This window comes from Aptenodytes patagonicus, chromosome 2 (genome assembly GCF_965638725.1).
Source record: "Aptenodytes patagonicus chromosome 2, bAptPat1.pri.cur, whole genome shotgun sequence".
Lineage (NCBI taxonomy): Eukaryota > Metazoa > Chordata > Aves > Sphenisciformes > Spheniscidae > Aptenodytes > Aptenodytes patagonicus.
The window spans coordinates 155,893,821-155,965,909 of NC_134950.1; the positions used below are offsets into that span (position 1 = coordinate 155,893,821).

A 72,089-nucleotide genomic window follows, 5' to 3' on the forward strand; every position below is an offset into this window, starting at 1 on the left:
TAACGGGGGAGGTCCCAGATGACTGGAGGCTTGCCAATGTGACGCCCATCTACAAGAAGGGCCGGAAGGAGGATCCGGGGAACTACAGGTCTGTCAGCCTGACCTCGGTGCCGGGGAAGATTATGGAGCGGTTCATCCTGAGGGCGCTCACAAGGCATGAGTGGGACAACCAGGGGATCAGGCCCAGCCAGCACAGGTTCATGAGAGGCAGGTCCTGCTTGACCAACCTGATCTCCTTCTATGACCAGGTGACCCGCCTAGTGGGTGAGGGAAAGGCTGTGGATGTGGTCTACCTGGACTTCAGTAAGGCCTTTGACACCGTCTCCCACAGCATTCTCCTAGAGAAGCTGGCGGCTCACGGCTTAGACAGGTGGACTCTGCACTGGGTCAAAAACTGGCTGGACGGCCGGGCCCAGAGAATTGTGGTGAATGGAGTTCAATCCAGTTGGCGGCCAGTCACGAGCGGTGTTCCCCAGGGCTCAGTTTTGGGGCCGGTCTTGTTCAGTATCTTTATCAATGATCTAGATGAGGGGATCGAGTGCACCCTCAGTAAGTTTGCAGAGGACACCAAGTTGGGCGGGAGTGTTGATCTGCTCGAGGGTAGGAAGGCTCTGCAGAGGGACCTGGACAGGCTGGATCGATGGGCCGAGGCCAACTGTATGAGGTTCAACAAGGCCAAGTGCCGGGTCCTGCACTTCGGCCACCACAACCCCATGCAGCGCTACAGGCTTGGGGAAGAGTGGCTGGAAAGCTGCCTGGCGGAAAAGGACCTGGGGGTGCTGGTTGACAGCCGGCTGAACATGAGCCGGCAGTGTGCCCAGGTGGCCAAGAAGGCCAATGGCATCCTGGCCTGTATCAGAAATAGTGTGGCCAGCAGGAGCAGGGAAGTGATCGTGCCCCTGTACTCGGCACTGGTGAGGCCGCACCTCGAATACTGTGTTCAGTTTTGGGCCCCTCACTCCAAGAAGGACGTTGAGGTGCTGGAGCGTGTCCAGAGAAGGGCAACGAGGCTGGTGAGGGGTCTGGAGCACAAGTCTTATGAGGAGCGGCTGAGGGAACTGGGGTTGTTTAGCCTGGAGAAGAGGAGGCTGAGGGGAGACCTCATCGCTCTCTACAACTACCTGAAAGGAGGTTGTAGCGAGGTGGGTGTCGGTCTCTTCTCCCAAGTAACTAGCGATAGGACGAGAGGAAATGGCCTCAAGTTGTGCCAGGGGAGGTTTAGATTGGACATGAGGAAAAATTTCTTTACTGAGAGTGGTGAAACATTGGACCAGGCTGCCCAGGGAAGTGGTGGAGTCCCCATCCCTGGAAGTATTTAAAAGATGTGTAGATGAGGCGCTTAGGGACATGGTTTAGTGGTCATGGTGGTGTTGGGTTGACGGTTGGACTCAATGGTCTTAGAGGTCTTTTCCAACCTCAGTGATTCTATGATTCTATGATAGCAAAACTGGGTGGAGTGGTTAGTGCACTGTGTGGTTGTGCTGCAATTCAGAGGGACTTGGACAGACTGGGAATTGGGCAGAGAGGAACCTCATGATGTTCAATGAAGGGAAGTGCCAAGACCTGCACCTGGGGAGGAATAAGCCCATGCACCAACACACAATGGGGGCCAGCTATCTGGAAAGCAGCTCTGCAGAGGAGGACGTTGTGGTTCTGGTGGACAGCAAGATCATGGCAAGCCAGCAATGCACCCTCATGGCAAAGGCAGCTAGTGGTAATTATATATATTACAATTACTAGCTACTGATAATTGTTGTGTTTTCTATCTTATGTCTTTGATAGCTGTTTATTCATTTGAAGATTTTCTTCGCATCCCCTGGAAGTTTCTTTAAGGGTCTTTGATGAAAAGCATTCTTGAAAGCCTTTGGAAATCCACTGGTATGACATGATCTCTGTCTGCATGTTACTAACTCCCTTGGAGAAGTCTAGATATATGAGGTACGACTTCCCTCCACCCATGTTGATTCTTCCACAATATGTTATACTTATCCATGTGTCCACTTATAATTTCTACCAGTTAGTGGTAGAAACATCTGGATAACTCCTCCGTATTTTTTTTAACTCCCAGAAACGCTCTTAAAAATTGAGACTGTATGTTAGCCATTTTCCATTCATATGGCAACGTGATCTGGCACTCATCCTTGAGTTCCTTAAGCCTTCTTAAATGATTAGCATTGGCTCTTGGCAGTCTGCTGCTACTCCTTTTGTTGATTAATCTCTAGAATATTTTGTTGACACTTCAGTTGGAATAATTTCTCTGGTATTTGCCCCATGATGGGGAATTTTAGGTTGGCTATCTCATGAAACTACTCATCAGTAAATATAGAAGCAAAGAATGAGTTTACATATTCTGTTATTTCTCTGTTCCAACTGTCCTTCTTATAGCTCAGTGTCAGGCTTCTTGTTCCAGTGTATTTTTTAGTTTTTATGCCTTCCGTGAGGCACTAAATCCTCTTTAGCATACCTTTAATGTTTAACTTTGCGTTCTTTTTTATTTTCTTCATTTAAATGCAATTCAGCTTTTTCAAGGATATCTTGCTTTTATCAGCTTATTTTACTGGCTGTTTAATCAGTCCTTCTTCTGTTTGTGTGATCTTTCTAAAGTCTTTCTTGAACAGGTTCTGTAGTGCCCAAGAATAATTTGGTGGCCCCCTCCAAACATGTTTAGCTACCCCTCTGAGTTTATTTTTTTCTATACTTTCCCTTTTTGAAATTAGGCATTACTAGTACATGGTTTGACTTTTATCAGTCTTGCAATTATAATAGCCTATCAATTATCATCCTTTCAGAGTTTCTGATACGCCTATTATGCTATGTCAGCACCCTTATTAAAAACCCAGGAATTCCACCCCTTACCCCATCCTACTTCTTAGACTACCACTTGTTTAGAAGAATGGATGCATTTGGTCTGACTTACTGTTTTTGATGCCTTTTTTTATATGGGACTCTGAAGTAGGCCTTGATCCTGAGTCAGAAAAAAGCCATGATTGTGTGACTGATTATTCTTAGGGCTGTGCTTTGGTTAGGAAATATTTCTAGAATAAAATCTATGACACTCATTTTTCATTTTTTTTTACTTGTCTTTGCCCTGTGCTAACATAAAAGGTAAATAAAATAATAGATAAGAAAAAATAGTTCATTCATTCTCAATGTTTTTTTACAACACATAAATAATTCCTTTAGCTAGTGAAATGCAATGGTTTCATTAATCTGTATTGACTGTTCTGTATTGCCATGATAGTGTTGTTGAGGAAATACAAACATTTCTTTTCCATGTTCTGTATCTCAGTTTTCTTTTTATAGAGCTGTAACTTTTTTCTGAGAGACATACACCAAAATCATCCACTTTCTACAGGGGAACTCATGATGAACTTACCAGGAAAGGAGAAATTTTGGTTGCTGAAATAGAAGAAACACTGAAGAGCTTGCAAAAAGTTGAGAATGTGATAACAAGCCATTTAATCACAGATTCGTTGGTAATTGCAAAGTAAATACCTTAGTAAAAGGGTATGAAAGCAAACATGTAGATGGAGGAGTGTGGGTGACTTAAGGAAAACAGGTGGATTTCCCTTTCTGTCACACGTGCTCTGGCTCCTCCTTCCCCTGCCTACCCTTCCTCTGTGCGCTGCTTCCATACCTCTGGCATTCTCCCGATCATGCACGTTCATTCCTCGCTCTGAAGCTTTGCTTCTCGACATTCACCCTGTTACAAACACTGGCCAACGTACCTTGCTGCCAGCAGCGCCAAGTACTAGCTCCGTCCTCTCCTTTGGTACATCATGTCCTCAGGAAGCAGAGAGCAAAGGAGAAGAGCAGGCTGTGATCAACAGATGTATTAGAGGCTGATCCACAACACCCACTGTATATGAAGAACAATCTACGCTTTCATCTGCGGCGTTGGCTCATTCTTTGCAGTGAGGTATCTTTAGCTGGTCATGACCATCTTGGTAAGAAGATGCAGCTCGGAACTTTCAAACAGCAAGAAAAGGTATCACATATGTAAAAGAGTATTCAATAGCTTGCAGTGCAAGACATTGGTAACGGAAGTCTTGCTCTTTAAATCACTTAAAAGTGAGATTAAATTTTAAGTGTGTATTAATGTCTGCTTTGGCAATCCTAATCGTGTATGTAAAATTAGGCATGGAAGCAAGAGTTTGAAATTCCACATAGTAGAGAATCCACAATATAGTACTTCTAAATCTCTTGTGGCTAAAAATACTTGGTTTATGTTTTGTGTAATGCAGTGTTAAAGCAAGGTGAGACAGTTCATATAACCATCATATGAAGAATAAACAAATACAGTATTTCTGATCATTTTCCACTGACGGAGTATTTGAGACTTATTTTTTTATTTCTCTGTATTTTAGAAGCTATTTCTTAAATTGATCTGTATGAAACTCTTCAGTTTACTGTTAATACGTTCTTTTTAAAAAACCTGCCTTCAATATTCATTTAGAGTTAATATTTAACCCAAATATTCTCAATTTATTTAAAATTACACCCTACAGTGTTTTGGTTTGGGTTTTTTTTTTCCTAGCTGCAATTTATCCATTTTAATGAGATGGGGGTTAATGTATTTATTATCACTAATGAACATTCACTTGAATTCCTTTGCAGCACTCTGTTCTGGTACCTGTATTCACAGTTGCTTATAAATATTTTCTTTCTGCTAGATAACTGCTTTGGCAGCAATTCTGATTTTTCAGAAAGAAAAACAGAAGTGCTTGGTAAACACCCTCTAAATAGTAGAACTTTGTAGCTAGAGCATACTCTTTCACCGCTTCTACTTGATCAATATCAAAGCTTTAGTAAATAAGAGTTTTAAGTAAAAAGTTGTTTGGTTTTTTTTCCTGCTATTCACGTTCTGTGCTCCTCTGAGAATGAATTTGTATTTGTTATGGAAAAGAAAAAATGGTCATTGTAGAGCAGTGCAATTGTGCAGAAAAGGGAAGAAAACCATCACAGGACGTATATATATCAGTCTAGACTTCCTCATATATAGGTGCTCAAGGCTGTGCTAAGAGGCTGTTTCAGTTTGTGCTCTAGACCAGTCTTCAATCAACCTAGCGGTAGTTCAAGGCAAGAGGCTCAACATACTGTGGCAAAGCTATTTCATGGATGTTACTTAATAAACTGTGTGACTGCAGAGAACTATTTTCTTTAGCTGACTTGTATTTTTGCTGTTACAGTTTCATTCCAGGGTAAGAAACTTATTAACAGCTGCCATGAAGCAGTTCTAGCTTAGCTCTGTAGCTACTGGACAGGAATCGGAGAAACTGGTAGATTAATGATAGCTAGACTATGGTTATACTAACCGTAATTCTTTAAAACAGATACACTGCTGGGATCTTATACCTGGCTTGTGTGGGATCACAGCCTTTTGAGTCCATGCATCTGTTGGTATTTTAGTAAGAGCTCACTGCTTCACTGACTTGAGACTTCAAGATAAGTAGCTGAAGTCAGTACTTATAAGCCAGGAAGGATTCACAACTACTTCTGTTTTCCAGCACTTAAATTTTATCATATTTGAACGAGAGCATCTCTCTTAGCTAGAGCATCCAATCCTGCTCTAAAGCAAACCATACGTTCTGCGACACTTACAGTATCTGGAATCTGACACTGTAGGATGGCAGCTGTTCTCTCTCATTTAAGCAACTGTTCACTTGGGAGATGCTAAGCAGCTTCCATCTGGCTGGAAGTGGCTACTAGAAACCCAGTTTAAACAAGGATTTTAAAAAAGCTCTCCTTAACCGGCCACTTGAATTCAAAGCCTTCGGGAGCATCTCTGTGAAAAAGTCGTCTTACCAAGCCACAAAAGCATTTTGAAACCAGACCCGTTAAGGAAACTGCAGAACATGTAACATAGATGTGTGGACAGAACAAGGCTGTGCACACATAATTAAAAATTTGCCTAATTTAGGAGGACTGGTAATGCTGTCTAGGGATCAGAGTTAGTAAAGGTCAGCATCCTGCTCTGTGTGCGACATGAATTCTGCTCATTCAGGATTCCAGTGTTCTGTGCAGTCTGGGAAAGACTGAGAGGTAAAAAGAGAGATCTGAAGGGGACTTTGATACAGTCTGAAACAGAAATTTGGCATTAATCTTTCTAGAACATTGAAAAACCAACAGCCATAAAGGTCAGAAATTATCTTTCCTGTTTAAGCTGCCCTGTCTCCAATGAAGACAGTTTTCGTGGACAAGTAATACAGAATGTGTTTAGAAGAAATTTCTGCATCTTTTCTTATGGAGCTATTGAAAATCCTCAGTATTGTTGGGGAGGTGACCAAAGCAGTAGGAAGGGAGGTAAGTACTCAAATCCAAAATAAAATCTCATCTATCATGGCCACAGTCAAGTGGCAATTCTGTGGTCGGTATCAAGAGGAACTGGTAACACAAGCTGTACGTGCAGGTGCAGCTCCCACTGGTTTCTTATCTTGTGGTCAGGTCAGATGGCATTCGCAGGCTGTTCTGGTTCCCTTAGTTGGAAGAACAATACAAGAAAGAGCATTCATGATGTAAGAACTAATCCAGAGCAGTACCGTGGACTTTGTTATGAAGGATAGCAGGCTAAATGATTGCACAGCTTCTTCCCACCTGTGAGTTTGCTCTCATTTGCACCAACCAGCAAAAAATGTACCTGTTGCCAAATCCAGTAGCCCAAGAGAAGCAAGGCTGCAGCAGCTCCATGTCCCCAGGTCCAACCCGTAGTGAGCCTAAGCACGTATTCCCAGTTAGCATGTGCACGCACACAAAACACGTATACAGTACACACACACACAGAGCATCGCAGACAGAAAACAGCACTCAACAGAAATATGAACAGGACCAAGGGCCTCCTCCCCTTCGCCTTTCCAGCCGATCAGAACGAAGGGCTGGATTTCCCATGTTAGTGGGAAATACAGACACATCTCTAGTGCCCATCCCTCCCGCGGCTGGGCTTAGACACTCCGCCTATCCAGCAGCTCCCCCTGGATCTCTGCTCTCCCCTGCTGCTGCCCCCTGTGCCTGCCCGGCTCCAGCGGTTGCTGCAAGCCTCCCCCCCTTGCACACACCCACATACACCCACCCGCCCACCCCACCGCTCTACGGATCCCTCCAGTGACTGGCCTTAGACAATCAAGTCTACCTCGTAACTGGCCCTCGGATCCTCGTCTCCAGCGGCTTCCCCCCCCGAGAGATGGAGACAGACAGACACACACAGCCCAACCTCTCCATCGATGCCCCCTTCCAATTCATGGAAACCAGGCTCCTTCTGCCCTCAGATGGAGGTTAAAAGGGGCTTTAGAACAGATCCCCATAGCTTCTCAGTACTTCTGAAGTACCAACAGTTAAAAAAAGAAAAGAATCATACAAATTCCGTGAAAATACTTTAGGAATGTATTTAATTACAAAGAGGTTTTGATAATCTATCTAGAACATTAAACCCTTAAAAAAATTTGGAAGACTTTCTTCTCGTACAAAATACAGTAATTTTTCTCGTTTGTTGTGTGTTGTGAAACAATATTAATCACTGTCCTGGTTTCGGCTGGGATAGAGTTAATTTTCGTCCTAGTATCTGGTACAGTGCTGTGTTTTGGATTTAGGGTGAGAACAATGTTGATAACACACCGATGTTTCAGGTGTTGCTAAGCAGTGCTTGCACTAGTCAAGGACTTTTCAGCTTCCCATGCTCTACCGACTGAGAAGGCTGGAGGTGCACGAGAAGCTGGGAGGGGGCACAGCCAGGACAGCTGACCCAAACTGGCCAAAGGGACATTCCATACCATGTGACGTCATGCTCAGTACATAACCTGGGGAAAGCTGGCCGGGGGGGGGCGCTGCTCGGGGACTGGCTGGGCATCGGTCGGCAGGTGGTGAGCAATTGCCTCGTGCATCACTTGCTTTGTATATTCTTTTATTATTATTGTCATTATTATTACTATTTTATTCTATTTCAAGTACTAATCTGTTGTTATCTCAACCCATGAGGTTTCTCACTTTCACTCTTCCGATTCTCTCCCCCATCCCACCAGGGGGTGGGGGGAAGAGTGAGCGAGTGGCTGTGTGGTGCTCAGTTGCCGGCTGAGGTTAAACCACGACAACCAGATAGTCCATTTGCTGGAACAGTTATTAAACTACAGAACTTCCCTAGCACACATGCAAATGAAAGCCTGGGGCTTTACATCAATGGCCACTGTATGGGACACGAAGCGCTGTGCTGCACCCTGGCCTTTGTGCATTTCACACCACAGCTAACGTTTGTTACCCAAGATCGCTTCTGCTTAACTTGTCTCAGATTTGATCTGAAGGACATATTTGGAATTATCACAATGTCTATTGCCTCTTGCCCAACTAGACACAGTTCTCAGGTTTTTTGAATAGTATCAAATGCTACAAGATAAAGAGATGAGAGACGAGATTTAAGTATTTTAAGGTACTTTTATTTAATAAATAACTTCAGTAATAGCACTGTAAAAAGTGAACATCTGTTAAAATAAAAAGGCACTTAAAACAAGAATATGACTATGATGCAGATTGAATGGTCAAAGGCAAATATACATGGCACATGTCAAGAATGATGTGTGACTCATGTCACATGACAAACTACGCAATCTTAGCTACAGGGTGAAGGCAAATTTACAGCTAAGACTGCCCGAAAAAAAGGAAAAAAAAAGCTTGTGTTGATACAAAAATATTACAGAAAGAATCGCAACCAAATACGTTAAAAAGATTAGAAGGGTGACAAAGCACCAGGCTTTAAACCAAGGAAACATTACAGAATAAAGACACGGTATGACATAAGGCCCTTATGTGTTTTGAGGAAGTCTTGGTAAGGTACTTCATGATACTGCCACCCAGGGCTTGAATTCACAAAGAAAAACTAAGCAAGTTACCAGTCAGCAACTTTTTCAGTAATGGCACGTGTTTTAAAGCTATTTTTTCCTTCTTAACATTCTTCTCAAACCCTTTCATTTTAACCACAACCTGGCAATAAGCAACTTAAAAATTACAAGTAAGTATGCACGCACTTTTCAGTCTTTTACACTGCTCGCTTCCAACTTACTCAACTTACCATATACTTAATCACATGTCTAGCAAGTAGAAGACCAATTAACCACCAGCTCCATGCTACATGAGTTTAATTATATCTGCAAACTCAAGCCCTGATTTCCCTGTAAAGCTAAAAAGTTTAATACTAAATGGCTAGGCAGAGCCCTCATGCTGATCGCTTCAACCATGTCCCTCCCGGTCACGCCACAGCAGTATCGCACCCTGCAGAAGACCTGGATTCACAGCACGGGAGTGGAGAAGGTCAAAAAAGGCACCATGTGACCTTAGCTGATGAGGCTACACAGTCTCAAGTTTTTTTTGTCAGACCCCTGGCACTGATTACTTTTATTTGCAAAAAAAAAAAAAAAAAAAAATTACATATGGTACATTTTCAAAACCTGCACAGGAAAACAAACCTATATGTAATGAATTAGTAAAATCACTGCAGTTTGCCCTAAAACTATCTTACTGTGACTACAAAAATTGCTATGCTGCATACAGTGTTGTGGAGTTATACAAGCAGTGTTCATTTTCCCTCATATTTAGGATTGACCACAGTTGTCACTGCACTCTTGTAAATAGGATTTTCACCCTAGAAAGAGAAAAATATTTGTATTAACATTTAAAGAGATGAAAAGAGCACTGTGTTTGCAAGAAGTGTAAAAATTAGCCTAAGAAATTAGCTTAAGAAATTACCCATTAATGTTTTGTTTGTACACACAAACAGCTTAAGTCAAACTAGTTTTCTCTCTAGCAACTTGAACAAAAGCATGCTCAGCTAATAAAGCAAAGGGTTAGGGCACGGTCCTGTTCAGTTTACACCACAGATTTCTTCAAAGCTGCTGAACCTCGTACGGTCACCTCGAGGCCGAGCCATCAACTCGGGGGTCTGCAGCCCATGATGTTTTGTAAAGAAGAACAGAATTGTAAACAACATTGTTTGAAACCGTGACTGACCACAGACCACATCCTGCTATAATAAACATTTAAATAGCTTATCTTGTATTATAATTTAATTCTAGAAACAACGTGGAAAGGCTTGTACTATTTTGATAACACACATTCAGCATACACATATTGAACATTTAGTACTCGTCATTCTCATTTTATTCCTACAGGTCCCTCAACCCCCATAGGCACAAAATGCACGGTTAAAACTAAGAAACTTCTGTACTTGTGCAAATGCTGTAATAAAAACATTATTACTACTGATATGAGAAATGCCTACAAGAACAACCGCTTACATCTCTCTTGCCGAGATTTGAAAACCTCCAAATTAAGCTTATTTTAGGCTTCCTTTGTTCCCAGGTTTCCTCTTATCTCAGTAAATCTTACTCCATTTATAGCGTCCTTGCACACCTAAGATGAACAGCTTGAACTCAATATTAATAGATAAATCTTAACAGAAGTAAGGGCTACCGCTGGGACTCTACTGACACAGCCCGGATCTGCAGTACTCTGCTCTTATCGCAACTGAACTTCAACCTAAGCAAATGTCATTTACCAGTATGAAGCTCTTCCGTGCGTACACAAATAATTCCCGAGGAAATTCAGTACAGTGCAGATGTTAGCCTGAGTGCAGTTCTGGCCAGAATCGTATCTGGCCTTCATCAGCAGTAAGGGAATCTCTCTCCCTTTAAGGTTCCCCCAGTTGGAGATGGCCTATATAACCATACTAATTCGATTCTACTCTATTAAATTACACAGCACTTAAAATATTTCAGGTTAAAACAATTTTTCCTACAGTCAATTAAAGGAAATCCTCCCCCTAGACACACAAACGCCAGGTGTGTCTGTTTTTCAGGGTCATAAACCTGGAAAAATCAACTGGGAATACCACAGGATGTGCCAAAAGGTGACAAGGCAAGCAAGAAACCAACTTGGTGTGAAATTTTCATATTACGATTCCTGGAAAGTTTGTTGCCTTCTATTTGCAAGACGTGGTATGGGGCAAGTAACTGGTCTACCCCAACCGCAGCAGCTGCTGCTAAGGAAGGCCATTTAGCTGGTGTACTGCCTATTGCCTTTCCGTCACGGTTCCTTGCACAGAAAAAGGGTGTTTCTCCTTAAAGCTGGCCTCTCTACACGCAAAGAGCAATGAGGCACATCCAATCCCACCTAGACCTGAGAGACTCCAGCCTGGTCTCTCAAGTCCAGCCCAGAACCCAGATTGCTGGACAACGGAAGTCAAGGTTTTCTGTTCACTCTTATCAAGATCTGAGTCAGTGTCATCTGGCTTGAGGTGAACGAGGAACTAGGTGTCCAGCGCTGGCTATACTTTACAAACACACAGTAAGAGCAAATGACCCTTCTATCAGTTCCCAGGCCAGCTCTGTCTTGATTAAATCAAGTATATCAGCTACTGGTTTGGAAAGGAATGGGGAGGGTTGCCTTTTTTTTTTTTTTTTAAATCATGGCAATACAGTGTTGTGGCTAGTTCTCAGCCAGACAAATCAATCAATGCAACATTACTCCCCCCCCCCCCCCCCAATATTTTTAATAAAAAGCTTTGCAACGGTAAGATGTAAATGGAACTGGAAAAACATCCAGGGATAAGGGATTTAATCTGTAACTGAAGCATCTCATTATGCCTCAAAGTTCTTGGCAACGTACGTTGTTTCTTTCCTAGACAAGCTGTAATGGAGAATTCTTAAAAATATAAATCAGTAAAGTTTATAATGCAGAGAAAGTCTGTAAGCTTAATAGGCTGTATCATATGCAGACTAGAAGATACTGCACCGCTTTTCAAGGGCAAGGCATTATGTAATACTTGTTACACTGTGTTTGTAACCTTCAACATTTTGCAAAACAGGCTACTCCCAGCATGTAAAGAAAGGTATGTGTTTGCATTTTCTCATTTGTAAGAGAGAGAGAACCTCTTTCAGATAGTGTAGGAATCGGTCTGAAGGTTAGGACAAACTTGGAAATTTGCAGGGTGCTGCTCATGCAACTATCTGAATTTGGAATCAGGTTTAAAATGCAATTTGCATAGTAAGATTGTAAATTTTTTACTATAATGCTTTTTCAAGAGAAATCAGAATTTGAAATTTACATGCTTTTTATTTAGCATAAGCCCTATTCACAAAAAAGTTGGAACGCTGTACTGTCTTCCCTTCTACTTGCATTTTAAGATCCCAGGAACTCTCAGAAGCACACAGTGGGATTTAGGTCACTGAATAAGGCACTTCACTAGGTGTCTCCCCACGTCAGTCGAGTGTCTCAGTTCCCAGTACAAATAATGGAGATTTAGTCAATACACAGAGAACTATTCAGCTTAACCCAACCTTACATTTGATCAGCTAAACAGCTCTTGAGGCTCTACTGCCTATAACAGCAACATAGGCGCCTGATGGATTTGCAAGTCCTTCCCTGCTATCTTCTGTTAAGACAGGCAGCGACAGCCCTGGCCTTTCCAGCCGTACTTGATCACCGTGTCCCAGCCCTGGCTCGGCGAGGTCTTCTACAGACAGCTTATCATTAAAACTAACATGGAGGTAGCAAATGAATGTCCACTAGTCCAACACGACTCTCACCGCGCTTAGGGCCCCTCACAGCTGGCACGTGGTACAGACTTTCAGAGATTAGCAGCATTCCAGATTTTTAACTGGCCACTACAACATGGTATTCCAAACTTGCCGTCCTGGACAAATACCGCTGTTTTTAAATAAACCCGTTTTCTTTACACCACTGCAGAGAATACACTGATTTAAGCATGCAAAGTTAGGGAAAACACTTTTGCCACATGCCCCTATAAATGAAAACACCATGCACACTTAAACCAAAATAAAAATCAACAAACAATAACTACATACAAGATCAAGTGAAATACATTAAAATAAAGAGGGAGGTATTTAAAAAAAGTACCTTCAGCAGAGAATAAAGAGCTACGTTCTTGCAACAGTACTCGTTTTCAACTAGACTGGGCTGTTCAGAGGATAACAGTTCAGTCTAGTGTTGCATAAAGATGAACCTATTATATAGGATGTTTGATTAACCTTCTTACTCCTTTTTTCTCCATGGACTTACTGTTTCAACACTTAAACTACCTTTATAGTGGGTTTAAGTCCTAAGCCACTGCAAGAAACTGCACTCCAGAATATTTAAATTCATCCACATACATTGTCCAAGAGCTGGTTCTTACTATTTTCAGCTCTCATTGATATCCACCATTACTTCACAACAATATAAAACGAGTCCTCTGTCAACCTGTAAATACGGCCATCTCATCAGAGTATGAAGCAAAGGCCACGGTTAAGGGCAATACAGACGACAGAGGGCGTCATCTATCATGGCTGGAAGACTAGAGGAAAGCAGCTAGCCTGCTATTAAGTAAATACTCTCTTAATGGCACAAATCTAAACCAGACAGGCAGCGAACACAGTAAGGCCCGACAGCGGTGAAAGGACACTAAGTCAGTAGCTATGCTGCAGGCCAAGGACAAACTGAACTCGGTTCAACCTAGCTGGCTTGAGCACCAACTGCAAGGATACTGTGGCGACAAGTCATTCACATCATCACGGACCAGGACTGCTGACGTATTTGGGCACCTGGTCCACAACAAGCTTAGTGGTGCTGCAGTTTACTCACTGCAGTAACCAACCCACGTGTGTGTATGACCGCTGTGGAAGAGAGGAAGGGTCACACGAACTGCACACAGTTTATTTTATTGTATACATATACACCTGGAGGAAACCTACTGCAGTGTATTTTTCTTGTAATGGGATTTCAGGTGACTTTCTTGCCTTGGCAATACAAGACACCTCTTTCTTCACCTAAATGAAAAGTTACTTCAACAATCTAAAAACCCCAGAAAATCTTAGTTATGGGGAAAGGACAATTTTCTTCTTTTACTTCCTGTGGGTCACCTATTCTGCCAATACTGATCTCCTCCTTTTCGGTGGCCAATAAAGCTAAACCCACCTCCCTCTCTCCCCAAAGTTCTGATGTTTCTATGATTACCAAAAAGGAGTCGTGTTTACAAAATCCATACTCTTTCATACTTTAAACTTCACAGTGAGTGAAACAAAAGGCCAGAAGTCAATCCCTGCATTTACACAGAGGAAAGCTTTCTGCAAGAAGTATGTTTTGAGGAGAAATGGCAGCACTGAAGACATTAGATCCTGAAAGAGTCATGGGGTAGAGAACGAGAGCACAGAATGGAAGTTACACACCGTATGGTTTGTTAGATGCTTGTCCTGCATGCAACAGAAAGTACACAATTAAGTGAATAGCAGAAGAGAAGGTAACAGAGACTTAACCAGATGGATTATGTGAAATGTTAGAAAGGAACAAGAACTCCATTTCCTCCCCAGAATAATCACCTCTGAGAACGAAAATGGAAAGGAGGTGAATGTGGTCGGTGTGGCAAGCAAAATGAACAGTTTAAAATCAATTTTGGACACACTGCAGAGTGAAATGATTGCAAAGAGAAAAGGAAAGTGTATTTCAGCAAGGAAGGGCTCAGAATGCTAGACAAAAGTATTTGAAATCGTTGTCACAGTGAGGACAGGTAAGAGCTTAAATACTCTTAATTCCTGCTTTCTCCCCTCGTTTTTCCTTTACAAAATCTTTTGAGTGCAACACTGAAAAAGGGAGACAGCAGACAGAATAAAATTAGAGATACAGATACTTCCCTTCCACTGGCTCCTGAAAAAAGCCCTTGGATACTTAAAGGGATGTGCTGCCTTCCTGACTTCTTCATTCCCCTCCCTCTGATCTGATCTCTACACTTCTTATCTCTGAATGCTCTTCTGACATCCATTCCCCATCTCATCCTCTCTTTCTCACTCCTTCCCCAGCAGCTGGGGATCCCAGGGAAGGAGGAGAACACCTAAACCATTCAAAAAAGTGCAACCTCAAAGTCTACAGAAGATATCCATCACTTCTGGTTTACTGACTTGCTCTTCTAGATACTGCTGTTTCTGAAGTCAGCATTTCCAAACAGAAATGAGGTGTTCAGGCAGAGTTTAGGAGGGACTAAAACTGGGGGAAAATGCATCTGGAGGGGACAAGAACATTTCCTTCTCTCCTACTAATGTTTTTTTTCCTGTGGAGGCCCCCAAGCTGGCTGGGCTACAAGGGCTGTGATTTTGCCAGTTTCAATAGAAACAGGGATGGAAAAAATAAGATGCATATTTAATTATCAAGTCAGTAGAGTATATGTATTTCATACTTTAAATACAGGCTAGTTCTATACTAGGTTAATAAGCCAAAGCGGGGGGGCGGGGGGGCACGGCGGGTTGGGGAACTATCTGTAAGACTACTCTGAACGTTGCCAGAGTTATTCTAATAAAAACAGTGATATTTATAGGCTGGGATATCTGAGGAATATCTAAACTAGCTTTGCAAACATATCAACTTTAAGCAAACTGACTGCTGATTTGAGGAAACAGAAGACAAACCCTCCCCTGAACGCTGCGTCTCTCCACAATCCGAAGAGCTTCTTCAATTCTAACAGCTGTTCTATTATATATCCACATATTTATCTCCCCCACCCCTCCCAAATCACTTGTAAAATAGTTTAAGCCAGTACTGGTGGTATTAGTAAGTAAGCAATCTTGCTGTCAAAACAAGTTAAAAATTTTCAAGCTGCATTCTTTAAAACCCCAGAATCAAAGCAGCAGTAGATAAACTGAGCAAGACTCAAACTGTGATTAACTGACTGTGACACACAGTGAGTTTGAAGTGACATGCAAAGGAAAAAAAAAGGCAAGAAAATGAAAGAAGATACAAACTGAGACTTAGAGACCAGCTTTACGTCCATAGTTTGGATTCTTGAAATTGTTAATAGGGCTCTTGTATATTGGATTTTCTTGCTGAAGTAAAAGAAATGGTCAGTGTCGAATAATTCAACAGGAAAAAAAGAAAAGTAACATTCTCAACTATCACCGAAAAAATCATGCTATATGTAGAGAAAAGTGTTAGTAATATTTTTTCCAGCATAGAATTAATTAATTTTCTTGAATAAAACCAAAAGACTTCCTAGGAGATCTTTTAAAAATTATTCTCTCATCAAGCATACGTTGACTTCTACAGAAATGTAGCGAAGGGTTTTTGATTAGCAGATTCCTAAAACTTCCCAGAGGCAGTGACCCTTCAGCCTATGTAAGCCTACAGACCATAGGCTTGGTTTTCTTGCATACGTTTCCGTGGACAATGGGTTGGGAAGATTTCAACAAACCAGTACCAGCCATGATTTTGTGACCAGTTATTGAAATCCCCCAACTAAACCTGTACGAATATTTACAAGATCTCTTTCATAAGCATAAAATTTTCTTCTTCATTTTATACAAAAGTGACTCTCAGCTTCTAATAAACATTTTAATAATATGTTGTAAGGTGTGGTAGAACTGCAAAGCTGAACTATTCTGTCACCATCACGTTTTCTCTCTGAAATTTTATTTCGACTGAAGTTACTACTCGCTTTTCTAACCAAGAGGTACATCTCAAAGAAGGGGTTTTTTTTGTTTAGTTTTTTTTTTTTTTTTTTTTCCTTTTTTCTGCTAGTGGTAACACATAACATGTTTTAAAGTTGGCTTAAAATAAGGATATTTCTGTTCCTCCATAGGCCAAAAGACAGGAATACAATCTGAAACATTTAAGGCACGTGAACAAAAACCTTCTATTCTTCCTCAAGTACTGTAGCTTTTACACAGATAAAAGCCTCTTGACTTACCGTATCCCACTTGGCATTCATCTTCTCCTTTTCAAATTTAGCAAATTCTCTTCTGTCATGAATGATCATTAGTAGTTTCCAAATCAGTAATAATGCAAGTCCAATAAGAACAATTCCAGCAACCACACCAGCTACAATGGGAATGATGTCAGGGCCGCTGGGGCATTCTAGGGAACAAAGCGAGGGAAGCATGATTTTACAAAATGGTAAAGGTAATGCATATCCAGATGCTTTTAAAATTTTATTTTGTACTGAAGCCAGTATTTTGAATATCAGAGATATGCCAGTACTATTTTCCTTTCAAATAATGGAAGTTTTGGAATGTGTACGTCCTGTAACATTCCAGCTTATTTTTATCCCTCTATTGCTAAGATTAAACACAAATTAGAACAATTCATGTTCTGATGATAAAGTCTACACACTGCTAACCCCTTAAGCTGTTCATCAGGAGCATTAGAGCAAAATAACTAACAATTGTACTTTAAACATGCAAGCTCCAAGTCAAAGGTGGTGCTGGAGGGATAAACCAGCTAGAGTACAAATGCAAATTAGCAAAACAATCCCCACATACTCTACCAACAGCGTTACAGAAAAAGGGTGTTCCTCGTTTTACCTCAGGTGGCTGCTATTGTTAGTAGCTAATACATAGAGATAAGGAATAACCTTGCTTCTCAGATTTTTTTTTTTTAGGATTTTTCCTCATCTTGGGAATTGATCTCTGCTGAAATAAAGTTTTTTAAAAAAAAGGGCACATCTTTGGATAAAAATATCATGCACTTTCAAAATAAGTGAATTATGTGTTTGAAAAGAGTAATACAGATACAAAATGATTTAAGGTGACTCACAATAATCCTCCAAAATAAAACCCGACTCTTTATTAATATAAAAGTCTCAATAATCACAAACTGAACAAGGGCTTTTGCAGAGCTCAATGCACAGACTGAAGGAGTCAGAAACAAATAAATGCAACTCCTGTGCTGTCAATAGGAACACTGCTTCCCCCCAAGCTGCAGATTCCTAATCTTGATAGCTGCCTCTGCAGGAATGAGGGAAGTGGGAAGGGACACGGCAGGAATTCCTTGGGAACCAGTAAGGAACAAGTGTCTACTCCACCAAATACAGCTCTACTGAACAGAGCTTGTTCCTTCAGCACTCGTATGGCACAAAATTAAGGTGCCTCCTGGTGCATAAAGGCTTGATTCAGCTCTTAACTAAGGCAACGGAAGTTTATCCACGAAGAAAAGGTCGGACCCCGAAAGTGTAGGGCATGTGTTGACTTGTCCTAAAAGACGACAGGGCTCAAGGTCCTCCTCTATACTTTGGACTACATTTTCAGAGAATTTAAAAACATTCTGAATTGAAGTGGTATTTATTTCTAAGAACCACTAACCACTGATCTGTATTAAGCGATGATCACCCAAATGATCAATTCTGAAAATTCCTTGAGTAGAATACAGCACTAAACCTTTCAACACAGAAGTAAGGTGTGTATTTTGTATCAGGCTTATAAAAATCAGGAGAAAACACACTGCTAATGTACAAAACCAGAATTTTTGCACTGTTAGATGCAACATCCAGTGATTCAAACTAACAATACTCTTAGTAAAGCAATGGTAAATTACGGATCGAGCTATGAAATTGTTCTCTCTTTTTTGTATCAGAAGATTGAACAAAATCAAGAACGGTTGACTTACGGATTAACTAAGGAAAAGGCTTTTCAGATCTATTCTTGAAGATACCTCATTAAGTAAAAACAAAGGCTCCCAGTATGAAATAATTTAAGCAGTTTGCAGCACAGTACACAATTAGGTGGTGGTGGTTTTTTTGTGTAAGACTGGTCCCATATTATTAAGAAAAGGAAAAGAAAAAAGCAACAAAACCCCACAGACACCATTGTTTCTAACCTGTAGCACAAGCCTGGTAAAAAAAAAAAATTACCAAATTTAGATATCTAGGACTTGCTACAGCATGGGTAAAACAAGCCTGGAAAGTATGTCAAGTGGAAACTTGAAATGCATTAACAAATGTACATATCTGATTGACTTTTTGTTTTTAAAAAACAAAACCTGTTTCTGCCAGCCTTAAAGGTTTGACAACCTAGATCTAGTGAGACTTACGTTTTTCTAAAGCCACGCAAGTTCCAGACATCCACAACTCTCACTTGGGTAATAGGTACCTATTTCCGAATGCATCTAACTCACGCAAATCAACTAGAACTACTTTGTAGTACACCGCAACTGCATGAATTAACAACAAAGATGAAGGGAGAGTAGGCAACACCATGTTCATACCTGGGGTCTCTACCACATGGACATTGGCATCACCATTTGAGTTGACAGAATATGTGAAGTAGAACCAGCAGTCATCAACATCCTTCTCTTTGCAATGAGACAATGGATCGGGCTGTCCGGGCTGTGGCAACTTGTCTCGACTTTCTACTCGTGTCATGTTGAAATGCATACATTCCTGAGAACATGTTTCCTTCTTTTCTCCCTTATCAAAAGCTCTACATTGAACGCAGTCCCTGTGGAAGTACAAATCAGAAGCAATGCTTTTTAATATGTTAATGAAAGATTTCTAGCATTTAATCTAAAGAAATGTAAAGGAGAAAATGTCAAAAAATCCCCCGAACAAAACCAACCCTTTTGCCATAAAGGCCAAGAAAAAATAAAGCAAGACACAGCTTTTTACCAGTCAGAGCATTTATGTACTTTGTGATTAACAAAAGACCCCTTTAATAAATTCCTCTTTCCCTGGATGACCCACAAGCTTCAAGGACAGAAAAAAAAATTTACCTAAATCTGTAAAAGGAAATAAGGCTAAAACTTTTTCAACACCTCCATCTGGAAAACTAATACTCTCAGAGAAGGCAGTGAATATTTACAGTGAAACAGTATCTGAGAGACAGACAGGTTAAAAAGAATAAACTGAGTGACAAGCTTTACAGTAGGATATCACTCTGAATCACTGAAAAAAGCAGACTGAGCAGGATTTTTACACTAAAAAGACTGTGCTGACCTTAAGGTCAGCTGCACAAAGCCAAGAATCAGCTCAGCCATTAATCATAAACTTATTTCAAAGTGTCCGTGCAGAAAATGCTTGGTTTCCAAAAACCTGGATTTCCAAAAGGCGGGGATGCAAATTTCATTGGCCCACACAAATCTAGGTTTAGTTTTCGACTGCCAGGACAGTTTGACTTTGTCAATAGTGTTTCAGAATAAAAGCTTTAAGCAAAAAGCTTAGCTGAAGTTTTAATTATTCTGGAAACTGCACAGTATACGTATACTTTTGTCACATTAATTTCAAAAGGTCAAGATGATGGGACTTTACAGCCTGTCACATTTTAGATCTATGTTCCCTCCAGCTGTGTAGAAGGTTGGCTGTCGATAATCATAAGCGAAACAGGGGAAAGCTGTAGCCTGCCCAAGTCAATCTGAATGGTTAAAACCGATTTAACATAACGTCCACATTTCTGTGCCTAACAAAAAATGGCAGGGAAAGAATTTAAGAAATAATTAGCCTACCTGTAAGCAATCAAAATACTGTATTAATAATGTTTTGTTTGTAATTATTGATTATTACCCAACAACTTTTACTGTCTGAAAGGATGATATGATACGATGTCCCTACATTTCAGGGTAGAACAAAGCACAGTATCAAAAGCCTCATTTTAAAAATTCTGCACATGTAAATATCACAAACTCAAATGCATAGAAGCTTGGACTTGGTGTTCTAGGTACTTACTTGTGCTCTGCACAGACACCGACGCAAGTCTGACACATTTCACATGTGGGGCCTTGGAATTTGGGATCTGTACAATTACAGGTCCCACATTCGCAGGTTCCTCTTCCATTGCAAATCTGCCCGTTAGATGCCATACATGGAAAAGTATCCAAAGAACAATCGCACGCGCTGCCAGTGAAGTTGGGGAAGCACTCGCACACTCTGCATTTGCAGATACCGTTTCCTGTGCATTGAAAAGATATTTCACTGAAATGGAGTCTAACATAAAACGTAAAATTTGTGACAGTAAGAAATAAGTGTTCACCATCTCAGGATAGATACAGGGAAAAGAAAACCCTGGTGTAGAGATAATAAAGACACTAATGAATTAAGAGCTACAAAATAAATTTTAGCTCCTTGAAAAACTACTTACAGGAGTTTTTCCCCTTTTCCCATTCTCCTACATTTGGATTTCCTTTCATAAACAAAATAACAGGACCAGGGAAAGCTGATCAAGAACAGTATAATGTGATGGCCATATCTCCTGGGTGAAGAGCATTACAGCACTACTTCAGTTCACAATTTTATATGTATCTAGATGCATTGATCACGACTGTCTTCGTATCTATATATCTCTCTCTCTATATATATTCTATCACATATCTATATATGTAAATATATAAATATATAATGATATATAAATATATATAATAAAATATATAAATATAAATATATAAATATATAAATATATTTATATATAAATATATAAATATATAAATATATAAAGCAACACCTAAAAAGAGGAGGAATGCACTAACTTGGACTTCACAACACAGAAAAAAGAAACACCTTTGGCTCCCTAGAACACCGCCATTCAGCTGCTGTACTTCTGACCTCATCCACCCAACCAAACTGTATGCTCCTTACACTCCCTACACAGGAAACAAGATACAGGTATCTCCAGAAGGGTGATCTGGATGAAATGGAAAAATCTTTGGCTACACCCCTCCTTCTCCAATGAGAATAAAGTGCTTAGGCCAATACATATCTGTCAGCATATATTTTGGAACACCACCACGATTGCTCCTATCCTTTGCGGAGCTGGTGAGCAATAGGTGTATTCTCAGCAAATCAGACAGATGAGGTATTCTCATAATTCAGCTAAAGCTTAGTGTCTTCTCTGCTTTATTTTTGTATCACAGTCAAAACTGAGGTAGTAGTTATGCTCCTACCAGGTACTTCCACGTGCAAAGCAGCCTAGGCAAGTTATAGGACAAAAATACATGCAGCAAAATAATTTAGACACTGGCTGCTGGAGGATTTTCTAAATTGTTTTTGATTTCGGGAATTAACTGACATCAGAGTCTTGTTTCAAGCACCTAAGGCATTTTTCTGATCTTGCATGTTCTAATCTGCACTTACCTTTCAGAATAGTCTCAAGATAGCATCTCACTGGTATCTTGTCAAGCACTGAGTCAAGCACTCACTATTACAAGTAAGCTGAGGTCATTATTTCTTTTTATTGACGCAGTGGTTACACTGAGCCAGTATAACATTATAATCTCAGGCCAGTTGTCTCAGCATTCTTTACTATAATACCTGAGGGTAATTCTGTAATAAACAGCAGAAGTCAAGTTCACTTTACATCCTTCTTGGAGCTGTGATTTAACGAAGGTGAAATGTGTATTAACACACTGCATGTTCATGATCACAGAGAGCTGTTTTATTAATAGACATTTTCAATCACTAAATCTGTGGATATTCTCATCTCTGTTACCAAGTAGCTATGATCTATAAGCTAAGTATCACTACTCTACAGGGTAGAGCTGACAGACTTGTAAACTGCTGCCCAGTTTTGCCTGCAGAAAACTCTGAAGTAGTTTCTCACCTCCACAAATCAAACCATTTGATCGATCACAGTTGAAGTTATCACATTCACAATATTTGCCAGAATACACTTCATTGGTGTTTTCTCTTTTCTTGCATACGCATTGTCCACAAATGCATTCTCCATTGTTACTGCATATTTCTGTACTGTTCTCCCTCCTGCAGTAAGCATCCATATCCTCACTATTTACTTCATCTGTACTACATTCACATAGTCTTCCAATACGTCCTTCATTACATCTGTAAGGTAAAAACACAACTGAAAATACAAACTTAATTAAAAGTCATACAATAAAAAGACTGCAAAAATAGCACAAAGAACAGGAGTAAGAGTGACTATTCTCTCACGGGATATTCCGAGTTAAACTTCAAATGAGATTTCCAGCTGACATCTGTGTAGCCATTCTTGAAGCTGCTGGAGCAAACGTCTGTGTTGCTCCTATGCTGATTACTCATTCCAGGTGAGAAACTATGTGTCACCACCTCTAACTAAATTGCCACATAACCACTATTAATCCCTCTCTCATGTTACTGAACAATAATTATTTTTAAGTGACAGTGACTGTTCACTGTAGCTGCTGTCATCTTTCAATGAAAAGATTTTCCATGAACAACAATTAGGCAGGAGAGTAGATGATCTTCAGAGCTGCTGAGATGAGATCTTCAGGGATCAGCACTTCTCATTATCAAGGTTAAAATATCGATGAACAAACGGAGGTTGTTCTTGTTCCCAGCAGTGATTGACGAACTGCTGCGGGGCAGAGACAACGCTTCCTTCAGGAACCTGCTACTGTTGCAAAAGCAAAAGCCTGTTCTTATTCATGGGTCTGTTCTCCTCTGTGTGAAGCCACGGGGACACCAGCAATTCCAAGTTTAGTAAGTCTTTCTACACAAAGATGGCAAAAATCTGCTTTCCTTATTGAAAGGGAACATCAAAACCTGACTGCAAAATGGAGCAATGTATCCAGTATTTATGGCCCAAAGTGGTTTATTCCTCAACTTACAGAATACTAAGCAGTTAGGAGGCCATACCTCAGTCTTTCAAACACCCTGTTAACTACCACCACCAAATTCACCAGGCAGATGTTAGTCAGTTCTATGCCAAAGTCCTCCAAGGTTGAACTCGGTATCTTTTGCTTTATTTTTAATAATAGTCACATATTAAACCACGAGGAGTGAGACTTAAAAATTTTATTTCAGTCACAGTTCATTGAGCAGGAACCAATATTGTTTTCCAAAGTCCTGGATCTTGTTTTCCTAGAGAAGTACTTAAATTCATTCTGCTCTTACCATTCTCATCTCAAGTGTTTCCAAGAAGAAGTTGTTTTCATTTTCGCTGTAGATTTCTTGGAGGGGGAAAAAAAAAGCTAAAACCTTGACTTACTAGGTTGATCTTCAACCAGCCTCCACTGAAACTCTAAGATTTTGCTCTGCTTTCATTGTGTGTCATTTATTATGTGTAATTCCAGAAAACCCAGCATCATTTTACTTAATTTTCAAATGTGTAATAAAGAATACATATCTAATCTAATCCCTGTGATGGGCAATAATGGACATTTCAAAGGCAAATGTATACAAAAAAAGTTATAGATAGCCTGAACTATTTATAGATATATGCAATTAGAAGAAACATTGCAATAAGACCCCAAAAGGTTCGAAATAAAGTAGGGAGAAGAGATTGGGAATGTCATCCAAAATAAAAGGTTGTTCTTTTATGACTTTTTACTCTTCCCTACTACGAAACAATTGGTGCCAATCTGGGTAGGAGCTCCTACCAAAAAACTAGGAAGCCTTCAAATTTCTCAAAATCAGCAGACCTCACGTTAGAAGGATATAATTAGATCAGTATGAATACTTGCAAAAATATCACAGATTAATACCATTAATTTTGTTCCATAAAATCCATAATTTCACCATATTACATGGACCTCGAAATTAAATAAAGAAACAGAAAAAGCAGTAAGACCTATATCATTTAAAGGGCTGACTCAAGGACAAATTCCAATTCTGACTCGTACAATAGTACCAATCTAATGATCAATACTACGAATTCCAGCACATGGATTATCTGCAGAGATAAGACAGCATGGCAAAATATCCTAAAAGAAATGCGTCTGCAACAGTAATTCTTGTCCTTTCACTAAAAAAAAAAGTTAGTAAAATCAAATAAACCCTAATTAAGGAAACAAAGGTCTTGCTCATATTTCCCTTTTGCAAAAATAAATAAAGTCTATTTATTTACCTGCATGCACCACATTCAAATGTTCCATTTCCTTCGTGGCAGGCTGGACTATTAGGTTCTCCTTCACTTTGACACTGACATTCACAGATGAACTGGAGATTAATTTCCACTTCTTCAGTGAATCCCAGTGGTTTAATTTTAATTGTTTCATTTTGTTCTTTCCTTGGACATTCATTAGCTGTTACATTAATCTCAAATTTAACCTGCAAAGAAAAATAAATGGAGTGCCACATTACTAAAAGGAGTTTTGTCTGTACTATAAAAAAGAATAAAAATACTGAGTGTTGGACATTTTAAATGAATTTTATATTTGAGTAGCAGCACATATACTGGAAGTTACCTCATCTCCAATTGAAATGTTGGAACATTTCCTTCCATCTTCTTGTGTGTCATTCACTCCATTCTTGCAGAAAGACTTATAACTGATTGTCACTCCTTTTGGTAGCTTACTGTTTTCCAGGATAACCTCTGAAGAAAGGGACTAAAACAATAGTTATTAGCTAACTTCGAAATGAGTTGTGTAAGCATTTTGCTGGTGAAAAAAAAAGACATTATACAACTATGCACAGTCTAAGCACCAATCCCATGGGCACACTGGAATTATGTAAATTCCAGCATGCTGAGAAACACCAGCCCAGAGCTGCTCACAGTCACGCCGTGGTGACCCCTTCTCACAGCTGAACCCTGTTACGCAGAGTCAGGGCAGGTCTCCACAGACGTTGGAGACACTTGTTTGCCCCATGTACTCCAAAGGAGAAATGGGTCTCATTTATAGAACACAGCTCTGAAGAAAATATTTTGGGGCCAAACCCAGGAGTCCCTGAGGTTGATGGAGACATTTTCTTTGGGGTCAAGAGGTTGCAAAATGACCTTTTTCGCTTCCACATGGAAAGAAGGCAAGAACTGAAGGTGCTGAAGAAAGAGTGTGGCTTTTGGTTGTGGATTTTACTTTTTAAAAGGGAAAACATGGATGATAAAACATTACAAAGAAAAAGTTAAGTGGCTTTAAGAGTGTATGTTTCTAGTCATCTAACCTCTTATTGCCATAGTGTCTGAACATCTAATGTTGTTTTACTGCGATGGCGGTATTTATAGCTTAGTATACTCACATCCTATTTTGTAGGAAAAAAAATAAAATCCACCTTGGAGTATCTGCCTGAAAAACTCATAACAACTTAGAAGCAAGAAAAATTAATACAACCCGAATAAAATCTGAACTTACATTGTATGCATCAATGATCAGCTGAATCACATTGCTGGAGTTTGAAGACAATGTTCCCACTGCCGATTTTGGTATCAGGTTTTTCAATTCCTTTCAGTATTTACAAGTAAAAGGAAAATTACAGTCTTACTAACAAAGTATATTTTGTACTATAAATATCTGTATGGCGATATAATGCTTTAGTGGATTAACTAGTCATAGAATCATTAAGGTTGGAAAAGACCTCTAAGATCATCGAGTCCAACCGTCAAGACCAAGTACTTCAAAAACAAGGCTACAGTACCAGCGATCTTCACGATTTTTGAGGTTATGCACAGCACTACTAATATAAACAAATATCTAGCCTTTTCTTCTCCTTTGCACTTTCATGTTAAGTTTGGTAATAGAATACTAAGACCTTCTCCTGTACAAGCTGACCGCATATAATATATCTTCAAGATCTTAAAGAAGAACCACACTTCTAGTGCATTAAAGATAGGCAGATAAAAGATGTTTTCCAACGAAAAAGAAAAAACTTACAATTTGAATATAGTTTTAAAAAACCCCAAACAAAAACCAAAAAACAAAACCCACCCTGTTAGCTTAAAACGAGGAAAAATAGGCATCTCCTTTACACAGTCATTTTCTATTTCACAATCACATCCACATCCAGCAGTTTAGTTAATTTTAAACATCAGGAATATAAATAGACCACAGAGGACAAAATGTGTCTCTTGATTCAGTATCCATACTCCCCTCAGCTATTTTGCTGTAAAAATGTTCCTAAAAATTAGCACTGCAAATATGTTCTCCACTCCCTCCTACCTATAAAGTATAAAGAGGGGCAAGGAGAAGAGGCGCTTTTTCCTTGGAAATTACACACCCGCTCAGTATCAATCTGAACAAGTAAAAAAGGCTTAATAATAAAAACTTAAGTAGCAAAATATTGTTTCCACTATCACTTACTTCTGTAATTATTTTAATTTCAAATCAAGCAATTTTAATGACTTCAGAGCAAATCTGAGTCAGTCTTAGTGCTTGAGGGAAAGTACAGAGACCAGAAATATGTGTTATTTATCTTTACCTTATAAACTGCCTGAAACTCTTCAGTAACGGCAAAGATTGTCTGAATATTGTTCTCACTAAGCTTCTGTACCAGATGAGCAATAGAGGGATAATCCTATAAAAATCAAGAACAAAATGCAATTCAAATTTGGGACACATTGCTACAAAACTATCAGAAAGACTTTGACTTCGTAAATCCAAATCACCTTCAGAAACATATGTAAGACTTCTAACTAGCCAGCTTATGTCACAGTTCTAAAGCAAAACACCCTCTGAAAACAAACATGCATTAAAAAGATTCCATATATGCCCCATGAAGTTAGGTGTTTTTTCACAATAACATTATCATATTCCCTGCGCCACTTAAAGTCTCCAGGTTAAATCCCTAATCTCAATGTTCTCAGAAAATTACCTTCGGTAGTTTTCCATATGACTTATCTCAGTGAAAACCACTACCTTTTGCACTGTTTCATAAAGAAAAGATGAAATAAAACTGAATTAATTTTAGGTTTTCATTGAACAATACTCACTTAACTTTAGGAATATATGAACACACAAACTTTGCAAAGCTTATTGCGTTTACCCCATCTGGTAAATGTTTTTCTTTTCATCTTTTGTCTGATCTACCTATCAATAAACCATGAAGGCACTGTTGTTAAGCATACTTTTACCATAAGCTTTGTATCATAAGATTTCGAGCAGTCTTAAAAAAACTGGCCAAGGCACTCTCTATTTCACAGTATTTTTTACAGTAGTAAAATACTTCCGAACACAAAGACTAGTGAAATGATAAAATCATGGGACAGAGCCACCACAGTTTGTCAGTGGACATGCAGGATTATTAATTATTTAAAAGGTTAATAACCAAGAACACAAATCATAGTGTGAAAGTTGCCATTTCTTTAAATTTTCCAATTAAGACTGGATTAATTCTTGCACATTTGCTTTAGTTAAACTAAAGTCACTTGAGGTAGTATAGAGGTAAATGGGTGAAGTTCAAAAGATGTAGCAGCCTGAAACTATACCAGATGACCTAATGAGGTTTTTTTGAGCTTAAATATTACAAAATATTAATTTCCCTGGAAGATTATGTAAAGACTTACGTAATAGTGGCTCATTGTGTACATATTATTTTCCAGATGACATTTCCCATCATTTGGTAAAACAATTCCACCAAGTTTACCATCTCCTGCAAAGTGAAATCCAGCATCCGTAGAAAACACTAATAGTCTTGTAACATTTCTCCAGCCAATTTGTTCCTTGGGAAACAAACAAATGTATTTTTGGTATTTTGCACCAATTTATTTTATAGCATCAGGGACCAACACTTGAGAGATAAATGCATGAAAAAGTAGACTGACTTAGGAGAAGCCATACTGCAAAAGTGTAACCCTGGACATCATGTAATACACTCAAACCTTAAAAGCACTTGCATTTAATTAAATGTCTGCTCCAAAATATCTGCTGCAGGTTTTTCACCAAAGGCAAGAAACATTCTTTTTGAGATGTACTTTGGTCTGTTCAGTTCTCACTAGAGTATCTGAAGAGCAATAGGGTTTTAGAAATCGGGCACGTCACTCCAGCTCTTTAAAGCCAAGTCCACTTCTATGTCACTACCACGTAGCCCAAGCACAGAGGAAAACGTTAGCGTGTAAAGCACTGCTGCAATCTCGAACTGGAAGATTACAGCTTGCCCGGCATTAGGCTCTGAAGAATCATCAGGCATTGCCAATTTAGTCCAGATTTGTACCCAGCACAGTGCTTGCCAGAGGACTGCCCTTTTTCACTGTCCCATGAGCATCCTGGCCCACAACTGCAGGGCCTAATTCTGTAACCTGCCCTTTCCTATTTTTTTAAGTTCTTCCATCGAGTTGAAGCCCTATTTAATATAAGGACAGAAGACCATATAAAAGCATCACAAATACCAGTTACCACCAAAAATTAAAAAAAGAACAAAAAACCCCCTAGAAGGCTTATGATTAACACTGCACTTTTAAAATAAGACTTCGGACTGTTTCAGAAAGTTCTGACTCCATTGATCAACAGCAAAAATGATATGGTAACAAAGCAATAAACTTGGATATCACTTTTTTGGGAGTCCATGTTATACAGGTGCATAGAATGGTCTGCCAGACTACAGAAACATCAAAGAAGAATGCAGTGATCTAGATCAGATCTTCAAAAATAAACAAAAATCAGGTTTCCATCTACTTCTGTCTGAGAAGCTAGTAGAAGTTACAATTCACCAAACTATTCTGAAACAACAGCTACAAGAAGCATATAAAACTTTGAAATAATTTGAGAATAGTTGCTTACTCAGGATTTCATACACTTTTGAGCAGAATTTGACTCTTCTTTTACAGCAAACTTCAAAAACTTTGTCTTTGGACTATCTGCTGTGAATGTGACCTCTAATCGAGTTTCACATTTCCCAGTTTCATTCGCTATCTTGTCTTGCTAGCATGAGATGACATGTTCAAACATCAGCCACCATAAAACACTAAGGCTGTATTCAGACAATTTCATTTAATAGAGCAGTAAAGAAAACTAATACACACTTACCCCACAAACTGCAACCTGCATTATTGCATCAAATCCACCTTCAGGAGAATCTAAATTCCCAGAAATGTGCTGTTTACCTACAAGTTCATTGAATTTATTTCCTTCACTGGTAAGGCTGAGTACATTTTTATAGCTAAATGGACTTGTACAGTTCTGGTCACCTGTACAAGGATTTCTGAGTTTGGCTGGTGTTGTACTTATATATGGCATCACAGTTTTCTCCACAAAAGAGCCAAAGCCTAAGACAGAACAATAAAAGCCCTGTAAGTTGAAGAATGGAAGTCTTATTTGTATTATGACACAACAGAATGCAAATGCATTATAGCTGAACTGATGTTGGAAATAGCTCTTGTACTTGTTTACGTTCTACTTTCTCCGTCAACACCAAGTACTCTCATGTTCCTCAACAAGTTCTGTGTATTAGAATATCTGCCATAATACTGCTAATTTGAAAAAAAATTATTCTTCATATGCAATTGTGTGCAAAACATCAGGAAGGAAACTTGAATTTTTTTTTTTTTAGAATAGGCAAATCTTTCTTACCAATTCGAAAGTCTGAAGTTATTTTTCCCATTTCTACCATCAGAGCCGTTCCGAGACTTTTCACATTCTCTAAATCATCCTTCATAGAATAGGAGAGGTCCATAAGATAATAAAGGTCAATGGGGTAGTCTTCAGCTCTCTTAAATTTTAATGAAAATGTTTGGGGTTCCCCTGTTTCAGAGATTAAACAACAAATAGAAACCATTAAAAATTCCACAACTGCACTGGCAAGAAAAATGCCTTTTTAAGGAAAGTCTTTGACATACTAATGGAGGTTTTGAACTAGAGGTGAGTGATTTTTTTCTTCTGTTAATTGAAATGCTTAACATCAAATTATGATGAAATAAGTTTCAAGAAATATTTCTTGAATATTCAACTTCATATTTCCAAGGTATTTTATCTCCCCATAGAAAATACTAGCCTGTCAAAAATGAAGTCTCTCTTAGTTGCTGAAATTTCAAATCTTCATACTTGCAATAATTTTAACAAGGTTCCTGTAAGATCTAATAGCACTAATTTTGAATATCTATTTGCATCCAAGATGACTCAAAAAATTCTCAGGGTTTAGTTTAAAAATGCACACATTGTTTAAATAGGTTTATAAAAGAAAAATCAGTTCTGGATGGAATATTTCAAGTTACTTTGCATCAAATACAGGCTGAGAGCACAGAAATGGCAGTGAGATAATGGCACGTTACTATTTGTTGCAATTGCAAGCCCAGACCCTGAGTTTTGCCAACAGAAGCATGTAGTCTCACTCTGATGTTGAGAGACACTGCAGAAGAATTACGCTGCCTCCGGGAAAATGGAAAAGTATTCTTTTGCCTAATATATACGAAATAAGGAATAGAATTAGAAGTATTTTCCCCCACCCCCCTCGGTCACTGAACTTAAATGGTGATATTGCTGCTGCTTAAGTCTGCTTAATAATTAGCAAACATTTGCTTAACATGAGCAAAATTAGCAAACTGGGGAAACCATTAGATGGGCAAAGTGAATAGCATATGGATCATGCAGCTATGCAGTATGGTTTTCACAAAAAAAAAAAGGCACACACACCCCCCCCCCCCCCCAAACAAAAAAACCAACAACCAAAACCTAAAAGCTTTAGATTTTCCCTGGCTACTGTTTAAAAGAGCCTGCACAGAAGGTAAGTATCCCCCTCTGCAAGCACACAGTCACTCAGAGAACTTATGACCAAGAGAAGTGCTTATAAACAGAGTAATAATATTTTGGGTAATTAGGTTCTGGTTGCCCAGGTCCCTCATATGTTCTGATGAAGAAACTTCTGTGTCAACAGGGGGATAATAATTTGCTTTGAAGCTGAAAGGGTCACATTAGAAATAAATCGGGGCAATACCAAAATTGCAAAATAGCTTTCATTCCTTTCCTCTCCTCATCATGCTAAGCTTCTTCAGATCATCTTGCATTTATTAAGGCAATCACCACCAAGCAGCTGACCCCGAGTACAGGCTCTTATTGCAGGTAAATACAAGGTAGTTGTTGAATGCGTCTGCAGCACCTAGGAACTCTCCTTAAGGACAATCTTCATTATGCTCAAGTACTGTATGAGCTACTAGCCCTGTTTCCCCTCCGGCCCATTTGAATGAAGTAAAGTTTTCTTTAGGGGCTGGAAATGGTACACAACTACTTTGTTCTCATTACTGTAGTCCCGCGTCCACATCTTTAGCCTCTGGAAAGTATTTTACATAGCAAGATTTTTGGATTGCTGCATAACTACAGAAGCATTCAGTTCAGACATGCAGACTTTAGGCAACAGCAGTACTTCAAGGAAAAGGAAATGCTCTCATAACTTCTCTAAGTTTTTACACACTCCTCTACTTTCATTCTAAGAAGCCACACTGTAGAAAATCAACTACAAAATACCAAGAACAAAACAATTTTACCTTCCTGATATATGTATCAATGTATGCTATTTTCTCATAAGTTCTATTGGGAACAAGTGATAATAGCTAACCTTTCATAAAAATCAAACAGTATTTGAAGTATCTAAACACCTGGGGCTGACCTGAATGGCTCTGCTATCATTCAGATTATGTGAACAATAGTAGTTTCTGTAACAAAATGGTTACACATTTAAAACAAAAAATGCTGATGGGATGGTGACAGAAAAATCATCCGAAGACTAGAATGAAACTGTCCTTACCGACTCTTAGTTTCAGTACTAATTTTTGTGGCTGGATCTGTGTAATGGCCTCTGGTTTCAGCTTCTCTGCAGCACCTATCTTACGATTTGTTACTTCTCTATCTTCAAGCACCTGTTTGCTACCTCTGGGATTTTCTATATCTTCCATAGGACAGCCTTTACTCTTTAGTGCTGCCAAGTCATCACATCGGGCAGATGTTGGTTCTCCTTCTTGCAAAAAGTCCTAGAAAACACAGGCAGAAGAGTATCAAGTTTACAGCTATCTGCAATTCATTATACTCTACCCACAATAACACCTTTTACAATGACTCCATCTTCTGTTTGGTTGGGTTGGTTTTTTTTTTTGTTTGTTTGTTTTTTTAAGTTCAGTAATAAAATAAACAGTCCTGAAATATGTTAAATTATACTAAATACATCAGTGACTATTTAGTCCAGGAGTTTGCATCTACTTATACTTACCTGTGTTTAAGATGTAAGCAAGATGAAATAAAAAAAATGCTTCTGTCAGAGGTGACATTGGGCAGGACATCCTTTTAAATCAGCTACTCTAAAAGTGACAGCAGTGGAAAAAGCTCTCATCTTCATGTAGTCGTCAATAACGTGAACCTATTTGTACAGCCTACTCGGCAACTACCCTCCCTTTTAACTTTTTTTTTTTTTAGAAAGGCTTTAACTAAAGATTATGTAAGTGTACCTTGGTACTCCACAACAAAATAATGGCAATATGCTGACAGAGCACGGGAGAGACAGACGACAACTCTTTTATTTTGGGGAAATTCAATCCGAAAGTAAGATCCATAAGCAAAACCACTACGTAACTTTGCCCTGAACAACAAATTACCATTACCTCAAACCTAAAAAAAGCTCTAACCTGAAATATGAATAAATAAGGCTTCTAATTGAGAAACTTGTCAATTCTGATTCCGCCCCCCCCCCATATGCATATAAATAAATATATTCTAAAGCTTGTCAGTTCTTGATGACTAGGACCTACAACAAATCTGACACCTCAAGGCCAAATCTTAGTTTAATTAAATGTTTAAAGTTTATAAGCTGGTTTGGGGGACAGTAAGTACGTACTATATGGAAATAAATACACATTATCATCTTCTAGCAAGAAACAGGAAAATTTCCTGGTTTTCATTAACAAACCAAAGAAGAGCTGTAAAAAACATTTTCTTCTGTTTCTAACCTGAAGACGACACTTCAGCATACACTAGTTAAGTCACACAATTTAAGATTATCTTACATTTTGCATTTCCTGAATTTAATTTTTAATTACATAAGAAAGCACTCCTTTTATGTTTCATACTGAAACAAACAACCCACCCACACAAACCAATCTCCTACCCCCCCAGTCTACCAACAATAAAAAACTAAAATTTGAACATCTTTCTTTTATAAAAAGAACACCTTCAATCTCTTCCCCTACTCCACCTATGTCTGTCTAAAATTACCTCTTACTCTAATGTCACTGGAAGAATATAATTAAGCATACGCAGACAGATTCTATGCTGGAATGATTTTAAATAACTGAGACAGCCTGTAGGGTCTTAAGATTTAGGAAAGTAGAAGTAAACACGTTGTGAAAAGCAATTCTACTCAAACCAGGACATCATGAAAATCATAGTGTCTGAATTTTTAAGTACAAATAAGCATCAAATTGAAGAGCTACAGGAAACTATTATTGTTGAAAACAGACATTTCTATACATTTAAAGTATTTACTAAAATTTGAAACCAAGGGAAAAAACCAAACTGTAAAAGGAATTTTGCAACACTTACTGTTTTTTTACACCAACCACAGTTTGGTCCTGCTTGTATACATTCACCACATGATTTTGCATTAGCCTTTATGCAATCACTTCCACCTAGCAAAGAATACAAATCAGTCACTTCATTTATAAAAAGGTGCTAACAACAATAGAATTTTAGTTTGTTTCATTCTGGCTTTGTAAACTAAGTTTAACTACAAACAGGTTATTAACATGAGATACGACTGACGTATTTCCATTAGCACTTGTCTAACAATGATATATTTATCTACATAAGTAACTGCTAAATATATATATAGTTTTAAAGCAACATTAAATTACTGCAATGAAATCAAGAGACTTACCTTGCTGAGCAAATCCATTCCATACCAAGCAACAGAGGACACCAGCCCATGCAAGCAATTTTAAATTAGTCTGAAATACATAATCAGAAGACCAAACTGGATGATTTATCATAACGAGTAAGCAAAAAAAAAAAAAAGTTGCATGAAACTGCAGACATGCAACTGTGTTTCAGAGGAGACAAGGAATATGGAGCAGATGCAAATCAAATGATCTTGGTTGTATTAGAGCAAAACTGTCCGGCTGGTACAACTATGTTTGTGGGCTAAACTTTGTGTTTAGAAGACATCAAACAGGGTAGCTGCTTCTTAAATTACTCTGAAACTCTCTTACGTTAGGTAAACTAGCAAGCTATGAGAAATTTGGAAATGCTGTTCAGCTGGGGGGGGAGAACCCAAACTAAGCTTTTAACATCTTATTAAAAATATTTATGCTCTGAATGTTATCACAGGGAGACTTCTAAATAAAGATACCACAGAAATACAAGATGGAAATAGAGCTTCTCTATTCATGTCTCTGTTTTAAGATAAACTTCAAGGCCCCCTCCAAAATATTTTTCTCGGACCCTTCAAAGGGCATTTTACAGCCTAACTTTGCACCTTATACTCCAAACTAGAAATTTCCTCTCACAATATGTAACATAAGTCATCCTTGATATAAACTCAGCCCCTTTTTTCTTCTTTAAACAACAGAGAATTAATAGGTACCATCTTTAGTAAAGAAAAAACACTCTACCTTTTGTTCAGTGCTATAAATCTTAATAAAAGCCTGGCAGAAAAAATAAATACATACAAACTATATAATCTACATGCCTTATGAGACAAGATTTGAATGCTCATAAACCACAATTTAAGGTTACTGACTTGTCGTTTTCCTTAATTATTGGTGAGACTTCACTTAGTACTCCAGAGATAGGATTATGTTCTATAAATAGGTTTCAAATAGACCATTTTTCTCTAAATTTTCTTCTACTCTAATAGCAGGTAGTCAGACAGGGTCAGTTGTCATATCTTTTAAATTTTGGTACTATTTTAAACTCCATTTCTCTTTTATTCATTATAAGAATTCTGAGAACTTGGACCCTGGCAGCCAATTTGCTTGGTCATCCTAAAATGTTATTGCTAATTAAAGCCCTTCCAGTCATCCTGGAAACATCAATATTCTTAACACCTTTTTGTTCTAAAAAATATCTTGCAATACAGCCAAGGAAAACTGAATTTGGCAGAGACTTTTAAAATGAACCTGTCATTTTCTAGAAGATGTACTATTATTCATATAAATTAGCAGCAAAGTGAGCAATGCTTAAATAAGCACAGCAGTTGAGCTTTGGTTTTCCCACACTGATTTAGGGTCATTCATAATTGTTTCTTTGCACATCCAGCCAGACCTAACAGAGAAGGGATAGCTGCTCCAAAATCTGGTGGGGAAGGTTTCAAACAGAAGCCAACCCTTTGCTAACAAATTGTATCCAACAACAGTATTATATGGTTCATATTTTTCTGATAAATCATTTTGGCCCACTCTTTAGTGGATGCTGTAGCCAGAGGGCTGGGGGGAGTTTAGACATAGGAGAATTAAGAGAATTTGTTGTGGAATGACTTTGCTAGATGTTAGACATATGCACGTAAGAAATTACTGATTAAAAAAACAAAGAAAAAATTGAACTGTGAATTATACCTTACTTAACTTTTGAGCATTACTTATCTAACTCCAATTTTTCCCTCTGCCCGTCGCTGCAAAGGTGATCAGTCCTTCATTTGCAAAAATTCTCTTTCATGAACACTCTTATTATTAAGTCCCCTCTATAAGCAACCACTTAAATCAAACATGCGCAACCATGAACCTTGATCAGAGGGGAACCATGACCTAACAAATGCAAGTAGGTGGAAGACACATGAAGGGATTGAATCAAGGTTAGAGAAAGAGAGCAGTTACATGGTATAGAAACACACCTATCGCACTAGGAGTCTGGAGGGCAAAGCCTAACCAGGTTGGTCAACTTACAGGTTCTTCCTTTTTTGGTTTTATGGCAGGTATGTTCTGTGTTTAGCAAACCTTACTTCCCTTCAATGAAAGGATATTTTGTTACTCGAGAAGCAGTTTTGCTTTAAGTACAGCCCAGAACAGGGTGGGGTTTTCAGTAAAAAAAAGACTAAGTTGCTGGCATCAGCTTAATACTGTCTTTTCTGTTAGCCAAAATGAGAAAGTTATAAACAGTTCACCTTTTTAGGGCAGACTAGCAGTGGATGCACAGCAAGCCCATGCAGACTATATAAATAAGTCAGCAAAGATGTGACACAGTGCTAAAACTATGACTAAGACCATTTGGAAGAGAAACGTTCCTGTGGAAATGCATCCGCATGATGAATGTAGTTCTGGGCACAGATTCCCCGTAAAGTTAACAAGGAAAAGGTCCTCTTCCATATATGGCTAAGCCAATGCCTCTCCTAAAGCAAGCCGCCTGCCCTCCGACACACACCAGCTCGCTTCCTTTACCTCCGCTGCTTAATAGCTTTTCCATCTGCTGAGTTTTGGAAAAACTCGAGTAATGATTTGCTAATTTGGATTCAATTCTGATTATTCTTTAATGCAAGCAAAGCGATGCACATCCTCAGCCTCCAAACCTCCTCCTAACCACTGCAGCAGCCTGGTCACAACAGTGTCAAATACATTCTCCTGTAAGTCACTGGTTAGTACTGTGGACTGCCCTGTTGCAGATTTTTCTGTTAAGGGAATAAACCAAAACAAATAACGCCTAACTACACTAGACAGCCAAAGGAAGCCTTTGGAAACCGTTGGTGGAGCTGGAACTAACGCCCGTGTCAGTATTCAACCACAGACGATGGGAACAGAAAAGAACCCATTGTTACAAGAAATAAATGAAATATTTTGTGCAACATTTACATATTTTCTATTATACTTGTTCTCCCCTTTCTAATTAAATCCTTGAAAAATATCCCAGAATCCTTGAAAAAGTGATTTTTTTTTCCCCCTGAAAAAAAGCAACTCAAAGCTTACAAAAGGTAAGCTTGCCAAGAACTGAAATCTCTTTAACAACTATATCACCAGTTGGATCCTTTCTAAAAGGCTGCAAATGGCGTGCTGTTGAAAAACTGATTTTAAAATTATTTCTGCACATTTGTGAACCATACTCTATTTTTGTTAAATATTTTAGGAAGACAAACATGGACATAACCTTGAATGTTTGGACTCGCTGCTTTCCAAGTTTTTTTGCTAACTGTCTCTACAAACAGTAATGCTTGAAGAGAATTTTTTCTTTATAAAACCAGCTTTGATGGAAATCTCTGGAGCTTCTAATTTGAAATGAGAGACTCATTAAGTGACAACAGGAAAAAGGAAGAATTATTTCTCCATAGTGAGACTAATTTTGAATTTGCAAATCAAGTATTTAGCACCTTTGTATTCTGTTAATCAGCTTGATATTTAGAAATTAAGTTTACTACTCCACAGCACTAAAGCCTTTTACAGCTTTTTTAATTTATTTATTAGAACAGCAATTTTCTGTGCAGAAAATTAACTGGGCAAATAGGATCAAGAAACAAATTTAAGAGTTACAGAAACATGAATTCCTTTGAAATGAAATTATCGACGGCTATGCTGCTCTCCTCTCACCACTCTTCAGCTCAGCATTTCACCCCACCTGACACAGGCCACAGTTTATACTGATATTAAGGCAACGTTAGCAAGAAGCTGTTAGGCCACTGCATATTGTTCCACTCAGCCAAGCAGCTCCTCATCTGACCCAGAGCTCCAGCATCCACCAAGCAAATGCCAAGCAAAGGAAAACACTACAAGGCATCTGCCTCTGTTGCATACTGAAGTGTGCCTTGCTGCAAAGCTTTCTATTGAAATACATAACCACGCTTCAGACCACAGGTGAAACATTTAAATATCTAGTAAGAGTTGAGTTGCTGTGCAGAAGCCACCTTTTTGAGGCAATAACCAGACAGTCTACTTACTCACATCTCCACATACCACTCTAATTACACTTATAAACCTAGAAATGAATAAGCAACTCACACTTTTGGACTAGCATTCGTGCTTCCTGCAGACTGACACCTCTTTGCATCAGCTACGTCTTCACGGGTTTAAAGCTTGATTCAGAAATGCTGTATGGAATTGATCCCTCCTAGAGCTGAGATTATGTTTACAGACACTTTCATCTAGTGTAAGGATGGAAAGTCACTTAAGAGAGCTGTCCCATCCTCTTTGTTGATTATTCACCCTTGTTAATCAACCTCCTGGTTGATTATTCTTACTGCTTTCCTTTCTGACCAGTGCTACCATTAGTGCACCACTGAGGAGCGCTGGAGCAAGGAAAAGATCTGGCTGAAACACTAATCCAACAAAGGAAGTGGCTAGTTTCAGCCATGTGCGTACAGAGATGCTTGTCCTGGCATGGCGGAGGTGGTGAGATGGGGATGGAGAAAAAGAGAACTGGGGGGAAAAAAAAAGAAGCAAAGGATACTGCTTCGCAGCCACAGACAGTGGCTGTATGCTGGACTACACTGGTCACACAGTCAGCCCCCACCCCCAGTCATCAAGGCTCTGGCTATAAAAAGAGCAGGAAGAGACTTGTTTCTAAAATAAGCAGAATTAAATAGTCTCTGGAGATGCCTGTTTCAGGACTTGATAGCTACCCTGCTAAAAAAGTTCCTTCTTCCCTCACTCCAGAAGGCTTACTGGCTTTAGCTGAGGGCCACGCTTTTCAGTGTGAATTTTATGGACTGGCAAGAAGAATCCCATTCACATTTTGGGGGGGAGGGGGGGGGGAGGACACAGCAATTTTCTTAACTGCAGAAACCAAACAACCCCAGTGACATAGGACAGCAATTATGGACACTGCAGACCTCTAGGAATGACCAACACCTCTGTAAGCACTCCTGACAGCCAGAACTCCCACAACAGATGTTGTTAATTATAAACCCAAATTTGCCTGGACACGCAACAACTCTAAGCATGTCTGCTTGTACAACAATTGACTGCAAAGCAGCAATTCACTATAAAAGAATGTGGTAAAATGGTATCTTGCTGCTCTGTCTTGAGAGAATTATATTGTTCATAAAGGCACAGGTACAGATATTAAAATGTTTCGCACCAAGGAGTTACTTTTGATTAAAACTTCCAAGTTTGTGGTGTAGATTTTCCAATAAATCTTAAATAAGTAATTCTTCAGTTGTGACCTTAACAGCTATCTTATTTACTTAATCAATGTAAATGTTACTGTAATACTGAATTATAGCTGGAATACACTGCTTGCACAGTAGATTCCAGGACCACCAGATCAAGAAACTACGTGATGCATTCTTCTTCATGGACGTGGAGATTTGGGGTAAAGACTGATGGTTGAAAAGCAATAAATTTTAATCAGAGAACCAAAAACCTTAACTCACCCTGCAAAACTATTTGTTCTCTGGATGTGGACCAGCCCTGTGATGGCTACCCTTCACAGACAGGCCCAGCTCCCAATCTTGCACCATCAGAGATGAGCTGGCACAGTAGCCTCACGCAGGGGAAGTGAACTTGATGGAAACAGTCAAGATATGCAGTGTCAAAAGCAGGACTTTGCAGCACCCCAATCCAAATGAAAATGCTAGAAGTAAGCCTGCCTTCAACAGCCTATTTATCTACCAGCCTACCAACAGCATGGCTTATCGAGACCATGATGTTCCTTCTCCCCCTGGAAACTTCACAGATGTTAACGGAGCAGGTTTTGAACTGCTTGCAGTAATATGGAAAGAATAGGACATTAACCCATATTAATGTGCAAGATAAGAAATTCTTTAGCACTGAAACAGCTTTTACACAAAAAATTCATCACATCAAGACTGCTTACTCAAATTGTGTCCTGAAAAAGCTTTAAGACATAACCACTTCAGCTACCGTGACGCTACAGGATAAAAGAATCGGCAGTATTTCACATTGGACTTCATTTCTCTCTGTCAGTTATTACCTATAAGTTAATGGAATAAAATAAGCACAGTCATCAAATACTCATGATAAGCACTTCCATAACCGCTCTGTTTTAGTGGGGCATCATATGTTAAAAAACATATAATAAACCAGTTAGGACTTAAATTTTAATTACAAAGAGTTAAAAACTACAGGAAACTAATTTTCTGCTTAGGTTTGGGAGACCACTTCCTCCAGTATGGTTATCTGCCACAATTAGTGTATGTCACTGGGTAGTTCAGAAAATTGGGAGTAAAAAAAAAAAACCACCACCAAAAAAACCAACAACACACATTTCTGCATGCCAAACCACAGGGAAACATATCACAATTCTGCATGGAAATGGAAACTACTGCGCCCCCCTCCTATGCTTAATAAGGCAGACACACATACACAGTAACACAACTGGTTTGTTAAGACTCTCAGTTACACTGCATTACTACCCATAGTTTACTCACAGCTCTAAAAAATTTCTCAAGAGATTGAGTCGCTTAAATTCACCAAAAAGGACTGGATTCAATTGGGGGGGGGGGATCAATAAGCGTTAAGATTCTAAAATAGACTTGTAAGTCTGAAACCACTACTGCAAACCCAGCATGGGCACCTGCATTACACCACCTCTTCAGTTGAATACATAAAAATGTTCATGTACAAGTACCAGCGGGCTGAGGCCACAGCTCATGAGAACAGATCTGGAAGGCTGTTCATGGTATCGGCTTGTGTCCCCAGAGTACAGGGTGTTTGTTGGTTTATATAGGACACAGCTGCTTCAAGACAGAACAGCTAAATTCACAAGCACTCACATGGTTTGACCGTATTATTCCTTTTATACAAAATTTATTGATATTTGTTCCTGGATTTCGCAAGAGTCCTCAACTTACTGACAGTTCTAAATAGTGGAATGAAAAGAATTAGGTATTTTTCTGAAAAGTATCTTTTGGTCTTGATTTGAATTACTGAGTGGAAATCCGCCCAAGTTAGGTGCCTGGCTGCAGGGAGCGGGGTGGGGATGGGGATTTTTCTTGAAAGAACACATAAGTTTCCTCTATAATCAGAAAAAAAGAGGTACTGATTTCAGAACAACTGCAGATGATAATGTTTTCTGATATTTAACATCTCTCCACCTTGAGAAAGATAAAACCAAGAGGACATGGTAGATCCAGCTGTGATACAGTTCACATGACAGGGTGGTAATGGTTCCCCGATACTTTACAACACAGAGGCATACCCAAGAAGATAACTGGGCTCCAGTCCCTCCTCAGCCCCAAAAGGTTTGAATTCATATTTCCTGGGAATGCTCTATCAGCCTACAGGATATACTAGTAAGTATATTACCGCTCTTATTAAACCAAAGCTGCTACGCAACAAAAAAATGAAAGGCATGGAGACAGAAAACGAGCTGATAAAGTTTTGACTCGTTTTTCTACTGAAACACTCAGATGGCGGGAGGTAGAAGAAAGATGTAGGTGGGGGTTCTAGATCCTGTTCCCTGTAATACCTATAGAGATTTTACAGCATATTGTCAATGAATAAAAGCAAAGAGAGTCTTGGGACCATGATTCGGAGTATGAGCTTTATTTTTTTCTCACCAAATGCCCTAACCTGTAGGAAAGTGAAGGGAAACAGGTGTATGTTCACACTCAGATACAGAAGAGAGCCTCAACTGCAAACCTCCTGTATCATGCATGACTACTCTGACCAGCACACACTGAGCTGAAATCCCTCTCTAATTGCAGACCTGACCAATCTGAACTGTATGGACTTCTCTACGGACTTAAAGAAAGCTAATGCTCATCTTCACACAAGCAACTATAGGCAGCCAGGGAGCTTCTGGTAAACAAGGAGAGACCTACTGAATTTAGACTTCTATGGAACATAGCAAACTTATTTAGGCAAGATAGATTACATACCATGTTTTATTTCATGGCACTGTATTTCTATACGTCTTCATTACAAAATCCATTGATGACAAACTCCTGCAACCAGCTGCAAACCTAAATAATACTCGTCACAAGCAAAACCAAGTTGTGTAGTAAATTGTAAAGAATACTAGTGCTGCTAAAGCCTACTCAAATAGAAATATGTTATGAAAAGACAAATTAAGAAGTCACACAAGTCCAGATTTCATGCTTACGACAGTGACAGAAAGTAAAAGAATGAGAAAAGATGTTCAGGGACAACTTGAAGATGCTGCCACTGACTAAGAGCCTTCACCTGTCAAGTCAGCAAACCCCAAGTGCAACCTTGATCTCTTCCCTTTGTTCTAATGCCTTTCGGAGAGCACTGCGGTGCGGGCAGGACTAACATTGGTTAGTCAGCACCACTTTTGAAGTAGGGACCTTTTTTCAAATAGTGTATGTACATACTGCCATCCACAGAAGGTTTATAATTCATGACTAGACCTCCTTAGTACTTCCATACCACCAACAATTATTAATTTAAGAAGAACACTTTGCTGTATTAACCATCCTTGTCCCTAGCTTGGTCCTAACACGGACAAAAAGATTATTTGTATAATGTTTTCTTGACCTGTTGAATCATAATTTGAAGCCAAAATTCCACAGTTTAGGAGTTGCTTTGGAAAGCATCTTGATGCTTGAAAGGCAAGTAGTACTTTGACACAGCTCATGTGAACAACCAACGTGTGTATGATCACCACATATAGGAAACCATGTAAGAGCTAAGTGAGGTGCTCTTTCGCATGAGAATATTATTTTTTCCACATAGGTTTATTTAGATATTTTTATCAGGCAATTATCCACAGACTGCAATTTATAGGGTAAACTCTGGCAACTGTATTTTGGAAAACTAGACTAACAAACAGGTGTATTGTGCTTAATGTTCAACATTAAATGAGGAGAGAAATACAACTCTGCGTATTCTCAAACAGAGCAGGCAGAGGCCTGCAGCTACATCTAATTAGAACACCAGCAATATGCTTTTACTGTTTATTACCTACGGCTTGTACCTAGTTTCAACTAAGAGATTTGCATCGTTTTCTGAAAAGCCAGTTTGTAACTACTTCTTTCTACTCTACACCTCTCAAACTATTGTGCTTACTAAAGTACGGAATAAAAAAGCAGAACACCCCACCACCACACACCTGCACTCCTCTCTTTCGCTAAGAAATCCCATATTGGTGCATCCTGCCCACAGAAAGCTGGGATTCCTACAAGGACATTATGAAACTCCTCAAATTTTAACCGAGGACAAAATAATAAAACCTGTTCACACACTGCTTATGCTAGCATGCAAGCACACCACAAAGACAGCACCTCTCTAAGGCTAAACAGCTAACACACCAAGCCCACCGGTACTGATACTGTGGTTGAAACTAATATTTTCTGTATCTACAGCAGCTTCTATACATGTGAACCTTGAAAGCTTCCTCTTTAAGGATAAATATATAATGAGGACATGTAAGTGTTAAGAATCAAAACACCTCTTTTTTTTCCCCTTAGAACTGTCACTGTCAAAAATATCTGTTTTCTGTACTCTTGCCAACAGAAATTTCCAGTAGTTCAAGTCCATCACAGCCTTAATGACTCAAAGCACATTGTCTCCATGAATTTGTAAGAATTCTCACTGTACCAAATCTCACTGTTATCAGCAGGCATTTTTCCATAACAAATATTTCAGGGTTTTCGTTATTACAAGCACCTCTTTACACAGTTGTGATTAAAACAGAGGGGGAAAAAAAAAAGTCTCTGTTGTTTCATCACTTTTCAAATGCTTTTAGAGCTGTCAGTCATTTTTGCCATAATAATTTAATTTCTCCTCTTGCTTAAAATATGACACTTTTTTTTTGGCGAGGGAGAGTGTGAATTGAATATTTAGCCTGTTTACATAGTTCTTGCTAGTCTACAAGACTTCTTGATTAAGTTTAGCATTTCCATCTCTGACAGATTACAATCAGGAATGCCACATAACGATTTAAGCCATTCTAGTAGAAAACACGGGTGTCTGTTCCTTGTGGTAGTATTAAATTCCCACACACTCTGCACCACTTACTACTCCCATAAAGAGACTATTTAATTTTGTGCAACCTAAGCCTCACATTCATCCACACAGGGGAAAATGAAAAGTTTAGTTAAACATATAAATATAGCTCTTACATAGCTGACTGTAACTGATGCTTCCGAGGTTGTACTGGCTTAGTAATATCCACGACTGTCACAATGTCTGGCTAAATGTACTTTAATCCAAGCTTTTCTTTTAAAGGAAAAGCAGAACAGTGGCATGTACATTCTTAAGTAAAAAGCTAGAGAATTTCAGTTGATACACTCTCTCACTGACTTATTTCTTTAAGAGAAAACAGTTGCAAATGTCTCACTGGCTATTGCTGTAGGTACTGCAGGAAGCCAGAAGCTGGCACACCACAAAGGGCAAACTCAGCGGAAACTCCGTTGTTACATGGCAGTGTTCACCCACCAGTAGCTATCATTAACACTCAGGGTACAGTTTCAGCAACCAAAACCAAGATGAAAGCTAACTGCTGCTGAAAGGAACAGCAGTGCTACAGCATCCTCACCTCCAAAAAAGCAACCTCTGCCCCTGCACTCCCAACTCGTGGACCTCCCCCACCACTGTGCCAAGCCAGCTCCACTTGCTGGGCTGGCAGAGCGATACTTTGAGTCATCCCTTTCCCCTCCACATTGAAACCGCTTTCTGTAAGCCTCAGCGAACTGAACCAGACCTCCACATGGACAGAGAAGTGCTGAAGAAACTTCTGTAAAGTGGCAGGTGGCTGTCAGACTGATTGACCTCCGAAATTACACCGTGCTCTTTGAGTGCTGCTAAACCAGCCTAAATCCAGGCTGTCATAGGTCCACCTTCCTTCTCTGCTGGCCTTGGGTGAACTGCTTATGAATGCTCTGTAACACAGCCAGCCAGTTTGGGGAGCTATTCTGATTTTATTTTTTCCAAAAGGTTATTAGAATAAATTAGTTCACCAAAAAAATTAAGACAAGCAAAGAACAAAACACTGAAGGTTTTTCGGGAGTTGTTTTTGTTGTTGTTTTTGGGGTTCTTTTGGGTTTTTTTTTGTGGGTTTTTTTTGTTTAATTCAGGATTTGAATGGCAAGTACATAGAATAATGCTTACAGATAGTATCCAACTATTTAATTGCAAGTTTTTTAAAATATTCACTATTCTAACACAATTTAGAATGAGACTTGTACTGAAACAACTCTCATCCTCAGCATACTTTCAACATTGGGCAAGTGGTCAGGAAAATGAACATGCAGAAATAATAAAAAACTGGTCAACACAGAGAACTACTTACAACCTTATAAACCTGTATCTATCTATGAGATTTTTTAATATATATGTAAAATATATATAGAATTAAATATGTATGTTATATATATTTAATATATATAAAAAAACCTAATGATGATTATTAATTCAATGGCAGTGATAACTGGCTAGGTGTAAGCACGCAGTGAAACAAACAGTGGACTTCATCCAGATTTTAATCCTGAAGTTTGAGCACTTGCAAAAAGCTCACCAATCTCAGGAAAAAAATGACTTCAACCTTAAAAGACTTTTTTTTTTTTTTTTTTTTTTTTTTTTTTAAACAACAGACCCATCACAAAGTATTTTATAAAAAGCAGTACTTGCCTGAACAACCTGCCTATTAATACACTTCTGCTTTCCAGAGCAGGATTTTAAGCCTGGAGTCCACAGGCTGCTTCTAAGGGGACGGCAAAAGATAATAAAAGACGAGGTTTCTCAAAGTAGCCAAGCAGATCTACCAGTTTGCCACTGCTGAACGGAGACAGCTCAACTTCTCCAGGCCCTAAAATCCCCCACTTTGCACCCTTCATCTATCTGGTGCCAACTGTGGCCGATACTTTCACCTCTTAACTGAGATGGTGGAACAAGCTGAGCAATAACTCCTTGCTGAGTTATTTCTCACCTGATCTAACAAGCTACAATGGATTACTCAAGTCAAAAGAGCACTGAAGCATGCACGAGCAGATGCTGTGAGGTTCCTCACAGTTTATGCCAACTTATCTCTGGACTACCACAGTCCCACATTCCTCTCACTATAAGCTCCACATTTTCCTATTCCTCCCCTTGGTCTGAAGCGTGTCACTAGTAATGCATATGGTCACCCAGCTGAAACAGCTGATCTAGCTGAAAATTAATTTTTTGCCAAGCTATTTTTCAACCAGATCAGCTACTTGAAGGACTTACTCTACAGCCTTATGAATTCCACTGCTGATACAAGGAGGATGGCAAGACTGCACAGCTACAGGCAGGAGGGACAGTTAAGACCTACATTGGCATAAACTGCTGCAGAGCCATGTTCCTACAAAAATAAAACACATTTTTAGTTGAATTCATGGTTCAAGGGCCACTGGAACATTTTACAAAATATGAAATTCAGGTAAATTTGAAAACCACTTGTCTACTGCGGAGTTTTGAGTTATCACTAACGAGTGAGCTTTTTTTTTTTAAACTCTGCAGAGACATGGTATCAAAATTGCTTCCAGCTACAAGCAAATGTTAATCATGTTAAATACAGACATTATTCATTTAGAAAGTGAAACTGCATTGTGAATTATGCACCAAAAAGAGCCAGTATCTGTGCAAGCTTTTTTATTACTATCTAAACACTCTCCAAATTGGTCAGCTGGCAGCGATGAAAATGCTGGCAGCAATGTTACACACTATAGTTACTCTTCAGTGCTAAAGTTGAGTTTTTCACTGAAACTGGTGATATCAGCAACATGGCGATGTAACATTTTAGTCTAGCTTTTGAAAATTATGTCAACAACAGCTGTAGTGGAAGGAAGTAACAAATACATAGAAAAAAATGTTTATCACTCTTTATCAATTTTATGTTGCATTTTAAACAACCTATAGCTGATATCTATAGTATGTTCTTCCAAAAAAGGAAATTTGCTGTTTCCTTTTTTACGCTCAAGTCCACACCCAGGAAAAATTACACTGAAATTCTTGAACACTAATTTCTCACACAGATTTGTATTTGCATAGAAATTGCAAAAACAGCACAAAAAATTATTCCCCGTTTTTGAACTGTACAGTAAAAGCAAAGAACAAATATTGTCTCCTAAAATGTTACACTTACAGATGCTTTGGAAATGCACGTAGGTTACATTCACGCACAACTGAAAGACAGATTTTTAATCTATTCTGACACAAAACCAGCAAATTGACATTTCAAAAGTGGTCAAGCCTTTTATTCTATGCAGATGGGCTACAGTACTCCTTTCAGCATCGGGACAGTCTTTAGCTAGCACCAGAAAGTGAGCACATTAACATATACTAAATACAACCTTGCAAAAACACAAAAGGAACTTCAGAGAAGGTTAGTTCCTGACTTTATCCCATGCCCACCAAAACTAATTTCCTAATACACAAGAGAATAAAACATCAATCTAATACGAAAAAAATCCAGCCAGAACACACCGGCAGCACATAATCAACCTTGCTTACACTAGTCAATCTCGCAGATGATGCTAGCAAAGATTTCCTCATTTCTCCCTTTTATTATCAGAAGAGGGAGCATTTCACCTGCTCACTGGACAAGCACAAAGTCTTCAGCCACTCCACTCCACCGTATTATCAGACACGGTAATAATAGAAGTCATCCCAATGCAAAATTTAAACCCAATTTAATGATAACCAACTACTAAAATGTGTCATCTTTTGATCCCTGGAGGAGTGCTTTTTATTTAACATCAAAAAGATTACGTTCTTTTGTATTTATCTCCACTTCAGAAATAGGCTTTCCTTTTAGCTGTACCCATCTTCACACAAAACCCTTTTACCTAAGATGTGGAAAATCAGACAGCTGAGGGTCTAGGCAGAGTTTGCATGTTGCCCAATTTAATACTTGAGCAACTGAATCTGCAGAGGATGCTGGCCAAGCTACTAGAATGCCAGGTCCCTCAAATGACCTCCTATGGTCCCTGATACGCTCCTGACACTCAGGTTACCCCACAACTCACTGGGAGAGCATCCTGCGATCTTCTGCTTTATGGCAGCGCAAGGCTGCAGATCACTCCCGGCGGGTCCTGCCAGCCTACAAAGATACAGAGCAGATGATGACAGATCAAACGGCTTTGCAGAGTAGCTAGCTGCACAAGAAGCAGATGCAACTCTCGGTACCAATGCCAGAGGTTAGCACCGCGTTAAGACACACTAAACTACAATTCCACCGAAGAAAATTAACAAACCCTAGAATGACAGCTTATCCTCCTTTTTCCTTTGCAAAAGGGAACGGCCACCGCATCCTTATCTCAATACTTATTTCAAGGTCAAGATTATGCCAAACCAGACATCCCGGTCTCAGGTTTGTTTTTCAAAACCACAACCTCAGGGACAAAGTATGCATTAATATCCAAGATACTACCTTTGACTCACAGTATCACCATTTCCTAAGTGAAATACTGACTCTTTCTAAATTAATCTAATACAATTATTTTTCTTCTCTTTTAAATAACCACAAATCAGTCATCTTTGCATGAGGGTAAGTTCAGTGTTTCAGTTCAGCCCAATATATAATTATTGTTTTTCATTCTACCACAAAGAACAAGAAAAGATGAAGAAAGCTTTCACTTTTTCCGTTCAGCTTCCACATCAAAAGTGTCTTTACTTGCACAGCTCTAAAAGGTAGAAAATTTATTTGTTAATAGCCATAACAGAAAACTAACTACGTGTGAGTACTTGTATGTAGTATGCACACTACACAGAAATTTATAGTTTAATACAGTAAGAATCCATATAAACAATGGCTCTCCTTCCTGCTTATACACTAGAATGTACCAAGAGCAGAAGTTAAAACTAAGTTAAGTCAAAACTAGGACTAAGTTAAGCGTAAGTGATCTTGTACAAAACACGAATCAGAAACAAGTGAACTGCAAACATTATGTTGATCTTTTTGGGGGAGAAAATACTGGCACTAGATATTGTATATGTTATAGTTTATGAGCATTTTAAGAAGAATCTGCACTTAAACGCAGTCTTACAAATTAGAAGTTTAGGGAAAACGACTATAAACAGAAAACTAATGATTTGTTGGCAGAACGCGAGAACTGCACTAATTTATCAAAGATACGCAAGACATTTTTCTGTGGGAGAAAGAACAGAATGAAGAGGATGGTGAGAGAACACCAGTATCTTCTTAGCTCTTACTAGCAATAAAAAAGTTAAGATTCCAGCCTCAATTTTGTTACTCAAAACTTCCTCCTCTAATAAAACCCACAAGAATACTAATGGTATTTTGCTGCTGCTGTTGGAAAAGAAAGCACATGAAACTGTTTTTAAGACAGAAATCATCTTTCATAACCCTTTTTGCAGCTGACTGTAAAGAGAAATTGAGAAAGATACAGACAAAAATATCACTCTAATATATTAAAGAGCCTTTACTCAGTGACACCCCAAAGAGGATTACAGGTCAGATAGGAATCCTATTACCTTTCCCAAAAGAAAATATTAATATTATAGTCTCATCAGGCTACTTTCCCTACCATGTGCTTGGTTATGTGCAAATTTTGTACTAAATTAATGACTTTACCATCTCTGTGAACATCTTCAATCTGTTAATGGGAGAATACCATAGCCTAGGAGGTCCACTAACCACTCTGATTAGTCTAAGAATAGAAAAGTAAAAGAAGGTGGTTATTACAAAAATACAGGATGTTTAATAACATTCTGCTAAAGAGAGCACCCTTAGTACTGAAAAAGACAACTGTACTATTTAGTGATGCATAACGAGGTGCCCAGTGTCTCATTTTGCATTCACGTAAGTCAGAATTTTCATCTTCTCTGTGTGACATTCCCAATGCAAGCTTTTCGGCAAGCCTACACACGTCTCAAATTAGGCTAGAAACTCATACAGCCTGTTATGAACACAGCTAAAGCACATGACAATTTCTTACAATGAAGCTATATATACTTTTTACTGGTACTTACACTACTAATCCACATGGTGGGAGAGAAGAAAGTTTAGAGAAAGGTCTCATCATATTTATCCTGACTTACAGTTTTAACAGTTCAGGTAACTGGGCCACGCCTATGCAGGACAAATTAGGGGAAAAAAAAAGAAAAAAAAAGAAAAAAGTAGAATTTGTCTTCCCATTTGTGGGTAAACACAAAAATGACTTTGTAGGCCACCTGAGAAACTCCATAACCACGACAACTGACAGATACTGGTCAATATTGTGGTCCACCACGGTTACTACATGGCAAGTAACGTCTTCCTTTTCAGAAAGTTGGTGACAGAATACACAACAGAACAGAGCAACACAGAGCAAGGAGGAACTACAAAGAAAAAAGGAGATGGTATCGGCCACCATAAATGACAACATTATTCAGCATTAGAACTAACCATCAAATCTCAATTTTTTGACACAAAAGGAGCCCTAAATCAGACCGAGATATGCCAGTGTCTGTCCAGGAGACAGAGACGCAGAATTTGTTCATCTGTTCATGACTGTGTAACACTCCCTCTTGAAAAACAAACATCCTCTTCAGAAACAACAGCTAACCCTCCCCTACACCGAAAACTCATTTTCCTGTAAAGCTTTGAGATGCATGTGTTTGTATAAAAAACACCCATGCACACACACACACCCCCCAGAGCAGAAGCCTGAAAAATCTCGAGTCATCTAACCAGCAATGTTAAAACTGCTAATGAGAACGCTACTACTAGTAAGTGCCTTCAAAACAAGGCGAGTAGAGCAAGTGGGAACAATTTGTAGAATCAGCAATATAAAGACAGACGGGAGATGAGAGGTAGGAAAACATGGACTTAACTCAGTTTTCTGCTGCTGGGAGACAGTAAATTTTCTACAGGGCACAGAATGTAGCAGATGACTTAAAAATCTAGTCATAGGGGAATAGTACACATACTGGCAAGTACTTTTTAATGACACTTCCAAAATAAATCTAATTACATATTGCCTTAATTACATTTTTAAGAATTATTTATGTAATTGCTTTATGAGCTCTACCAATAGATCCCGAGGAACTTAAAAGGAAAAAAAAAAAAAAAGGCACTTCCAACAAGGATTCCCTCTCAGAGGGCTAACTGCAGCACCTAAGAATTAAAAGGATGCCAAGGGGATTTGCCATCCTAAAAAAAAAGTTGGAAAGAATAAATCACTTTTAAGTTCTAGAAAAGCAAATGAGGGCAGTATAGGCTCCACTACTGCCAAGCCTGGATTCCCTCTTTTCTCGATCTAACTAATATCTCTTCCAAGTGCCATGTGAGGAGGCATGAGCAATCTTAAAGCTAGCTAGCTTGCCACAGTTAATACTGATTAGGAAAATCCCTGCCTGTTTTAACTTCAGTTTTGCAATGTCTCACTGATTATAATAGTCTCTCTCACATGGAAGGGGTACAGCATATAGGAAGAGGAGGTCGGGTATACCAACTGCCAGCAAAGCTCCATCCAGCCTCTACCCTTTCCCCCCAAAAACCCACTCCCCACGCCATGCGGTGGGTGCAACTAACAGAGAACAGAAGGTAGAGCAGCTCACGCATCCACTCCCTACGTGCAACGGTGACACGAGTGAAGGCCGCACCAGGCATCACAAGCAGATCTGCACTGAAGAAGCCCAGGATGGAGCCTGTTCGAGAACTACAGCATTTGATGATGGCTTACAAAAAGGGTCCCATCAAGAGGGGGTACTTCAACAGCCTGTTTAACAGCAGTCCTGCGCAATCACAATCAGAACCGTTTCTGAAGGCCAGGTTACCAAGAGCCATGGACAGCCAGGAAGCCTGTAGCAGGCTGACCAGAGGGCTGGGAGAACCACGAGCTAAGTGTGCATCATATCACTCGACTAAATCAAGAGTGGGTGGAAAGGTAGGTATGACAACTATTTACAAACAACTGAAGAGCATTCATACCAGTGGCAGCGACAGAATTATATTCAGGGTAATGGAGAACACAGCACGTGTCTGCCCCATGTTTGCATCGCTCTCCCCAAGCTTGCCTTTCTGCTACCAGTTACCTACTTCCTGAGCCGCTCGCTATAGCAAACAAGCTCTTTTCAAAACTGCACCATAGCAGAGTTACCCGAAGAGAAGTATAGGGAGGATGGTTAAGAGCAGAGGAATGAAATCATGAATCAGGAAGAAAGAACAGCAGGAAAAGTTTCCGGACAGTTTGTTTTCAGCTGTGGGAATCACTTCCCAAAGGAAGTGGTAGAAGATTAACCACTTCAGTCACTTAAAACTCAAGACAAAACACTAAAATTTTGCACTCACATCAGAAATTCATCTGATTTGATGAATTCTAGAGAAACACACATCCCTCCAAACCAGTCCTTCACAAGGGTGGGCATAACTAGGAACATGATGCAGATCGGATGACCGAACGTACAGAGCAGAATGAGCTCCCTGGCTGCACACACAAAGAATACCAGATTTTTAACTGCTGACATTTCATTTTGAAATAAGTCTGGTTCATTTATCACGTGGCTGGCAAACAGATACAGCGCTTACCAGCTCCAACTTTGTTTAAGGTAAGATTTCATTCTGCATGCCTGTCAGGTTTGCACCTTTCAGCTGAAACATCTTTGAAAAGGACAAAAGTTGAAGGTGTTCACAACCTAAACTTGCCTTGTCTTGCCTGCCTATTGCCAATGGCTCACTGGTTTTGCAACCCTTATAAATATAGCCTTAGGCAGGCTTGCAAAATGCTACTTAATCATTTGCCAGAGGCAAGCAATATTTTTTGTGACAGGAGAATGAATCATCAGTTTCATCACCGGGATGGATGTGGACAATGAATGTCCTCACTACTTTTAAAGTCTTGTATAATTTAGTCTAATTTACATCTTTCTAATAGTACAATACTTAAAAAAAATAAAAAAAAAGCAAGCTGCCACCAAGTCACCTCATTTCATAATAGAAAACTGATTTTTCTCACTCTACCACCATCACCTACCAAATGATTAATGTGCCAGGAGTACAGATTATCTAAACCTGTTTTCGCATACATAAAGTCCTGCTTCATTTCAACACTTAAGCACACACGCAGCATTAGCCATAAGCAGTTCCACTAATCTAAATGGAGACAATTCTTACTCCTAAAGGTTTGTGTGTCTTGGCATGAACAGGACTGTAGCACCAATGGCAAATCTACCAGAAAAAACAACATTTTCACCCAACAGGTATGTGCACGTGTGTTGGCATGAATGGACTGTTGTATTATACCAAGGACAAATGCAGAAGGAAACAAGAACACTGTTCAGCTTTTTTTCATAAAGAAAAACAGTCACAAAGACTACCTGATGAGTCTAACAAGCAGTCAGACACTTATTCCATAAGATAAAGACATCTGACACGGGCTAAACAGTGAGTCAGAAAGAATTTCCTATCACTTTATGTTTACTTCCAACCATTGGTATAGGAAGGTAATAATATGAGACAAAACATTGCACTCCTATTGCTGTAAGTTATTTCAGAAATCTCCACGTGAAACAGATCACATACAGAGGCCTCACATTCCCACTTCCACTCCGACACAAGCTTATAGCAAGCTGTAAAGGCTCAGAGCCAGCTTAGAACAAAAAAACGCACAAATTTGAACGCGTCGAGCAGTCAAAATGCTGCACTACGATCATGCCATCATTCAAACAGCGAACATACCCCGCTCTCAATGGTTACTTTTAGCCGACTACCCCGCTCTTCATGGTTACTTTTAGCAGACGTGTGCGGGTCAAAAAACTAGATATTCAAGTTCCTGCACTGCCTCACTCCTTACGATCTCATTCCTGTAACTCGCTTCTCCCCCAGCGCCTGCTTCCCGCGGAAGACAAGCTTTCCCACTCCGGTCTGCCGCCGCCGGACCGGGCGCTGAGGGGGACGCCCGCCCTCCCACGCACCCCCGGGGAACCCGCCCGAAACTTTACCCAGCCTAGCGCTGCCCCTTCCCTGGGCACCTCCGGGCGGGAGGCCGCGGACGGCACAGGGCAGCTCTGAGCGGGGCACCGGTACAGGCTTCCACCTTCGTAGAGAAGCATGGGTCCGGGCGGCCCGGCTGCGGGCGCTGCCCGGGCAGGGCCGGACCCCGGGCGGACAAAGGCCTGGCTGGCCCCCACCGGCACGGGAGGCCCGAGGCCGCCGTCCCGCCGCCACAGGAAGCCGCAGGCTGGGCCCGGCACCTTCTCGCCCGCCCGCCGCGCCGGCCCAGCACGAGCACACCGCCCCGGGGCCGGGGCAGGCGCGACGGGAGGCGAGGCGCCCCCTCCTCCGCCCGGGACGGGCGCTGCGGGACCCGCGCCCCGGGGCGGCGGCGGCTCCCGGCGGCGCGAAGCCGTGCTTGCCGCCCTCTGTCCCGCACCACCCGCCGGAGCCAGCCCGGATACCGGCGGACGCGCCCGAGACGAGGCGCCGCGGACCGGGCGGGCACGGCTCAGCCCGCTCCCGGCCGGCTCCAACCCCCGCACCCGTCCTCCCGCTACCTCGGCCATGGCCGCGGCGCGGCTGGCTCCTGGCAGGGGGCGCGCTCCGGCCTGCCTGACTGACTGAAGCTCCCCCTCTGCCCCGGCGTCCCGGGAGCGGGCTGGGCTGGGCTGGGCGCGGCACAGCGCGGCGAGACACCCGGCCTCGCTCCCCGTCCGGCTGCCCGACGCCGCCTCGCCTCCGAGCTGCTGAAGGGGAGCCCGGCGCGGCGGGGGAGGGGAGGGGAGGGGAAGGTCCGCGCTCGGCCGCGCTTTCCCCGCCCCGGAAACACATTCCTCCCCGCTGCCGTCAAGCCCGGGCGGGGGAGGTGCTCTCCGCCGCGGCGGGGTAGGGAAGGCGGGAAGGGCTTTCCCTGCCCGAGGGGAGCTCGTCACCTGCCTGTCCCCCACCTCCCTTCGTGGCGACCGCCAGCGCCTTATTTGGTGGGGTTTTATTAGCGCCCCGGCTGCCTGTCCCCCCGCTCCGCAGCCCCCGTGCGCACCCACCGTGTGGGCAGCGGGGACAGGGCTGCCCCGCGGCTGGCGGCGTTTCCCTCGGCGTTCCGGGGTCGAAAGGCTGCTCGACCCCAGCGCTTCTTCACGGCTGCTCCTGCCCCTGCTCCCCTCGCTGTCTGGTTCCTCCCTGCTCGGCCCGGCGGTGCCCGCGGCGCCGGGACACGCGTGGCCGGGACACGCGTGGAGGCAGAGAGGTGGCTGGGGGAAGGGGGACTGCCTTCTGTTTCCAAAAGCGGTGGAAGTCAATAAGCGATCGATGAGCTTGACGTGACGCTGATGCACTGTCCAAGCTAAGAAGTGGAACTCCCCAAGTCCCTTGGCCAGAGCCTGCTGCTGTTCGGTGCATGCCCTTAGCGTTTTTAAGTGCTCCTTAAAGTAGGTTCTTGGAGGATCTACTGATCAAAAAAAAAAAAAAAGTGGCATTTGACACTTTTTTGGAGGTAAGGAGTTGATGGGAAATGGAAGCTATGGACTCAGCTCTCAGTCATAAAGGCTCTGCCTTTATGCATGGCCACTGGAGCTGGTGTCGGTTCTTATTTTGCTATGATTAACTAAACGAGTGGTGCTGCAAATCGATAATAATTTTTATCGCTTTTCCCCTCCTTTGTTTCTAGCTGCTCTTTAAAGTAAAAAATTAACGATGTTTCTGCCTTACTCAAGCGCAGCCTGTGATTCAACCTTATGTTCCATTTGGGCAGTGCAATTGTTTAGGATGTAGTCTATTAACATAGCTGCATTAGCAGAAGCTTCTAATGCTGGTACAACTATAATTGTAAAACTGTTTTAGTGGTGTTAGAAAATGCGATTGAAATGATAGACTGCTGCTCCAAGCAGCTTCATCAAAAGCAAGCACTGGACAAATGAAGTGGAAGAGAAATAACTTTGACAATCAGAGATAAGGAAGCCAGAGACTATATGTTTCAGCAAGTAAATTAGTATGTAATATTAATACTGCCAGGAACAGGGAAAGAAGCTGCCATAAACCCAAAGTTTTAAAACGGTAGAAATGTATGCCATGCAAAATAAAAGCAAGTGCTGGAGGGATAGTGATCTGCCAAAAATGTAAGAAATTTAAGTACTGGGGGAGAAAAATGACTTTTAGCCAAGGTATTCTTCTCTGCTTCCTTACTGCAGGGAAAAAAGCACATTTTGCCAGAATACGCAAATGGTGAGCAGAAGTCCACTATGGTGTACTGCAAACAAGTGGTGCCAAAAATGTGCCTCCGATTGCTGGGGCTATGAGGAGTAAATAAAACTGCTTAACAAACTGGTACTTCAGTTACTACCCAACGCTCAGCTCAGACATTTGTGTGTCAAGTTGCCAGTGGCTGGCTGTGCTGTGCGATAGGAAATTGGCAGGAAAAAATCTCCCAAACGGCTGAAAAAAGTTCACTGAATTATTTGGCTCCTTTCTGGAGTCCTTTGGAGAGTACAGATGTGTATGAACGCCATTTGTTATTTTCCAACACTTCTGAAGTACTAAAGATGTCAGACAAGTGCTGGAGGTGTCTGAGCCAGCAGACACAATTGCAGATGATGTCAAAATGTTTAATGTAGCATCTCCATACTGCGGTATACATGACATCTGGGAAAGTGAGTGAACATTTTTGCATGGAAGGGCTCAAGAAAAGACAGGTTTTCATGGCTTGAGCAGGCAGCTGGAAGTGTGTGGGTCACTGTTAGGCTTGGGTACCACTTCTGGGAATCCACATCCTTGCATCTTACACAAAATAGGTGAGAAAATGTGACACTGGAGACAGAAGTATGAATTATGTATACTCAGTATGATTTGTTTGATACTGCTGGATTTGCTGTTGTTTTTTTCTGTAATTTTGAGAGATTGTGGTTCTTTGTTATAGGATTTGGGTAAGTAAGTTTTCAACTCTTCCTTCTCCAAGTACTTGCATGTGTCAGACCCGTATAGTAGTTGGAAAATATCAGAATTATACTACTTCGGTTAGTTTAACTTAGTTTTATTGAATTGGCTTAATTACATTAAATTAATACACCATTTTTCCTGATTTTTTTTGTGTATTTAATACCCGGGTTATATTTAGAAGACAATAAGGACTGTCATTTGGTAATGATGCCTTTTGTTTTATATGTAACATATGTTCATTTTCTGTGAACAATGTAAGAAGTAAATTTCTATGCTAGAAATTTATGTGTAGAATATACTGTCACAGGACAGCCAGCAAAGCGATGTCTGCAGATATTATCAGGAATAGTACAATACTTTGTTTTATGATTATTTGCATATCGCATTATTGAAAAATTCACACAAGTAATCAGAAAAATAAATATTTTAGTATTTTAGTTATTGCTTTCAAAGTATTTACAGTATATTTGGCAAATTATATTACTTAGTAGGTAGAGCTGATTTAATTACATGGCATTATCTTTTATACCTACTAGAGTTTTGCTTTAAAACCCCATTGAACAGTATATTTTCATTCTGTCTAGCTATCTTTTAATCTAAGCCATTGGCAAAAGAGGGCCCCAGTATCACAGAAGAGAAGTGGTTGGTGGAGCACCAGTGGTGTGTAGGTCACAGTCTGAGAATCTTTGGCCTATTGTAAGTCATTTTATAGCTATAATATAAATATATATTATCAGCATGACCAGGTTGTGTTGTGGAGGAATCAATCTGTAGCTACAGCTTGCCTTGCAGATACAGGTTTTATTAAAACTTTTACAGAAACACCCAGGAATCCCAAACCAGCTTTTGGTGTGTCCAGTGTTGCATGTGTACAGAGGCCGACCGTGTAAATGGGGGGTGCTCAGCTGCAGCTCGAGGGCTGGGGGTGAGTGTTCCTGTGCCAGGCAGCCGTGCTGCGATCCCTCTAGGTGCCTGGCTGGTAACCTCAGGGGTAAGTGCTCATTTGTGTGCCTCAGGGACCGCTGCCTGGGAAGCAGGAGCTGGTCGGTAGGAGAAGCTGCAGCAGCTCCTACCCAGTTACCAGGGTATTTCCTTGGCTGCAGTTTCCCAGTGGCCGCATGTTGCTGCCAAGCCACTGAGCTCTGAGTTACTAAATCCCACACAGCCGGGGGGCTGTCACCCTGTTCCCCACCATCTCCTACTCCACTGCTGAAGCTTGCAAAGGGTTTAAAGGGAGATACTTTGCATCTGGGGCCACAGTGAGGAGTGCCATGGTTTGCACATTAGCCCCCAAATGCCTCCCATCAGAGCACCCCACTGGGCAGTTTCATAGTCTTACCACCGACTAACACAGGTCTTTTCCCCTTTACTTCTTCATACTGTACTAGATGCCTCACCCACCTCTGCCTCAGGGAGTGTTAATTTAGCTGTACTGCTTCTCTTTCCCAACACACTTTGTTACTGAGAGCAGAGTACTTTCTTTCTCTTTCTCCCGCTCTTCTTCCCTTCCCTCTTCAAAATGCTCCTACCCTACCGAAGATAATTTTTCTTTCCAAACTAAAGACAGATAAAGGGTGGGAGAGAAAACAGAAAGCCAAAGTCATTTTCCCAAGGTTAGCAATGGAGCCAGAAACAGAAGGCAGGTCTCCTGGGACTGCACCAGGCTGCGGCCACCTGGGCTGTGCTGGCTGCGGGAGCACCGGGTTTTCCTGGCCCGGCCTTGGAGCAGAGCAGCAGCAGCTGCCGCCGCTGTTTTATTCCAGCAGCGTCTGTGTAGTCGCTGAGGGGCACAGCGAGCGCTGAGGCCTCGCTGGCAGCTTGTCAGCACTGGGCTATGCCTTCCAGTGTAGAGGATGAGGGAGATGTTAGACGTGGACACAAGATTAATACCGAAAGTATTATTAGAAGATAGGGTCACTCAGTACAGGTGCTAAATGGTTCGATAACAGCCTCAATTTGTCTCCTCTTCTCACGAACAATGAGGAATACTTCTCTGGAGGCAGGCAGTAAGCAAACCTGGCAGCTTGTCAGCCATGTACAATATGCCCATTATATGGAGTCGTATGTTTACATTGGAGTGAGGTTCTCCTGCCCCACACAAGGGCTGGAGTGAAGTGAGTCACAGATACGACCAGCTGGAATATTGCAGTAGATTGTAGTCTGTGGGCAAAGGTTTGGTCTCCAAGATTGTTTACCTGCAAGAGACTGAAAGACCTGCTGGACTTGCCTCCTGTTCATTGGAGCAACGTTTGGCACTTAGCTGCAATCAGCCTGATACATTAGAACCAGGTTTATGATCAACACTTAGATCTCTGCTTTGTTCAATCAACAGTCCTGTGTCTAGCAGGAGCCTAAAAAGGTCGGAGTCCACCAAGCCCTTCCTTCAGCTCACCAGAGTTTAAAAAGCAACTTGTCCCCTTTTGGCTGTCAGTCAAGGAGAAAGGAGAGGTCAGCCAGAGCATGCAGCCCTTCCGGTGGGACCAGTCCATGCCATCCATTGCGTGGGCACGGAGCAGGCTGTTAGGGTGGAGGGGCTGAAGGGCAGCTTTCGTTACAGCTGTACTGTGCCTTGTGGTCCTTCTGCCTTCCTCTGACTCTTTTTCTGCATTTACTTCACCTGCAAAGCTGCTCTCTCCTCTTTTTGTGCACAGGTTTTGATAAGCTAAGCTGTTGCTGTTACAGTCCCATGTTTTCCTTGCTGCCATTGGCATACACATTCCTTCTTGTTTGTCACATGGATGTATTTCTTCCAAAGCTGTTTTGTGGGACTTCCATGTTATTGTGAAGATCATTTGTTTTATGCAGAAATTCTGTAAGATATTTTGACTCTCAGTAAGCAAGGCAGGAATCCTTTTTTATCCTTAGGCATGAAGCAGAGGTTCCTCCTGTGTTCCAAAGTAAGGAAGTGAGCAGGAGTTAAGTGAGGAGAATAAAGTCTTTGAGATTTATGTTCAAAGGAAACACTTATGGTCATGATAACACAGGGCAGAGAACTTCTGCACCAGCTCCTTATGTTGCTTGAACTAAAGCATGTTTTCTAGAGAACTTGATTTAAAAACTTCAGACTTGAAGATATTTTAGTGTTTAATTACCCAAGAAAAGATGCCTATGGGAGATTAGAAATATCCCCAAAGGATGATAATTCTGAATGTACAGTAACTTTCTGAGATTCAGCAGTTAGTTAATTCTTACCACGTGCTGCTTTTATTCTGTGAGGCTCTGAGATCACATGCTTACATATTCCATTCCCTCCTTCTCAGGGGATTGCCACTGCTTAGACAAGCAGCTCATGCTCATTTGAGGAAAAAATGAATTCCACTGCCCCCAACGAAGCGTTCAAGGAGGGTTGTGAGAGCTTTCCTTTGGAGAATTATTCTGCCTCAATTTTGCCGTGAGGGACATGCTGCAACATTTTAAGCTCAATGCAGTAGTTATTACTGCATGAAATTATTGAAATTTAGACTTTTGTAGAGGAGAGGAGGGATAGGAATGAGAGAAGAGGATTTTGATATCATCTGCTGCAGAAAAAGTAGGAGAGGGGAACAGCCTACTAGCAGTGAGAGTCTTCGTGTCATGAGAGCAGGAATAAGGACAGATTTTATGTTCATTGGTATATAGGGGAGAGAGGAGCTATGTGGAAAACAGCAGATTTTAAGCAAGACTAGAAGGCAAGAAACAGGACAAATAAAGTCTGAAGGAAATAAATAGAAATGGTGCCTCTGGGGAAGGAGATTTGGGCAAATAGAATCACTATTGTATAAGGTGATTGGCTGTTCTAATAGAAAACAATGGCAAAAAAGGCAGAACGTAATATTTTTTATAATACTATTTCTGTCAAGGAGAAGAGAGTCCTATATTGAGATTGTTCTGAAACCCCCAATTTATCCTCCCCATTCCTACACACCTGGACTTATTCTCATGATTGTGTTTCTTCAGATCATTTGTTTCACTGACTCATTTTTTTTCTTTCCTAGACTCATATCTGAAACGCTTTGGCAGTAATGATGTTTGGATGAAGATGCCAGTGATTTACAGCCAAAATCTCTCGTTTGTGCACTCTCAATGATCCCCGTATCTTGTTCTCTTTCTAGCACAAGTGTCATAAATTTTCTTATTCTTAAGAGGTTACATCTGGACTTTAATAGCAGATTTGCTTGAGTATTGATTTATCCCACTACCTTGTCATCTAAGCAGAAGGTAATACAAAGCAATTCCAACTTTCTGTTGTGCTATTCACCCAGCTTTTCTTCCGTTCTTTATGACTCTGCCAGCAGTTGCAGTATTTTGCAACAGTAAACTGTATAACTCACAGGACATCAAGAGAAGAATTCAGTTTCTCAGTCTGCAGGTGCAGGCTCTTAAATGAAATACATCATTAATTAAATCCTAGGTGTGAAACTACAGTAAGAAGTATTGTAGTTTGCTAGTATCCTTGGCAGTAGGATATTCTGGCCACAGCTGACATTATAACTGTTACAAACACAAAGTTCCATTCTGATTTCAGCTGGGTGTAATGAACCAGCAAGGAATGAAAGTGAAAAGATAGTTGTTGATGAACTAATATATAATGGAAAGATTCACAAACAATTTTTAGAAGAGCTCAAAAAGAACGAGGTGGAACATCATAAGGAGGTGAATTTATCAGTCTAGTTCACGTTAAAAAAGTATTTTAAAGTTACTATGCGGATAATGCACACATAGGCCATGCTGGATGTCCCATTGCTCAGGTGGTGGAAAGGCGTTTGGCTTTCAGCCTTTTGCCTCACTGCTTACTCAGGATCTGTGGTATTTTCTGTAACCACATACTTGAATATGTGGCATTGCCTTTCTGCTGTAGCTGAGGTTTAGCTAAAATTAAACTGTCTTCAAACTAGTAAATGCGAATCTTAATTCTCTTTGCTCAGCTAGTACCTGTATCACAGAAAAACTTGTTCCCTATATGATCCATCTTTCATCTTACCCTGTCATTCCTTTTCCTCCTTTCCGTTTTCATCTGTGACCCACCAGATTTCCTCATCTGGTTCATATTTGCTTTGAATAGTCCCCTCATTCTGGTCTGCAATGTGGGCTCCGAGGTGTCCCTTTCACCAGTGGCACCTACACCTTCATGCTTACGTGTTCTAGCTGCACTGATCTATTCCCGATTCCCCTTCACGAAAGACGAATTTTGAAGGCAGTTGAGTCACACAATGTCCTCTGAAGATGGACCTGCAGGTTCCATGAAAACTCTGCCCAGCCGCTGCCTTTCCAGATTGGAGTGTGCTTGCTATAGACAAAGCTTTGGAAAATGTCAAATGCTATTAAGTTTCTGTCAAATACATGTGAACTGAGGTAGTCCAGTCTCATAAAGTAGCCTGATTTACGAAGCTGTCATAAGAAAGGCCAAGGATACCTCTAATGGCTCAAAGGCCTTTGCCCCAAGGATGGGAGGTTGCAGGAATTATTTTACCTTCATTTTTTGTCTCTTAGTTTTACGCTATTGGAAACAATGGGTCCATTTCTGCTTTCCAAAGGAAAACATACAACTTCAGGAAGATGATTTTCTTAGGTGCCTCAAGCCTGATGCATAAATATAGCAAAGCCATATAATAGATAAAAGGGGGTTATAAACAGAAATTTGGCCTTGACTGAAGGCAGTAATACTTAGACATTCGTTTTGTAGGTTTACAGGGACATTATTGAGATGACATTAATAAATCTCCTAATACCTTAAAATAAAGTACTGCAATGCTAACATTGTAAAAAGCTGTAAAATGAAAAGAAGATGCTATTCCATTTAAATAATTCTCTCAGATGCCATAGCACTGAGATAATATGTGAACCCTAAATTAAAATTGGCCTGTGTCATTTCATTGTCTAAGCAGATCCAACATAGTAAGTTTAAAAGCCACGATTAATAGTAAATATTAAACTAGCTTTGAAACATATCCATTTTGATAATTTAACACCTTCTGACATTACTGGCAGCACAGGTCTTTTAAAAAATACAGTAGCCTTTTTGTCCAAAAACCCCCTCCTTTTAAGCTTTTCTTTATGAAAACATCCTAAAAGACTAACACTTTATTTTAAATTCACTTTCTTTTATTATTTTTCAGATGTCAAAGGAGAAATGTTTTACTGGTGTAAATATTTATTTGTGCACTATAAAACTATTCTGCAAGGAGTCCTCAAGAGCAGATCTGTTGTACTCAGGCCACTGGATTGTAAACTTGGCAAAGACCTAGGAGCAGATCTTCGCCTCTGCTGGTTTCCATAGCTCCACTGGACCCATAGCTATCGACAGTTTGACAAAGAACAGCTGAGGATCCATCCTACAAGCAGACGGCACCAAACTTTCGGTGGGATCTATCTCACCCAGAGACAGCTAATTAGTTTCTAGGCTGACATAGTCAGTGGACAGAGTGATTCATGCTGCCTGAAGATAAGTGCCTGAAAAGTCTCATCTCTCTCTCTGTTGACTGTAATAATCAGTTTGTACTTGGTAGCTTTTCTTTGGCAAAGTTAAGTGCGGCGAACCCTCCCTACCTTTTATGTTCCGTAATTATGAATACTGGGACTCTTCTGAGTACTGGAAGAAATGTGTGTGTGCCCAGTTTGAGTGGTTACAGGAAGTTGCATACTGTCTACTAAGTAGATTAGAGACTGTTGACCACGTCCTGAAGTTTTATAAACTTCTTACTCAGTTCTTATTCGACAGTGCTCTCTGTGAAGTGTTTCCACTTAGTCACTGGCTATTCAGCACAAATGATTGATCAGAAACATTCCTCTAATATAAATCAGTCTTATCGTGTTTAAACACAAATATAACTTCTACCAGCCAGGATGTTATGCATACTGGGAGCGGGAGGGACGCAAACAGCTGGAAGCATTCCCCGTTTGCTGAATCCGTATTGCCATAGTGCTTCTTTGCACAGTCGGAGAATTGCTGTGCAGAAGAAACAGTTCACAAAGAGTTTCAAATTGTTTGGCCTTAAGAGCACGTGATTTGCCTTTCATTTTATGCCTTGATTTCAGTCCCCTGTTTGGGCTAAAAATAAAGAGACAGAAATGTTAAGTATGCTGGCATTTTATTTATTCCACTAATTTCATTGCTAGCTTATAATAGAGAATGCCTTCCCACCAAATACTTGTTCCATATTTCAGAGACTTCTTTTGTGCTGCCAAGAGTTGTATTTTCTGACTATGATAGTACCATAAAAGTACACTGAACTGACTCAAGCTGACTCATGGTTGGGGCAGATGATGCCTACAGCTCAGCTGATTCTGGATAGCATCACAGGTTATTTATACAAAATGTTTAAGGCTTTCGAGTGACTTGTTTATTCTCCCTTATTTAAAATTTAATTTTATACCAGGCAGCCCTTGGGTGTTTCTGTAACTATTTAATCTGTTACACCTTGCCCTTTTCAGTGGAGGTAAACTGAATACAGCTAGTGTATTGTTTGTGTGCAGGCTTTTTTATTTTTTTTGGGGAAAGGACAGGACTGAAGTGAAAATGAAGGTTGTCATTCTTGTTATCTGGACATTTTTGTTTCAGTCATACTCTTAGGAACAGCCTTGACTTCCAAGTGCAAACAGGAACTTGATTCACCTGTGGGAAAAGGTCCAGACTTGCTTGTGACTTGCAGGTCCTTTACCTGCAACAGAAGGTTTGTCCTTTGCTCTGATTCAGTTGTTGGAGTAAAACCAAAAGACACAGCACTGATAAATCCATATACTGAGCTTGTTGTATCACCTTACTCTCTTATTCTTACTGGACTTATTACCTTAAGAGCACTGTGGTATTTCTGGAAATAATAGTATTTCTGGAAAAAGTTTTTTCCTCGAATACAGAAAAATGAGCTAATTTAATGATTTTTTTTTCACTAGGTCATTTTTATAATTTTTTTTCCGCAGAAATTATTGAATCACCTAGTAAAAGAAATGCTCAGTTATGAGATAATTGCATATTTTTGGCACTCAAAAATAGTTATTTGCTACAGTTTGACTCTACAGTACTCTGAAATTTGATTTAGTCTTTTGATCACTGGAGGAGGAAGTATGACGGATAGACTGGTGCAAGAAGCAAAATAGCTCTTAGGCACCTATTTAGACATAATTTATGTCTAAAAGGAAATCCCAGGACAGTTGTATTAAATGATCTGCTATATGACAGAGGAGGTCTCATCCACCACACTACACAATATGCAGTTAATTTAATGTAGGAGTCCATTGACTGGTTTCTCACAGCATGTGGTATTTAAAGTTTAATTTCCCAAGCTTATATCCAGTGATAGAGTGTCCCCCTAATGGCACAGAGCGCTTTCCTGGCTGAGGAAGGAATGTGAGTTCTTGCGTTTGGCTCCTTAGATTTTAGATGTCATCCCCTGTCAGCTTCCTTTCTTTCCAGTACTGGTAAATAAAAGGCAAAATTTTCTGGTTTTATATTTCTTGAATTGAGGGAAAAGAGGTGGATTAATTAGTGTGTGAATGGAATCTAAGCCTTGATCTGTTTATGTCTGTACATATACATACATGGATATAGGAAAATCATGTTTATGATTTATAAACATTTTCAAGTTTTCTGCTCTCATCCTCTTCTAGGAAGCAACCAGTTTCTCTTTTGCATTAAAAATCTTTTTTAAACTGTATCAGAGTGGTAACTGTCTATATAATCTGGTTTTAGTATTGATTCAGAACATTTAAATAACACATCTAAATGTAGTAGCTATTTAGTGATTTCTTAAAACTTTATAAGCTAAACCTTATGGGCTAAATTCAGGACAAAAATAGTCCTCCTTTTGATTTCTTTAGCAGTGTTGTTACAACATTCTCCAAGAAGAGTGACATGTCTCATACCAGCATTTAAGTTCCCATGTTTCATACCCCTCTGGTGTTCCTGTTAGTTCTAGAGATAAGTAAGGTTTATCACACTGGATTTTGGATGTATAATTGCTCTAACTGATGCTACCGTATGGCCCTCAGATGCCACCACTATTCATGATTTTTCTAGAGAAAACATGAACGAACGTTAGTGAGCATGTGAGTTCGTGAGAAACTAATGAGGCCTGTTCTGCTGAGTGTTTATATCCTTATGGTTTCCTTGCTTTTTAAGTGAGCTATGGTAACATTTCCATTTGATACCAACATATATTATGCACCTAAATTATTCTTCCCTTCTCCCATGGGGTGTTTGGGCAGCGGCATGCAGACTGCTATATTTATGGTTGCAGCACCCTATTTCTGACAGCATGAAGGATGATGCTGTGCTGCTGACATAGCGCAGCAGTCCTGTGCTTACGCCGTTTTCCTCATATTAGCCCCCTGGTTTGAGTTAGCTCAGCGAGGAAATGTCCCATGATGACTGCCAAAGCAGTTCTACTCCTAGTGCCCATACCCCCACGCCCAAACCTCTCCCCTCCCCATAAACCCTTGTCCCAGGCTGCCGGCCGGCAGCCTCGGTCCATCTCTGGCTGCCCAAAGCATCATGCCTCTGCTTGAGTGCCTTCCCAGCTGCTCAGTTACTGCTGTCTTTTTGGCTACTGCTGCTGCTGGCCAAATCTTGTGTCTCCTGGATGTGTCCTCTCGTGCTGCCTCTTTCCCTGTTCAACCTCTGGCTTTGGACAAGGCTTTCACAGCGCTGGACAGAAGCAGTTGTAACTAAAAATCCATCTGAGTAGATCTGAGGGCAGAGAAGGAAGAAAGGCATCCCTTAAAAAGCAAAAAAAAATGCTGTTTGGTAGTTCAAGATACATTCTTCTGTAAAAAGTATTCCTCAGGCAACCAAAAATATTCATGTCTCGTCTCCTTCCGCATTTGCTGGAAATCCACTAAAGGGTCCAAACACAATGGGACACACATACATACACCTGTTTCTAGTGATGGGATGAAAAAACTTTCCTGTTTCCATATTAAACTGGGCTAAAAATTGAGCAAATAGTGTAGAAATACATTTTGGCCGTACAAAGTAGAAATATTGCATATATACTACTTTTTAATGGACTACCACCAGCTTGAAATTATTCAAACATGCAAATTGGGTAACCCATGCCACCTGATATCTGTGGGCTGCTCATTCTGTTGTTCCACCATCCTTTGAAAATTATTTTCTTGAAAACAGGCTGACTGGCTGTTTTCCTGGAAAATAGCTTCTGAATAAATAATATGGCTTGGTGGAAACTCCATGGAAACTGGGGGGGTGTCAGCTCTGTTTCCAGCTGTTGTCCTCATCCACATCTCTATTGTAACCACTGGATCTATTAAAGTGTAAACCCAGTGGTTTCCTCCCTGACAGACTTCCAAGTCTTTCCCTTCACATTTCTACTGTGCAGAGGATTTTTTTTTAGGTCCTTTACAAGTCCATGAACTTTAACCAGAACGGATGACTATCAGAAATTGCTGGTTTGGTTGTAATAGTTGGGTAAACCCATTTAGTCTGGAGTCCTTTGGCCTCATAGACTGGCTTAAATTACAATACTGAAAAGGGAAATTAATCGAAATCAAGCATGGTTTTGGTTTTGCAAGATATCCTGAACAGCTGTTTTTGCAAATGCTAGGCTCATTTTCTTCTGAGCTCCTAAATCTAGAGTTCCCTGTGAGGTTTGGTATCTTAGCCAGAGTATATTTTTAATGTAATAGCGTATAAAGAACAAAAATGAAAAATGCAGAGACTATAGAACAATTATATTTCACATGACAAAACTAATTTTTTTCTAATACCTTAAATAACTATTTTGTGTTGTATTTTTTTTTCATTTTCTATTTTAATAATACAGAATGAGTTTCTTATTTTTTATGCTACTCACTTGTATAGACAGTGAAAGAAAACAGCACCCTAAAGGTCCTGGCAGAGGCTTCTAAAGATAGAAACTGTACAATAGGTGTGGTGTGCTTTTCCTCTGGGTAATAATTCTGCAAGGCAGGGCAGCATTGCTTCATGTGGGATTGTCTCGTTTTAACACTTAAGTGAGTGGTTATGCTATGATTTTTTTTCCCACTAAATGTTGCCAAAATAGTTTTTAAATTGGATTTCATTAAAACAAGTCAGAATTCTTCACACACAAATAATTAGAAAAAAAGAGGTAGCAACTTTTTAAAGAATTAAAAATACCTACATTTAGTATACAGAGACACTAATCCTCTACTGGAGAGTAGGGAAAAGGCACGGCTGGCCGTAGGCTCTCCTCCTGTCTCTTGTTTTCTTGGGCAGGAAGAAAGGAAAAATGTTCCTCCCATAGTTTTCTGAAAATTGAAATAGTGCCAACAGACCTGAAACTCTAGTATTCTTCTTCATCACTGCACTAAATTGAGTCCAGTAGTGGAGAGATGTACATCAGTAGAGATAGCATCAACTGAGTTTACTGCAACTGATTAAAAAGAAGACTTTCCATTTGCAGCACATTTATTTAAAAATAAAATACTTTTTTTTCCCAGCTTAGTCTGAAAACATTTTGGTGAGCCAGAAGTTGCTGGACTTGCCTGTCTCCCAGCTCAGAGCCATACCTGACAACAGGGCTGTAAAGCTCTGCTGCCTCCAGTGTCATCCAGCCCGTATCTGCCGGGCTTCCTCAGAAACCCTGGCTTTGGCAAAGGCCTGCCAAATAAAAGCTATTCCAGCTAGACCATTTCACATTAAACAACGCAGATTTTTTTTCTGACAAAACTTGCTTGCAGAAGTACTCTTCTAATTAGCTTTAGCTTAAATTCCTTTGCTTTTGCTACAGCACCAAACACAGAGATAGGAGATACTATCTTTTACTGTGACCTTGGGCTAATTTTAGCTTAAATAACAATTTAAATAGAGCTTGTAAGCAGAGTTTTGCTTTTCTGTCCCTTCATAAAAATTGTGATGCAGGTATTGGCTCGCTGGAGCTTCCAACATCCTTTCCCTGGCGGCAGTAAGAACAGGAACTGTGACCCAGGGCCACACAGCCCTGGAGCGAGACTTCTGGAGTAGTGGCAGCTTCTGCTTGCTCTGGTTCTTCCCGAGGCTATTGATGGGCGGATGAGGAGCCAGCCGAGAGCTTGTGGGTCAGGATTAAAGGGAAGGCAGGGACAGGTGACATTACGGTGGGGGTCTGCTACAGGCCACCCGACCAGGAAGACTGAGCAGATGAGGTCCTCTATAGACAGATAGGAGCAGCCTCACGCTGGTGAGGACAAGCCCTGGTCCTCATGGGGGACTTCAGCCACCCTGATATCTGTTGGAGGGACAACACGGCAGGGCATAAGCAATCCAGGAGGTTCCTGGAATGCGTCGATGGTAACTTCCTTCTCCAAGTGGTAGAGGAGCCAACGAGGAGAGGTGCTATGCTGGACCTTGTTCTCACCAACAAGGAAGGGCTGGTGGGGAATGTGAAGCTCAAGGGCAGCCTGGGCTGCAGTGACCACGAAATGGTGGAGTCCAAGATCCTGAGGGCACCGAGGAGGGCGCACAGCAAGCTCACTACCCTGGACTTCAGGAGAGCAGACTTTGGCCTCTTCAGGGATCTGCTTGGTAGAGTGCCATGGGACAAAGCCCTGGAGGGAAGAGGGGCCCAAGAAAGCTGGGTAATATTCAAGGACCACCTCCCCCAAGCTCAGGAGCGATGCATCCCAACAAAGAGGAAGTCAGGCAAAAACTCCAGGAGGCCTGCAGGGATGAACAAGGAGCTCCTGGACAAACTCAAACACAAAAAGGAAGCCTACAGAGGGTGGAAGCAAGGACAGGTAGCCTGGGAGGAATACAGAGAAATTGTCTGAGCAGCCAGGGATCAGGTTAGGAAAGCTAAAGCCCTGATAGAATTAAATCTGGCCAGGGACATCAAGGGCAACAAGAAAAGCTTCTATAGGTACGTCGGGGATAAAAGGAAGACTAGGGAAAATGTGGGCCCTCTCCAGAAGGAGACGGGAGACCTGGTTACCTGGGATACGGAGAAGGCAGAGGTACTCGATGACTTTTTTGCCTCAGTTTTCACTGGCAAGTGCTCGAGCCTCACCGCCCAAGCCGCAGAAGGCAAAGCGGGGACTGGGAGAATGAAGAGCCTCCTGCTGTGGGAGAGCATCAGGTTTGAGACCATCTAAGGCACCTGAAGGTGCACAAGTCCATGGGACCCAATGAGATCCATCCGCGGGTCCTGAGGGAACTGTTGGATGAAGTTGCTAAGCCACTATCCATCATATTTGAGAAGTCATGGCAGTCCAGTGAAGTTCCCACCAACTGGAAAAGGGGAAACATAACCCCTATTTTTAAAAAGGAAGACCCAGGGAACTACAGGCCAGTCAGTCTCACGTCTGTGCCTGGGAAGATCATGGAACAGATCCTCCTGGAAGCTCTGCTAAGGCACATGGAGGACAGGGAGGTGATTTGAGACAGCCAGCATGGCTTCACCAAGGGCAAGTCCTGCCTGACTAACCTAGTGACCTTCTACGATGGAGTGACTACATCAGTGGACATGGGAAGGGCTACAGATGTTGTCTATCTGGACCTCTGTAAGGCCTTTGACACGGTCCCCCACAACATCCTTCTCTCTAAACTGGAGAGGTATGGATTTGATGGGTGGACTGTCCGGTAAAGGGTGAGGAATTGGTTAGATGGTCGCATCCAGAGGGTAGTGGTCAACAGCTCAATGTCCAGATGGACACTGGTGACGAGTGCCGTCCTGCAGGGGTCCGTATTGGGACTGGTACTGTTTAATAGCTCCATCAATGACATTGACAGTGGGATCGAGTGCACCCTCAGCAAGTTTGCAAATGACACCAAGCTGAGTGGTGCGGTCAACACGCCAGAGGGACCTGGACAGGCTCGAGAAGTGGGCCTGTGTGAACCTCATGAGGTTCAACAAGGCCAAGTGCAAGGTCCTGCACCTGGGTTGGGGCAACCCCCAGTATCAATACAGGCTGGGGGATGAAGGGATTGAGAGCAGCCCTGCCGAGAAGGACTTGGGGGTACTGGTGGATGAAAAGCTGGACATGAGCCAGCAACATGCGCTCGCAGCCCAGAAGGCCAACCGTATCCTGGGCTGCATCAAAAGAAGCGTGGCCAGCAGGTGGAGGGAGGTGATTCTGCCCCTCTACTCCACTCTGGTGAGACCCCACCTGGAGTACTGCGTCCAGCTCTGGAGCCCTCAGCACAGGAAAGACACGGACCTGTTGGAGCGGGTCCAGAGGAGGGCCACAAAAATGATCAGGGGGATGGAACACCTCTCCTATGAGGAAAAGCTGAGAGAGTTGGGGTTGTTCAGCCTAGAGAAGAGAAGGCTTCGGGGAGACCTTATTGCAGCCTATCAGTACTTAAAGGGGGCTTATAAAAAAGATGGTGGCAAACTTTTAGTAGGGCCTGTTGCAACAGGACAAGGGGGAATGGCTTTAAACTAAAGGGGGGTAGGTTTAGACTAGATATAAGGAAGAAATTTTTTATGCTGAGGGTGATGAAGCACTGGAACAGGTTGCCCAGCCAGAGAGGTGGTGGATGCCCCATCCCTGGAAACATTCAAGGTCAGGTTGGACGGGCTCTGAGCCACCTGATCTAGTTGAAGATGTCCCTGCCCATGGCAGGGGGGTTGGACTAGATGACCTTTAGAGGTCCCTTCCAACCCAAACTATTCTATGATTCTATGATTCTATGACCACTGCTGGAGACACAGCAATAGATTAAGTGGCTGTGGTGTAATCATTCTTACATTTTTTGGTGTACAAGGACAAACCCTTATTGAAGCCTCTTCTGCTGTCAAGCAATAATATATTCCCTGTTGCTGTAGATTTGCTTCCAAATACATTTTCTGCTGCCTACCAGGACATCAGCTGATCTTGCAGCCTTTGCCTTGTGAGGAGATTTGACAGATTTCTCTCCTCTGCCTGTTTTTGTAAAATTTGTAGGCACTTAATTTTCTGAAGAGGTTTCTGTCCCTCTGCTGAGTTTTTGTTACAATCTATGTAAGAAAATTAAACAATCTAAATATGCAGAATTTGGCTAGAAAATGGAGGGAGGAGGATTAATGCCTACAAGTATTCAAAGGGCACTGACATCAAGGAGGGAGAGGAATTTTCTAGGAGTATCCAAGAGCTTATACTAGAATCAAGAATAACTAAAATAGAGCAAAACCATATTTTTGGACAAGTAC

The 72,089-nt window shown here is 40.7% G+C and overlaps 1 protein-coding gene across 1 annotated transcript; it reads right to left on the minus strand.

Annotated features, from left to right (window-relative positions):
• Positions 1-8,398: 8,398 nt before the first annotated feature.
• Positions 8,399-54,909, minus strand: ITGB1 (integrin subunit beta 1). The gene is given in 19 exon segments (XM_076331837.1): positions 8,399-9,622; positions 16,706-16,872; positions 18,997-19,229; positions 20,450-20,672; positions 22,317-22,555; positions 24,558-24,760; positions 24,898-25,038; positions 25,780-25,869; positions 26,843-26,938; positions 27,927-28,082; positions 29,386-29,624; positions 29,929-30,099; positions 32,096-32,318; positions 33,880-33,965; positions 34,214-34,283; positions 54,636-54,694; positions 54,697-54,776; positions 54,778-54,836; positions 54,838-54,909. Coding segments are annotated over 19 exon segments (2,673 nt in total). The 3' UTR covers positions 8,399-9,556.
• Positions 54,910-72,089: the final 17,180 nt, after the last annotated feature.